Source organism: Lolium perenne, chromosome 2, assembly GCF_019359855.2.
Source record: "Lolium perenne isolate Kyuss_39 chromosome 2, Kyuss_2.0, whole genome shotgun sequence".
NCBI lineage: Eukaryota > Viridiplantae > Streptophyta > Magnoliopsida > Poales > Poaceae > Lolium > Lolium perenne.
The window spans coordinates 122109788-122181129 of record NC_067245.2 but is presented as its reverse complement, the minus strand read 5'-3'; the positions used below and the strand labels follow the sequence as shown (position 1 = coordinate 122181129).

At 45.8% G+C, this 71342-nt stretch overlaps 3 protein-coding genes across 7 annotated transcripts; 1 reads left to right on the top strand and 2 right to left on the bottom strand.

Moving 5' to 3' along the window:
- Positions 1-33966: 33966 nt before the first annotated feature.
- On the bottom strand, positions 33967-35382 carry LOC127333523 (uncharacterized). The gene is made up of 3 exons (XM_051359899.2): positions 35105-35382; positions 34912-35009; positions 33967-34172 (listed from the first exon to the last, which is right to left on the bottom strand). The coding sequence occupies exons 1-3, from the start codon at positions 35305-35307 to the stop codon at positions 34102-34104; spliced, it is 372 nt and encodes a 123-aa protein (XP_051215859.1). The 5' UTR covers positions 35308-35382; the 3' UTR covers positions 33967-34101.
- Positions 35383-36741: 1359 nt separating this feature from the next.
- LOC127333524 (uncharacterized) lies at positions 36742-47281 on the bottom strand. 5 transcript variants are annotated; one of them, XM_051359904.2, is made up of 10 exons: positions 46950-47272; positions 44180-46593; positions 43728-43849; positions 43572-43649; positions 39302-39454; positions 38407-38567; positions 38185-38332; positions 37954-38076; positions 37718-37805; positions 36742-37293 (listed from the first exon to the last, which is right to left on the bottom strand). In XM_051359904.2, the coding sequence occupies exons 2-10, from the start codon at positions 46437-46439 to the stop codon at positions 37112-37114; spliced, it is 3315 nt and encodes a 1104-aa protein (XP_051215864.1). In that variant the 5' UTR covers positions 46440-46593; positions 46950-47272; the 3' UTR covers positions 36742-37111. The 5 variants fall into 5 exon arrangements, with proteins under 5 accessions (XP_051215864.1, XP_051215863.1, XP_051215862.1 ...); XM_051359903.2 differs by having other exon boundaries at positions 43572-43652; positions 46950-47270; XM_051359902.2 differs by having other exon boundaries at positions 43728-46593; positions 46950-47273.
- Positions 47282-47789: 508 nt separating this feature from the next.
- On the top strand, positions 47790-64923 carry LOC139835587 (uncharacterized). Its single transcript, XM_071825450.1, has 5 exons — positions 47790-51666; positions 51895-52256; positions 52309-52458; positions 64471-64542; positions 64702-64923. Exons 1-5 carry the CDS (start codon positions 47790-47792, stop codon positions 64921-64923), a joined length of 4683 nt encoding a protein of 1560 aa, XP_071681551.1.
- The last annotated feature ends 6419 nt before the right edge of the window (positions 64924-71342 follow it).

The following is a 71342-nucleotide window of genomic DNA, read 5'->3' as shown; positions in this document are numbered from 1 at the left end:
ATATGATTCATTTGGTTACTCATTATCTTCATCATTGCTTCGAATCGCTGCATTCATCTCATGTGCTTTACAATAGTATTGATCAAGATTATGATAGCATGTCACTTCAGAAATTATCTTTGTTATCGTTTACCTACTCGAGGGCGAGTAGGAACTAAGCTTGGGGATGCTTGATACGTCCCAAACGTATCTATAATTTCTTATGTTCCATGCTACTTTTATGATGATACTCACATGTTTTATACACATTATATGTTGTTATTATGCATTTTCCGGCACTAACCTATTGACGAGATGCCGAAGAGCCAGTTGCTGTTTTTGGTTTCAGAAATCCTAGTAAGGAAATATTCTCGGAATTGGACGAAATCAACGCCCAGGGTCCTATTTTCACACGAAGCTTCCAGAAGACCGAAGAGGATAAGAAGTGGGGCCACGAGGTGGCGACACAACAGGGCGGCGCGGCCCAAGCCCTGGCCGCGCCGGCCTATTGTGTGGGCCCCTCGTGACGCCTCCTGACCTACCCTTCCGCCTACTTAAAGCCTTCGTCGCGAAACCCCAAGTACCGAGAGCCACGATACGGAAAACCTTCCAGAGACGTAGCCGCCGCCAATCCCATCTCGGGGGATTCAGGAGATCGCCTCCGGCACCCTGCCGGAGAGGGGAATCATCTCCCGGAGGACTCTTCATCGCCATGATTGCCTCTGGATTGATGTGTGAGTAGTTCACCCCTGGACCATGGGTCCATAGCAGTAGCAAGATGGTTGTCTTCTCCTAATTGTGCTATCATGCTCGATCTTGTGAGCTGCCTATCATGATCAAGATCGTTTCTTTGTAATCCTACATGTTGTGTTTGTTGGGATCCGATGAATATTGAATACTATGTCAAGTTGATTATCAATCTATCATATATGTTGTTTATGTTCTTGCATGCTCTCCGTTGCTAGTAGAGGCTCTGGCGAAGTTGATACTTGTGACTCCAAGAGGGAGTATTTATGCTCGATAGTGGGTTCATGCCTCCAATAAATCTGGGACAGTGACAGAAAGTTCTAAGGTTGTGGATGTGCTGTTGCCACTAGGGATAAAACATCGATGCTTTGTCTAAGGATATTTGTGTTGATTACATTACGCACCATACTTAATGCAATTGTCTGTTGCTTGCAACTTAATACCGGAAGGGGTTCGGATGATAACCTGAAAGTGGACTTTTTAGGCATAGATGCATGCTGGATGGCGGTCTATGTACTTTGTCGTAATGCCCTGATTAAATCTCATAGTACTCATCATGATATTTGTATGTGCATTGTTATGCCTTCTTTATTTGTCAATTGCCCAACTGTAATTTGTTCACCCAACATGCTATTTATCTTATGGGAGAGACACCGCTAGTGAACTGTGGACCCCGGTCTATTCTTTACATCTGAAATACAATCTACTGCAATACTTGTTCTTTACTGTTCTTTGCAAACAATCATCTTCCACACAATACGATTAATCCTTTGTTCACAGCAAGCCGGTGAGATTGACAACCTCACTGTTACGTTGGGGCAAAGTACTTTGGTTGTGTTGTGCAGGTTCCACGTTGGCGTCGGAATCCCTGGTGTTGCGCCGCACTATACTTCGCCGCCATCAACCTTCAACGTGCTTCTTGGCTCCTCCTGGTTCGATAAACCTTGGTTTCTTTCTGAGGGAAAACTTTCTACTGTCTGCATCACACCTTCCTCTTGGGGTTCCCAACGGACGTGTGTTAATTGCACGCATCATTTACACAAATGCCTATAGCTTCAAGGTCGACGACAAGTCCTTCATCCTACGCCCAATGACTGCTAGCCAAGTAATTGCGGACAATGCAAAGGCTTTAGCGAGGGCTAAGGAAGCTACTATCAATAGTGAGATGAGAGGTGAGAGAGTGATCCACCAAAAATAGAGTGAGCGCCACAAGCCATATGTGAGCGAGATGAAGAGTGTCCTCATAGCTACCAAGAGTGAGATGAGAGAAGTGCACCACAACCCATCCACCAAATTGCACTATGTGCTCATTTGCAAGGGGCCACCCTCGGAAACTAACGACTTAACAACACTTCCTTCGTCTTTGTTGTCTCTTTTGAAGGAGTTTCAAGATGTCTTCCCTGACGAGCTCTCTCATGGACTACCACCGCTTAGAGGAATCAAGCACCGCATCGACCTCATACCCGGTGCCCCTCTACCAAACCTCACCGCCTACCGCACAAACCCCGAAGACAAAAAAGGAGATTCAACGACAAATTCAAGATCTCCTCGAAAAAGGGTATGTTCGTGAAAGCTTAAGCCCTTGTGCGGTTCCGGTCATACTTGTGCCTAAACCGGATCAGTCGCAAAGAATGTGTATGGATTGTCGTCCTATCAATGCCATTATCGTTCGATATCGCCATCCCATTCCGCGTTTAGATGACATGCTTGATGAGTTGTGTGGTGCCACTATTTTCTCGAAAATTGATTTGCGTAGTGGCTACCACCAAATCCGCATGGCCGTTGGTGACGAATGGAAGACGGCCTTCAAGACCAAACTTGGTCTCTATGAATGGCTTGTCATGCCGTTTGGTCTTTCCAATGCTCCTTCAACTTTTATGTGTATTATGAACCATATCTTGAGACCTCTCATTGGCAAGAGTGTGGTGGTCTAGTTTGATGATATTCTCATTTATAGCAAAAATCTCGAGGACCATGTGCAACATGTGAGAGAAGTCTTATGCATCTTGTGCCGCGAGAAGCTCTTTGCAAATCTTCCCAAATGCACGTTTGCATAAAACAAGTTTGTTTTTCTTGGGTTTGTTGTTTCCGTCAATGGCATTGAAGTGGATTTGTCGAAAGTTGAGGCTATTCATAATTGGCCTACGCCAAAAACCGTTGCCCAAGTTCCAAGCTTCCATGGACTTGCCAGTTTCTACTGCCGATTTGTGAAAGATTTTAGCACCATTGCTTGCCCTTTAAAAGAGCTCACTAAAAAGAATGTTCTATTTTTTTGAGGCAAAGCACAACAAAACGCTTTTGATGAATTGAAAAAGAAACTTACCGAGGCACCACTTCTCGTCCTACCCAATTTTGCTAAAACTTTTGAGACTGAATGTGATGCAAGTGGACTTGGAATTGGTGGTGTCCTTATGCAAGACGGTAAACCCGTCGCATATCATAGTGAGAAGTTAGATGGCGCACACCTCAACTATCCTATATATGACAAGGAACTTTATGCTTTAATTCGAGTTCTTGAAGTTTGGCAACATTACCTTTGGCCAAAAGAGTTTGTTATTCACTCCGACCATGAGTCTTTGAAGTATTTTAAAAGTCAAATCAATTTGAACAAAAGACATGCGAAATGGGTTGAGTTCATTGAGTCCTTTCCATATATAATCAAATACAAGAAGGGCAAGGACAATGTAGTTGCGGATGATCTTTCCCGCAAGATCATCCTTTTACTCACTCATTTGGATTTCCATGTTTTGGGTCTTGATGAAATCAAAGACCTATATCCTTCTGATACCTTCTTTGGCCCAATTTTTGCAAAGTGTTCTATTGAAAAGGGCATCGATGATTTCTATTTGCACCAAGGCTTCTTGTTGAAGGGCAACAAAATGTGTATTCCCAAGTCTTCGCTTCGCCTTTTGCTCTTACAAGAATCGCATGGTGGTGTTCTCATGGGACACTTTGGATGAGAGAAGACGTATGCAATGCTTTCAACTCATTACTGTTGGCCAAGAATGTACCACGACGTGGAACGCCTTTGCCGACGGTGCACAACATGCTTACAAGCTAAGTCCACTTCCAATCCCTATGGCCTTTATACACCGTTGCCTATTCCTTATGCTCCTTGGTCCGATATAAGCATGGACTTTGTACTAGGATTGCCTCAAACTAAGTATGGTCATGATTCAATTTTTGTGGTGGTGATAGATTCTCCAAAATGGCTCATTTTATACCTTGCTCCCAAACGAATGATGCTTCACATATTGCCTCCTTGTTTTTAGGGAAATTGTGAGACTCCATGGTGTACCAAGAAGCATCTTCTCGGACCGAGATGTAAAATTCATGAGCTACCTTTGGAAGACACTAATGAACAAGTTCAACGTCAAGCTTTTGTTCTCATCATCATCACACCCCCAAACCGATGGGCAAACAGAAGTTGTGAACTGAAGCCTCTCCACACTACTACGAGTCCTTGTCAAGAAGTATTTGAAAGCATGGGAAGATTGCATCCTGCATGCGGAGTTTGCCTACAACCGCGCCAAGCACTCTACAACAATGAGAAGTCCCTTCATGGTCATATATGGGTTCGAACCACCAATGGAAATCAACCTACTTCCTCTTCCGCTACATGAGAAAGTAAACATGAACATCGACAAGCGAGCCCAATACATGAAGAAGCTACATGAAGATACAAGAGCAACAATCGAGCAACAAGTACTTCGTCAAGCCACTAGACTCAACATGAAGAAGGCAAGGATCTTCATTGAAGGAGACCTAGTGTGGATACACCTCGCAAAGACCGGTTCCCTCAAGAACGCAACTCCAAGCTCAAGCCCCGAGGGAATGGTCCCTTCAAGGTCCTAAAGCGCATCAACAACAACGCCTACATCGTCGACATACGAATATCCAAGTTCTTGGTGAGCAACACATTTAATGTGTCAAATCTCTCACCCTATCATGGAGATGAGGAGAGCATAGAGTCGAGGACGACTCTTTCGCAAGGGGGGAGATGATACGGGGTGGCTTTTTGACACCTCCTCCTCAAGACCGACAAGCCCTCCTCGTGGACCAATGACACGAGCTCGGGCTAAAGCCATACACCAAGAGGTCAATTTGCTCTTTTCAACATATACATTTGATACCGCATTGGATGGCATGCTTCTTCATGCAAACACCTTTTGTTCAATCAGGTACATCGAACAAGATACAAGCCGCGAGGACCAAGCCAATGGAGAAAGAGAAGAAGGAGATGAAGAAGATGCAACTGCGCTCCAGCCGGAACTTCTGCCCCCCATGGCCGGAACTTCCACCCAGATGCCTCCAAGGACTAAAGGAAACGTTGAAGAAGCACAACTGCTCCCACCGGAACTTCTGCCCCGCCGGACCAGAACTTCCGCCCAGATGTTGTCGAAGACTGAAGATGCTCGAGCTGACGGAGCCATGGCCAGAACTTCCGCCCTCAAGGACCGGAACTTCCGCCAGCCGGTACTACCGCCCAAGTTCCACCCCAGTTCAGGAAACTCGCCGAAACGCCCCAGGATGTTACTGCAAGCAAATAGGTCGTTTTCAGAACTAGACCGGAAATTGGCCGGAAGTACTGCCCCGACCGAAACTTCCGCCCCGACCGGAATTTCCTCCCCCAGAGGTCGGAACTTCCGCCTATACACGTTTCAGCACGAAACTGCATGTTTTTAGCTTTGACCTACCCCTTCGACCCTCCTACTATAAATATCCTTGTTGGCTTAGATCTAGGGTTAGACTTGTTGTGAGATTAGACATGAGCTTTGCACCTCCCTATGGGAAACCCTTCTAGATCTCAATCTATGAAGTTATCAAGGATCTTCTGAGGAGTTGGTCTCTTCCATTCTAGGAATTCTAGTGTTTGTGGATCTTTTGCTTCTTGCAATTCTATCTATTTGCACTCTTTTCCTCTTTGGAACTCTACCAATTCCTTGCCAATCTCTTGTGAGGGATTCTACTCCTTGTGGGTCTTTGCCTTGCAATTCTATTGAGTTGGTGTATCGGGCCAACGGAAAACAAACGGTTGTGTGTGTTGCATTTGTATCTTCGATCCCCTCCGCTTTCCATCCGTGTTCTTCGTGTTCCTCACCCCCATCCCCAAATCCGTGAAGATCGGGCCTCCCCTAGGGTTCAACCCTTATCATCGGTGCTCCATGGAATTGAATGCGGTCATACCGGCAATTCCGAGATACATGCAGTGGTCGAAACAGAACATCAGTTGGTCTCAGAATGATCATCCCAAAGTGATGCCGAATCCCGGTGGCTATGCACTGGTGGTTGACCCGATAATGTACGGGTCGACCGTGAAAGTCGGGTTTAGCAAGGTGCTGGTCGACAATGGGAGCAGTAACAATATCATGTACCAGAGCACGATGCATACACTCGAAATCACCGAGAACCTACTGGAGCCAAGCCACTCGAACTTCCACGGCATTGTTCCGGGTTTGTCCCGTTCGCCGATGGGCAAGGTCCGGGTTGACGTGTTGTTTGGCGGCCGGCATAACTTCCGGGTTGAGAACATCCTTTTTGCGGTGGTTGATCTCGACAACCCTTACCATGCCCTGCTGGGGAGACCGGCATTGGTAAAGTTCATGGCTTCCACCCATGTGGCCTATATCAAGATGAAGATGTCGGAACCCAATGGAGTGCTAACCATGGTGGGAAACTACCAGATCTCGCTGGAAACCGCTTCAGCCGGATCATGCTTGGCCGAATCATTGGTCATTGCGGAGGAGAAGAGAATGATCCAGACGGCTATCGTGTTGGCGCAATCGGCATAGCTAAACATGGCGGTGATGAGCAACCCACTCGGCGGAACGGTGTTTAAGCCGCCAAAGGGGACAAAGGACATTGTCCTAGACCCGTCATATCCGGAGCGCCCCGTTCGCATCAGTGTCGGACTGAGCGAGAAATAGGAAAGAGCGCTCATCAACTTCCTCCGTGAGAATTGGAACATCTTCACCTGGTCCACTGATTACTTGGTGGGTGTGCCGAGGGAGTTGGCTGAGCACTCTCTGAATGTCCGGAAGACACTAAACCGGTTAAGCAGCCCTTGCGACGATTTGATGAAGACCGAAGGAAGATCATCGGTGAGGAAGTCACCAAACTGCTGGTATCCGGCTTCATATCGTGGAAGTCCTGCATACCGAATGGATGGCCAATCCAGTCATGGTCGAGAAGAATAAGGAGGAAGACCCCAAAGCTCCGAAAGTTTGGCGCATGTGTATTGACTATACGCACCTGAACAAAGCTTGTCCCAAAGATCCGTTTCCGTAGCCTCGGATTGATCAAGTGATCGATTCCACTACTGGGTGTGAGTTGTTATCTTTTCTAGATGCTTATTCTGGTTTTCACTAGATTCCCCTGAAAAAGGAAGATCAAATAAAGACTGCATTTATCACCCCGCACGGGGCTTATTGCTATATCACTATGCATTTTGCTTTGAGAAATTTCGGCGCAACATACCAACGTTGTATGCAAAAATGATTACATAACCAAATCGGTAAAAATGTGCAAGTGTATGTCGATGATCTTGTCATAAAAACAAAAGAAAAAGATACGTTAGTTGAGGATCTGAGAAAACATTCGATAACTTGAGAAGATTCCGGATGAAACTTAATTCGGCAAAGTGCACTTTTGGTGTACCGGCTAGAAAGCTACCCGGCTTCCTAGTTTCAAGCCGCGGCATAGAAGCCAATTCGGTTAAAATCCGGGCAATTGAAAGAATGGAGTTGCCCCAAACTCTGAACGATGTACAAAAGTTCACCGGATGCTTGGCATCCCTAAGCCGGTTCGTAAGCCGATTAGGAGAGAAAGCTTTGCCATTATATGCATTGATGAAAAAATCAGACCAGTTCATTTGGACGTCACAAGTCGATGCGGCATTCAAAGAATTGAAGAAAATGTTGGCCACGACGCCGATATTGGCATCACCGTTGCCCAAAGAACCAATGTTGCTGTACATAGCAGCCACAAACCGAGTTGTAAGTGTCGTGGTAGTTGTGGAAAGAGAGGAGGAAGGAAAAACTGTGTAGAGGCCGGTATACTACCTGAGCGAAGTGCTCTCCCTCTAGAAACAGAACTACCCCCATTACCAAAATATGACCTATGGCGTGTTCATGTCCGCCAGGAAACTTAAGCATTACTTCGAAGAGCATCCAATGATGATGGTGTGTGAAGATCCTATCTCGGAGATTACCGACAACAAAGATGCCAGCGGCAGGATTTCCAAGTGGGCGATCTAACTATCTCCTTACGTGCCCTGGTACGAAAGAAGAGACACCATTAAGTCACAAGCGCTGGTGGATTTCCTCGTGGATTGGGCCGAGATGCATGTCGTCGTGGTGAACGAGCAGATGCCATAGGATGGCTTAGATTGGGGCCGAATGGACGCAAGAGGATTCGGGGGAGGGTTTGCGATCAGGTGGGAAGAGGTTCCGGATGGTTTCCTCAAGAACTTGGCCAAGGCCAGAGGTTGAAGAAGAAAGACACAAGGAAGAACTCCCTCTAGATCACCATTTTCATTGATTCACAAGTTACAGGCCTTGCCTTCCTACACACGCGCGTACCTACTTTCTTTTCCGCGAAGAAGGGCTGCCCCCTCTCCTTATATAGGGGAGAGGGTGGCTTACACTGCAAGAAACCCTAATGGCATCTTTGACTGGACAAACTACTTTACAGAGTTACTGTACAAAGCTACTTTAACAGGCTACTGTACAAAGCTACTTTAATCATAGATGACACCGGGGCCTTCTTTTATCAGGGCTGCTGATGTCCTCCGGCTTCTTTGGACGTCACCTCTCTCTTTGGCGCCAGGGATCTGAATAAAGTTACTTTGCTTGGCTCATCCTTGTCTTCTTGCTCTGAAGAGAATCTTTGACCAGTCCTGCCGACAGGCTCTCCTTTCCGGTATCTTCTATACCGGGTTCCGGCATACCCCTTTGGGGATACCGGCTTAGCCTTGCTCTCCCGGATTCCTACTAGGCTTCCGGTAAGAACATTAAACCGGTATCTTGATGGCTCAAACCATCCGGTTTGGCATGCCTTTGGCATACCGGGGGTCATCCCCCCAACAGTAGTCCCCGAAGCTGGTATAGTCTGGAGGATTCTATCCTACAGACCATGCCAGGTTTTCATCTTTTTAAGATACCGGTTTAGTCACTCATCTTTTGAGCTTAGTTCCGGCACCTTTACCCTTGTTCCTTTTCTTCTCTTCGCAAGGCTTGTTCCGGCACCTCTTTTTTCCGGCACCATGTGTCTTTACTCCTTCATCGGCGAAGTCGAGAATATATCGGGTCCCGCGCCTGTCAGTGACATGCGCACTGTTACTGACGCGCCAGTGTCCGCTGTCACATCGTTTCGACTCCCGCGCACGCATTTAATGCACCGCAGCGGATCCCACTACCTCTTCGGGATCCCGCGTGCGCCTCCGTGTGGCCTCTGTTTTCGCGCGTGTATTCCTCCGCCACGTGGCGGCCCAAGGCGCGAACCGTCGCGGGCCGTGAGGCGAACCGCCGCGGCCCAGCGGTTCCACGCCCACTTTCTCTCTCTTATATAAACGCAACTGCGCGTTCCTCTTCATCTTCTTCGCATTCTTCTCCTTCGCGCACAGAGCTCCACGCCTTTGCGCCTCCGCCGTTCTCCGTCCGCCGTCGCCCGTTCGAGCTCCGGTGCCCGGTGAACTCACGCCGTGCCGCCGCCGGACTTCGCTGTGCGGAGATCTTCGGCAGCAACTTCTTCGCGTCCGCCGCATTTGTGCTTCTTCGCGAGCTTCTCCGCCTCGCCGTTGACGGTGCTCGCCGGCGGCTGTAGACCCGCTCCTCCGCCAGCAAACTCTTTCCCCAGCGACCGCGCCGCTCAAGGTTGGTACTAATTTCTCTTTACTCGCCGTTCGCTTGCTTTCCAGATCTTGAGCCTTTGGTGTTCTTATTTGCTCCTTTTTCTTTGGTTTTCCTCTTACTCGTAGATCTTCACGCGGGGTTCGAGTCTGGGATTTCTGTTTCTTCACCTACCCTCGCGATGTCCGACGAGGAATCCTCCTCCGCATCCTCTTCTTCCCTTTCTTTTAAGCGCCGTAGACCTTCTCCCGGTGAATCTACGGCCTCAGATCCAATGGAAACCGATTCCGGCAACCAGCAGGAATCCGGTAACCCCCAAGAGTCCGGCGGCAACCTAGAATCCGGTAGCTTTAGCCAAGCTTCCGGTAGCCAAGAGGCCAGCAGCTCTGGCCAAGCCTCTAGCAGCTCCAGCCAATCTTCTGGCGAGGAGCCTTCCCCACCCACTCGCGGAGCCTGGATGGGCTCCAACGTTACTGAGTTCGAGATTGATTGGCTGTACCGGTCTCGAAGGATTCCGGAAGGAGTTTCCTGTCGGATTCCGGATGACGAGATCGAACCGGATCCGGAAGACGACGAGTTTGTTGTTTTTCTTGCTCACTTCGAGCGTGGCTTCGGCCTTCCTGCCTCTACTTTTTTCCGGGAGTTCCTAGATTTCTACGAACTCCAACCTCACCACCTTCCTGGCAACGCCATTTTCTATCTCTCTTGTTATGCCACCTTCATGGAGGCTTACATCGGCATTCGTCCCACTTGTGAGACGTTTGCCCGCTTCTTCAACTTGCGGATCAACTCCGTCCAGGGCAAGGAAATTCCTAAGCCCAAGCCGCCCGTGCAGTGCGGCTCCTGCATCGTCGGCTCCCGCCAAGGGAGCACTTTTCTTAAGTTTACCGGCCTCGAGTCTTGCCGCACCTGGCAAGGAACTTTCTTCTACGTGAAGAACACCGGCCGCGCCGATCGCATTAATCTTCCTCCATACCAAGAGGGGCCCCCCAGCAGAGCCAACTGGACCTACAACCCGAGGACAGAACATGCCGAAACCAATCGGGTAGTGCGCTTCTTGGCCTCTTTGAAGAAGGAGACCAACATCTGTTCCGACGATGTCATCCGGACTTTCATATCGCGCCGGGTGCTTCCTCTTAAGCGCCGCGCACATAGGATGAGCGAGATGTATGGCCCAGGCGATCCTACCAAGATCACCGGCCGTGCTCTCAGCAAGAAAGATGTTGTTCTCAAGGCTAAGCAGATTTGTCAAACTGCTATGCCTTTTACTTGGGAATGGGGCCTTCTTCCCCTCAGTTCCTCTAACCGTCCGACCCAAGAAGTAAGAGATTGCGCAACTTGGGGTTGTCTTTGCCGGTAAGTTTCTGCTTTTGCTAACCTTCTTTTTTACCTTGTTTCAGGCCAGGGACCGCTTCCCCTCTATCCAGGTAGAGCCGCGAGGACCTCTCCGGAAGCGTGCCTTTGACTCCTTCGACCCGGATCCCTACATCTTTTGGAAGGACCTGAAGATGGGGAAGACCCCGGCTGCGCGCCTTGGCCGGGACCCGCCGGAGCCCACCGGAAACCCCGAGGAGCTGGTTGTGCTCGAGGTATTTTCTTTTCCGGCTTCTTATACTTTGCCATTATCGCTTTCTTGCGAATTGCTTCTTAGCCATATTCAACTCACAGATCCACGAGCGCGTGCCGCCCCTACGCGCCGAGGCCGGCATTGAGTTTGTGGACAAACTCATGGCCCAGGGCCAGAAGAACAAGCAGCCGGCATCTACTGCCGGCTCCAGCCATGCTCCTCCCTCCAAGCGCTTCCGGACGGAGCCCGTGGGGGAGAAAGAAGTGGGCGTGCGCCGCTACGGGCGCAAAGCGATGCCAACCGCTTCCGGGTAATTTTATTTTCCGGCTTGCCTGCTTTTTTGCTAAGTTCCTTTTCCGGTTGCTTTTTCTCAACCACTTGTCTTTTCTCTTTTTCTCAGCCCCGCTCTCAAGCTTGGTCCAAGGCCATCGGGCTCTGAGGGATCCGCAAGGACCTCAACCCCTCCTCCTCGTTCAAGCCCGGCACCATCTGGTGCCGGAATCTCTGCCTCCCTTTCGGGGGGCACAACAAATTCGGGGCGTGCGGCCCCTTCACCGTCAGATCACCGCACGGAGGAGGATCTTTCCTTCCTCCCGGAACACCAAGACACCGGCGCCAGCAACACCGGCGCCGGAGAAGAAGAAGCTGCCGGGCGGGCGGAGCCTTTTGCTCCTCCCGTCCTCGAAAAGACAACTTCCGCGCCGGAATCTTCCGCGCCGGAAGGCTCCAAGACGGGTGACGCTCCTAGCGCTCCCCCTTCTCCACGCACCATCCTCATGCCTCCGCCTGAGGCTCCTCGCGCCCAGCCCTCCAAGGCTGCTCCTGGCGCGCCGCCGGCCAAGACTTCCGGGGCCTCTTCTACCGCGCCGCCGCCCAAGCCCTCCAAGCTCATCAAGGGGAAGGCGACGGCCTCCAGCGCCCCTTCGGGCGGCCAGCAGCCCTTGGTGCTGCACGTCTCCAAGGCTGCCAAAAGCGCCAGCATGAAGGCCACCGGCCTCCTTGGCCGCATTACGGAGTTCCAGCGCCAAGGCCGGGACCTGGGGCACCTCCTGCCGTATGCCCAAAAGTGGAACGCCGCGGACATCACTCCGGCGACCCGCGGCATGGGCAAGGATCGGCTGCCGGCACCTGATCCTGTCGGGGATCGGAGCTCTGAGGAGCACTTCATGCGGCTCCGGGCTGCCGTAAAAGAGCTTGACAGCGCGTGGTATGACTCCACGAACAATCTGACGGTACGTTCTACTAACTTTCAACCTTTGCCGGCTTTTTTGTTTCCGGTTCCGCTTTATCTTTTCCTTAGTTTCATGCCGGTTTCTCTCTTGTCTATCTTCCCAGTCCCCGAGTTTTGTGGTGAGAGCGCAGCTCTTAGCGCAAAACTTAACTTAAGTTTTTAGCGTGAAACCGGCACTGCCAGTCCCCGAGTTTCGGGTTAAACCTCTTCTTCTTAACACATAATTTACCTTAGAAACGCGCAAAACTGGCACTGCCAGTCCCCGAGTTTCGGGTTAAGAACTTTGTTCTTAGCGCAAAACTTATCTTAAAACCGCGCAAAACCGGCACTGCCAGTCCCCGAGTTTCGGGTTAAGTACTTTGTTCTTAACGCAAAACTTAACTCATTTCTTCTTTTTCTTGAACAGGTCACCGCTGACACTCGGAAGGCCCTTTTCGAGGAGCTTTTGTGGGAGCACCGGGAGCTCGCTGAGGCACATGACAAGTGCCAAGGTAAGTTTTTGTTCCACCGGCATCTTTGCTACCGGAAGCCTTTTTTCCTTGTGATATTCACAATTTCTGTTCAACAGTGATCCCGGAAGCTTCCATCGATGCTCTGAAAGAGCAGCTCGCCGAGGCCCAACGTACTATTTTTTCCTTCCTTTGAACTTGGTTTCTTTTCATTTTTACCAGTGTAACCTTGCTAACATTCATTTTTCCGGTTACAGGGGAGAAGGATGAGCTCAGCCGGCAGCACCAGGAGGAGCTGAACGCCCTCAAGACCAGCTACCAGGAGCTCAAGTCTCAGCTGATTCAGCTGGGGCTTGACCACGCCAAGGTCCTCAAAGCCGCTGAAGTGACCGCAGCGGCCAAGTTGGACGAGGCTCTGGAGGATGCTTGCAATGCCACTGTGGTGTTGCGGGCAGAGCTGGAGGAGATGGCCAAGGCCCGGAAGGGTGCCGAGGAGAAGGCCGCGCGGCTGGAGGAGGGGCACAAGGAGTGCGATCAGCTGATCCTGCAGACCGACACTCTTGCCCTCCGTAAGTTGTTTTCTTTTACACTTTGACTACTGCATACGGGCCTTTTTTCCTTCAACCCCATTTTTCTTTCCGCTATCTTTCCGTCCGGTCTCTCTTCTTCCGGATTCTTTTCTCTCCGGTCTCTTTTTCTTCCGGTCTCTTTTTCTTCCGGTCTCTTTTTCTTCCGGTCTCTTTTTCTTAAGCTTTTTCTTTCTTTGCACAGGCCTCTTTCCGGACTCGCAGAGGTATGCCGCCAAGAAGGTCGACGCGCAGCGCAAGGACAAGGGCCAAGCGGATCTTACCGTGCCATGGACGCCCAAGGACCATCTGGTCGCGCTTAACGCGCGGGTGTCCCATATGCGCTGCATAGACCGCAATCTTTCGGACATCCCTGATGTAGCTACCCAGCTATACAGGACTTTGTGGCCTGGCGAGGTGGTGCCGGACACCTTCTCCCTCATCAGCGATCGCCTCAAAGGTGCCGGCAAGAGGATCCGCGAGTGGCAGTGTTCTGCTGCCCGCGCTGGAGCGGACTCCGCCCTCCGCGTCGCCTGCTCCTGGTACCCGGAGCTCAATCTGGACGCCCTTACCGGCGTGCGCGAAGGCGCAGAAACGGATCTGGACCCGATCCTCTCCGCCAAGCGGCAGGATCGCGCGTACCGGATCGCGGAGTATGCCGACATGCGCACCTTCATCTCTCCCCCTCCTGGCGTCACGGACTATCTCGACGAGGAGGAGGATGAAGCCGAAGAAGAGCTTCTGGATGACGCTGATGCCAGTGCTGCTCCTCCGGAAGCCCCTGCTGCGTGATTACTCCCTTTGAAATGTTTGCCTGCTATCTGTTCGTTGGTCCTGCTTATCCTTGAAACAATGTTCGTTAAATTCTGCCCCGGAATGCCGGGGTCTATGATGTAAAACTTTAAGTTTGCCTGTGGTTGTGCTACAACATTTCCTGCCGGTAAGTTATACCGGTAGCTAAGTATTTATGAGTTTGCCTTAGCATAATTTGCTTTTGGTTTTGATTTTATCCTGCACTGCAAAGATTTCTTAATTGCTTCCGCATCCAATTTGATGCATACTTGGTTCTTTTGCCTTGGCTCTGCCTGCCTTCTCTGGGCGTTCTTTGGCGTATGAGCACAAGGTTCTTTCACCAAACAAACATCTTCTTGAACTTAGAAATAACTTTGAAATTTCGCAAAAAACCGGTTTAACCGGGGTTAGTTAAACTTTCCGGATTGTTCTTTCCTGCTCTCCCTTTTCGCAGTTCATGTGCTTATCTCCTACCGGTTTATCTTGCTTGCCATGAAGCCGGTTTGCGGACAGCAGCAGAGTCGAAGACTCCGGTAGGATTTAGCACACTACTAAACCGGAAAGAAAAAACATTCAATAAGCAACCGGTAAACTGAAAAAATAAACAAGTTACATGCAACTTAAGTTGGGGTAGTCCCCGAGATTCATTCAAGGTTCCGGCATCTTTTATTCATAGCATATAAGGTACAAAAAGGAACTTCTTACACCACCACTTCAAGAGTAGAAAGGGCGCAACAGAGCTACGTTCCATGGACGCTTGCTCTCATCTCCGGACCTGTCCGCCTTTCCTTTCTTCCACTCCTGTGCATCGATCAAGTAGTATGCATCATTGTGAAGCACCTTGCTTACAATGAAGGGACCTTCCCATGGTGGCAAGAGCTTATGCCGGCCTTCAGTGCGCTGCACCAGGCGAAGTACGAGATCTCCTTCCCGGAAAACTCTCGGGTTAACCTTCCGGTTATGATAGCGTCTTAGGTTTTGCTGGTAAATGGCTGTTCTTGCCAAAGCCAGCTCTCTTGCTTCTTCTAGCAAGTCCACATCGTTTTCTCTGGCCTCTTTGACCTCCTGCTCGGTATAGAGCTGTACCCTTGGTGAATCATGAATGATATCGGTTGGTATCGCCGCTTCTGCTCCATAGACCATGAAGAAAGGAGTGTACCCGGTAGACCGGTTTGGGGTTGTTCTTATACTCCACAGTACTGATGGTAGCTCATCGAGCCAACATCCCGGTGACTTTTCCACCGCATCAATGAGTCTGGGCTTGATACCGGAAAGCACCAAAGCATTCATTCTTTCCACTTGGCCATTGCCTTGTGGGTGTGCCACTGAGCACAAATCCAGCCGGATGTTGTTGTCTTCACAGAACCTTTTGAACTCACCTTGAGCAAAGTTGGTTCCATTATCAGTGATGATGCTGTGCGGGTATCCATACCGCAAAATGACATCTTTTAGGAATTTCACTGCTGTATGCCCATCACACTTTGCGATAGGTTTTACTTCCAGCCATTTGGTGAACTTATCCACCATGACCAAGATGTGGGTCATGCTGCTTCTTGCAGTTTTGAATGGGCCAACCATGTCCAGGCACCAAACAGCAAATGGCCATGTTAGCGGTATTGTTTTTAAACCGGATGCTGGGGTATGGTTTTGCTTGGCGTACCTCTGGCAGCCGTTGCATTTTCTTACCAAATCCTCAGCGTTCTCCAAAGCAGTGGGCCAATAGAACCCATGCCGGAACACTTTTGCTACCAAAGCCCTTGATGAAGCATGATGCCCACATTCTCCTTGGTGAATTTCCTCAAGCATTTCTTTTCCTTCCTCCGGTTCCACACATCTTTGAAGGACACCGGTAACGCTTCTCTTGTATACCTCACCATTGATGAATGTGTAAGCTTTGGACCTTCTTTGTATCCTCCTTGATTCATTTTCGTCAGCCGGCAAGGTGCCGCTGATCAGGAATTCCTTAATAGGTTTAACCCATGACGGTATCTCTCGAACCAGAAACACCGGTGCATCTATTTCCATGCTATCCACCAGCATCATTTCTTCCGGTATGGGTACAGCAGTCCCCGAGCTTACCGGAGCAGTCCCCGAGCTTGCCGGAGCAGTCCCCGGGTTCCCTTCATCGATATCCATGGGTACTACGTGCGACTCTGGTACAAAAATTGATTCTGATTCCGGGCTCGGCTTGATCGATGGCACTCTTAGGTGAGCCAAAGCTATTCCGGGAGGAATTTCTTGCCTAGACGAGCCCAGCTTGGACAAAGCATCCGCGGCCTCATTTTCTGCTCGCGGCACATGGTGAAACTCACACCCTTCGAAGAATCCGGCAATCTTTTGCACGTGAAACCGGTACGAGTCCATGTTGGCATCTTTTGCATCCCAATCTCCGGAACACTGCTGTACCACAAGGTCTGAATCTCCATAGCAAATGATCCGGTGCGCACCGATTTCTTTTGCGACCTTAAGCCCATGGATCAAAGCTTCATATTCAGCGACATTGTTTGATGCCCTGAAATGCACTTGTAAAACATACCGGAGGTGATCTCCTTTTGGGGAAGTGAGCACCACACCGGCACCTAGACCTTCCTTGAGCTTGGATCCATCAAAGTGCATCTTCCAGTATTCTATCCTCTGATCTGGCGGCTTGTACTGCATCTCCGCCCAATCAACAAGGAAGTCAGCCAAAGCCTGTGATTTTATGGCATCTCTTCTCTCATACACCGGCACGTATGGTGATATCTGGATTGCCCATTTCGCAATCCGGCCGCTGGCGTCTTTGTTGCACATGATGTCGGAAATTGGTGCTTCACTTACCACCTTCATGGGGTGCTCCTCAAAGTAATGCTTGAGTTTTGTGGCGGCCATGTACACGCCATAAGTCATTTTCTGGAAGTGAGGGTAGTTTTGTTTTGAGAGGGAGAGCACCTCGCTCAAGTAGTATACCGGCCTCTGGACGGTTTTTTCTTCCTCTTCTCTTTCAACTACAACCACTACACTCACAACCCGGTTTGTTGCTGCTATGTATAACAGCATAGGCTCTCTTTCTAGAGGTGAAGCCAGTATAGGTGCTGTGGCTAGCATTGTTTTTAGCTCTTTAAACGCTGCGTCTCATTTCGAGGGGTCAGGACGAACGTGTCGGATTTTTTCATGAGAGCATAGAGTGGCAGAGCTTTTTCTCCCAACCTGCTTACAAACCGGCTTAGCGATGCCAAGCTTCCGGTAAACTTCTGCACATCTTTTAACTCTCGAGGGATAGCCATTCTTTCTATTGCCCGGATCTTTACTGGATTAACCTCTATGCCCCGGCTTGATACCAGGAAACCGAGCAGCTTGCCGGCGGGGACACCAAAGGTGCATTTTGCCGGATTGAGTTTCATCCGGAACCGCCTTAGGTTATCGAATGTTTGCCGGATGTCATCGATTAAAGTGTTCTTTACCTTAGTTTTTATCACGATGTCATCCACATAGACTTGCACATTTTTTCCAATTTGATCAAACAAGCATTTTTGCATACAGCGCTGGTACGTTGCACCAGCGTTGCGCAACCCAAAAGGCATAGTGACATAGCAATAAGCCCCGTGCGGGGTAATGAACGCAGTTTTTATTTGATCTTCCTTTTTCAAGGGAATTTGGTGGAAACCGGAATAGGCATCCAGGAAGGACAACAACTCACACCCAGCAGTTGAATCAATCACTTGATCGATTCGTGGCAAAGGAAAAGGATCTCTTGGGCAAGCCTTGTTCAGGTTGGTGTAGTCGATGCACATGCGCCACACCTTCGGAGCTTTTGCCTCCAGGTTCTCATCTTTCTTCTTTTCAACCATTACCGGATTGGCCAGCCACTCTGTGTGCGTGACCTCCACAATGAACCCGGCAACTAGCAGCTTGGTTACCTCTTCTCCTATGATCTTTCTTCTGTCTTCAGCGAACCGGCGCAGTGGTTGCCGCACCGGCTTGGCATCTTTCCGGACGTTTAGAGAGTGCTCAGCCAGCTCCCTCGGAACACCTACCAAATCATCAGTTGACCAGGCAAAGATATTCCGATTCTCACGGAGGAAGCTGACGAGCGCGCTTTCCTATGCTTGGTCAAGGCCGGCACCGATACGAACGGTGCGCTCTGGGTAAGCCGGATCCAGCACAATGTTCTTTGTTTCATTGGTTGGCTTGAATGCCGGTGTGCCCATGTTTTCACTCATTGCCGCTAAGCTCATTTGTGAGGATTGAGCCAGCGCAACAGCTGTCTGCATTCTTTTCTTTTCCTCCGCGATCACCAGCGATTCTGCTAGGTTTGATCCGGCAGATGCAGTTTCCAGCGAGATCTTATAGTTTCCCACCACAGTCAATGGCCCACGAGGTGCCGGCATCTTCATCTTGAGGTAAGCCGTATGAGTGGTGGCCATGAAGGCTGCCAATGCCGGTCTCCCCAGCAATGCATGGTAAGGACTGTCTAGATCCACCACCTCAAACTCCAGATTTTCCACCCGACAATTGTCACGTCCTCCAAATGCCACGTCCACCCGAACTTTTCCTATCGGGGCACAGGACAAGCCAGGAACAATCCCGTGGAACGTTGTGCGCGTTGGCTGAAGCATGTTTTCTGTTATGCCCAGCGTTTGCATGGTGTGCTTGTACATGATGTTGATGCTACTGCCATTGTCTATCAGCACCTTGCTGAACTTCACTCGAGTTTGCGGCCCCTTCATGATCGGGTCCACAACAAGAGCATATCCACCCGGATTCGGCATGATCTTTGGGTGATCCCTGGATGACCACGTAATTTCCTGATTGGACCACATCATGTACTTGGGAACTGCCGGCATCACAGCATTGACCTCCATGGAGCGCCGGTGTACACTTTGCCGGTCTGTTGGCTCAGTGACAAAGACAACACAGCACAGATGCGGATCTTCGTAAACATTCCGGCCTAAAGGTGCCGGTGGAGGTGGCTGGTTATCATTTTGCTCCACCCGGTTAACTTGCTGGTACTGCTGCCGGTTTGGCTGCACCGGTAAGGCGTTTGCCCCGGTAAGTGGTGGTGGTGGCGGTAGCTGTTGTTGCTGCTGCGGCATGTCTTGCGGTGGCCGCGCATCTTTCACTGTTCCTTTTTGCATCAAGTACTTGGTCCAGGTACAATCCTTTGTCAGATGGTTTGACGGATGTGCCGGATTCGGCGTGTGCCACCGGCAAGGTTGATCCATGGCAGCTTCCATGGTGTATTTTGCGGGTTCTTGCCAGTTCTTCTTCTGGACCCAAGGTTTCTTTTCCACCCATTGTTTCTTAGGACCTGCCCATGGCTGCGATCCGGTTTTTTGCCTCTGGCTGTCGCTGGCCTCGAAATTTTCCTGCACAGCAGCAACTTGCTGCGGACCGTACCTTCGATCCGGAAAATCTTCCCTTCTTTTGTTATTCCGGTTGTCCCGGTGTTGTTCGTGGCGCGATTGTTCCGCTCCGGTTGCCAGACCGGTTGCGTTAGGTCTCCCAACGCATAGCTATCCGCCACACGTATCATTTACGCCAACGTTGTCGGCATGTGGCGCTGCAACTTGTGCCACAACGGTGAACCTCTTCTGCATCCACTGCTAAACCAAGCAATGGCTTGTGCCTCGATCACCCCTTCACAGGAGTTCCTTGTGGTGTTCCACCGGGCTAGGTAATCCCGGTCTGTTTCGTTCGGACGCTGCACACACAGAGCAAGTTGCTGCGGCCTGTTTGGCCTCTGATAGGTGCTGCTGAAATTGCTCACAAAGGCCTCCTCAAAATCCAGCCAGCCATTTATGCTTCCTGCCGGCAAGTTGTTTAGCCAGATTCTTGCCGGTCCAACCAAAAACGATGGTATGATTCTCACGGCCCAACGCCGGTTTCCTCCTCCTGCTACGGTTCCTCCACCGCCTGCAACGTATACCGCGGTCACGTAATCCGCGAGCCAATCTTCCGGCTTTGTGGTGCCATCATATGTTTTTGTGTCACGGGGCAACATAAAGTTGCGAACTGGTGGTTTTTCTTTCATGATCCTTGGGCCAAAACACTTTGGACCTGGAGGACCTTCCTCCTCGATCATTTCTGACAAGTACACTCTATCCAGACGGTGCCTCGCATCCCGTTCCGGTAAGTATCTCTCTCCCAAGCGTTCTCCCAACGGGTTCCGGTATGCTGCCGGTCTGGTGGAATCGGCTTCATCGTAACATTCCGGTACCGCGGCCCTTGCCTGCCGGTACCTTGGGGGATCCATTTCCTCCTCGTCGTACGCTGCCCTTGCAGCTCGATAGTTTTGCCCGGTCTCATATCTACCGGCATGATTGTTTCCGGCATAGCCTCTGGCGTAGCCTCGCTCTGCCCCTTGGCTTTTTCTACCGGCATCGTGTTGCCCGGCTTGTTGCTTTCCGGCAAGAACCGGATCGTACACAGTCATCTGCTGCGCATTCACTTCTTTTTCTCTCCTTCTATCCGGATGGGGGGACGAAGCCTGCCCATGGGATTTGCTACCGGCATTCTTTGTTGAACGCGCGGATTTTGAGGCCGCTGCCTTGTTCAGCTTAGCCAGCTGCTCAGCATTTTGCTGCTCTATGGTTTCCAGCAGCTCTCTGACGCGCTCTTGTTGCTTTACCAAAGCCTCTCCAGAAAGCGACTCACATAGCTCTACTGCAGCCTTAGCAGCTTTTATAGTTTTATCCGGGCTGCTATACTTAGGCTTTTCCACGATGCTAACAGATGCAGAGGCGCTCTTGCCGGCAAAAATCTCTTTGCGCAAATCTTGATCTAAGTTGCGAGCTTTTAGCCGGTTTTCCGGCACCCTAGCAGCATGCGCGCTAACAGAAGCAAAGCCATGGGCAGCGTTATACTCACGTACTGTTAGGTTCAGCTCGCGCTGCGCCCTGACGATGTCCTTGCCGCTCTCCAGCATCTTCTGGCGCTGCGCCTCCAGCTCCGCTTGAGCCGCTGCCGGGTCGATGTTCTGCGCGATGGGGGTGGCGAGGACGTTCATTGCCGCCTGGAGCGGTGTCTCCGGTGGCGCGGATGATGCTCCCGCTGCGCCTGCGCCACGCTCCAGCGGTGGCTTAGCCGCACGGGTCGAAACCGCGCGACCGGCACCTTCAGCCGCAACCTCCTTTCCTGCACCAGCCACACCGGTCATCATTACCTCAACGCTGCCGGCGGCGCGGCCAGCACAAAGCCATCTTGGCGGGTCCGGTGCCACCAGCACCGGCGAGAGGCGCTGGCGCACGGGGACGGTGCCGAGGTAGACGCGGTGGCTGCCGAACTCGATGATGCGGCCGTTCTTGGGGAAGACGCCGCCGTTGGCGAAGCAGCCCGCGTTGTCGTTGATGAAGTCCATGGCGTAGATGCTCTGCACCAACGCGGACACCGTACGCTCGCCGGAGACCTCGAGGACGCCCGCCCGAATGTGAACTCCATCAAGCGCCACTTCATGCCCCACGGTGGGCGCCAACTGTCGTCGTGGTGAGCAGGCAGATGCCATAGGATGGCTTAGATTGGGGCCGAATGGACGCAAGAGGATTCGGGGGAGGGTTTGCGATCAGGTGGGAAGAGGTTCCGGATGGTTTCCTCAAGAACTTGGCCAAGGCCAGAGGTTGAAGAAGAAAGACACAAGGAAGAACTCCCTCTAGATCACCATTTTCATTGATTCACAAGTTACAGGCTTTGCCTTCCTACACACGCGCGTACCTACTTTCTTTTCCGCGAAGAAGGGCTGCCCCCTCTCCTTATATAGGGGAGAGGGTGGCTTACACTGCAAGAAACCCTAATGGCATCTTTGACTGGACAAACTACTTTACAGAGTTACTGTACAAAGCTACTTTAACAGGCTACTGTACAAAGCTACTTTAATCATAGATGACACCGGGGCCTTCTTTTATCAGGGCTGCTGATGTCCTCCGGCTTCTTTGGACGTCACCTCTCTCTTTGGCGCCAGGGCTCTGAATAAAGTTACTTTGCTTGGCTCATCCTTGTCTTCTTGCTCTGAAGAGAATCTTTGACCAGTCCTGCCGACAGGCTCTCCTTTCCGGTATCTTCTATACCGGGTTCCGGCATACCCCTTTGGGGATACCGGCTTAGCCTTGCTCTCCCGGATTCCTACTAGGCTTCCGGTAAGAACATTAAACCGGTATCTTGATGGCTCAAACCATCCGGTTTGGCATGCCTTTGGCATACCGGGGGTCATCCCCCCAACAATGCAGTACAAGCCACCTAAGCTGGAGACTTAGTACTGGTGGATGCATTTTGATGGCTCAAAGCTCAAAGAAGGCCTTGGTGCCGGAGTAGTTCTCACCTCACCAAAAGGAGATAACCTCAGATATGTATTGCAGATCCATTTCAGGGCATCAAACAATGTCGCTGAGTATGAAGCTCTTGCGCATGGGCTCAAAGTCTCAAAGGAAGTGGGAGCGCGCCGGAACATTCTTTATGGCGATTCAGATCTGGTGGTACAACAATGTTTCAGAGATTGGGGCGCAAAGGATGCCAACATGGCATCATACCGATTTCATGTAAAGCAATTCGTTGGCTACTTTGAAGGTTGTGAGTTTCACCATGTGCCACGAGCAGAGAATGAAGCGGAGGATAATTTATCCAAACTGGGCTCATCCAGGTAAGAAATTCCTCCCGGAATAGCCTTGGCTCATCTCCGGAAGCCATCAAATAAGCCGAGGCTGGGATCCGAATCAATCTTTGTTCCGGAGTCACATGTTGTCCCGATGGACATTGATCAAGTAAACCCAGGGACTACTTCATCTAACACGGGGACTTCAAAGTCGAATCTAGAAGAAACTATGTCGGTGGACTGCATGGAGGTTGATATGCCGGTTTTCGTCGTTCGAGAAGGACCGTCTTGGGTGAAACCGATCATGGAATTTCTGGTCAACGGTGGTCTACCGGCTGAAGAAGTCATGGCCAGGAGGATCCAAATTAGAGCAAAATCTTACACCACCATCAATGGCGAGATGTACAAGAGAAGCGTCACAGGAGTGCTGCAGCGTTGTTTGGAACCAGAAGAAGGCAGGGAGATACTCAGAGAAATCCACCAAGGAAAATGTGGGCACTATGCCTCATCAAGAGCCTTGGTCGCGAAAGCTTTCCGGCATGGGTTCTATTGGCCCACTGCACTGGAAGATGCGGAAGACATGGTCCGGATGTGCAACGGTGCCAGAGATACAACAAGCAGACTCACATTCCCGCTTTCGGCTTGAATACAATCCCGATAACTTGGTCGTTTGCGTTATGGTGCCTAGATATGGTTGGACCTTTCCGGCCGGCACGAGGAAACATGACTCATATCTTGGTCATGGTGGATAAGTTCACCAAATGGGTGGAAGTCAAAACAATCCAGAAATGCGATGGACACACAGCTGTGAAGTTCCTGAAGGACATCATCCTGCGGTATGGATACCCGCACAGTATCATTACAGGCAATGGTACAAACTTTAAGGTGGGGGAGTTTTCTCGGTTTTGTGAAGATAATAACATCCATCTTGATATCGCCTCAGTCGCTCACCCTCAAACCAATGGGCAAGTGGAAAGGACAAGCTCCCTGGTGCTATCCGGAATAAGGCCACGTCTTATCCAGCCTCTGGAAAAAACTCCGGGATGTTGGCTTGACAAATTACCATCTGTATTGTGGAGTCTAAGAACCACACCAAACCGGTCAACCGGATACACACCATTTTTCATGGTATATGGAGCAGAAGCGGTTATCCCAGCCGACATCATCCATGACTCACCACGAGTGCAACTGTATACATAGGAAGAGTTCAAGGAGGCCCGAGAAAATGATGTCGATTTGCACGAAGAAGCAAGAGAATTGGCACTCGCCAGATCAACTGTTTACCAGCAAAACCTCCGACGCTATCACAGTCGGAAGGTGAATCCACGGGTATTCCAAGAAGGAGACCTAATGCTACATCTGGTGCAACGCACTGCAGTACAACATAGGCTAGCAACCCCATGGGAGGGACCATTCATAGTGAGCAAAGCTCTGCACAATGATGCTTATTTTCTTATAGATGCGCATGAAGAAAAGAAATATGTAGCAGATAAGTCGGGTGACGAAACCAAACACCCATGGAATGTAGCTCTCCTTCGCCCTTTCTATCCTGAGGATGTGATGTAAGGTGTTCTTGTACCCTTTCAATATTTGCTATGAATGAAATGTCGGCATCCCGAACGAAACTCAGGGACTGCCTTTATCGTATTAGCATGTTATAAGTTTTTTTCTGTATATATCGGTTGTCGTGTTCAAAATTTTCTATTCCGGTTTAGTAGTGTGTTTAAACCAAAGTTAGATCTTCGACTTAGTTGATGTCCACAACCCGGCTTCATGGCAAGCAAGAGAAGCCGGAGGAACTTCAACACATGAAAAACAAATAAAGAAACAAAAACAGACGATCCGGAATAAAATTTAACTAAACCCGGTTAAACCGGCTTTTCGCAAAATTATTGGCTTACTCGAAGTTTTTTGCTAAGTTCAAAAACTATTTGCTTAGCAACAGGGCTTTGGAACTCATACGTCGAACACCTAAAATGGTAGACAGAGCCAAAAGTCAAAGAACTAAGCAGGCAGGAAATTGAACTTGGGGACTGAGCCCGGAGTGTCCGATAATTCAACCGTTTACAACGGCATAACATAAAAGTAGCATTGAGACAAAAGGACTTAATTGTATATTACATCACCAACCCGGCATACCGGGCTTTTAACGAATTAAATGTTTTGCGGAAACAGATCAACAGTTTTCAAGCCGAAACGGCTTCAGGGGTACCAGAGGTGGAGCTTCCAGGGGATTGGCTTGAGGAAGCCGGATCTTGAAGTGTGGGGTCGACCATCTTCGCAGAGGGGTCTTCAGCGATAATCTCTTCATCCACGGCTTCTTCACCCTCAGCATTGCTCTCCTCGTCGTCACTATCCTCATCTTCAATTTCTGGCGGAGCCGGAATGAATTTGCTGGTTGGAGCATAGTACGCAATTTGATAAGCTCACTGCTGGCGCTTTGCCTGGAGTGCCGGATTGGTCTCAGTAGGGGCACCAAACCAGAGAGTTGCCATCGAATTAAGGTCAATGCCCTCATACCAAGAGCAGAAGAACTTGAGTTCGGTATCAGCTCCAGAACACGCGGCTGAGAGCCACCATTCAGTGAGCCGGGCACCACTTTCCATCAAGCGCGACCCAATGACTTCGACGCGATCCGGAACCTTCTCGCCGGGCCACAGATTGCCAAATGTGCGAATCGCGGTGTTAGGCGGGAACTTGCCAAGTGTACCCATGTATGAAACACGGGCAGACAAGGCCGTCAAGTACTCTCCGGTAGTCCAGACACTGCCATCAGAAGCCAGATCTCCATGCCGGGTCTTAGCAACGTCCTCAAGGGCTCGAGCTAGGGACTCTGAGAAGTTTTCGGTGCCAAGTAAAAAATGATTCCGGTATAAGAAAAGGCCAGCATGAAGATGAAGACACAAAAGATGGTGGAAAAACTTACTCCGGACTTTCTCGTCCAAATCAGGGATTATCTTGGCCTGGGTGTTTTGGACTTCCTGGAAGGCATCATTGTGCTTCTTCTCCAAGTCGCGCAGATCCTTCTCGGCTTGAAGCTCCCCGTTCAGCTAGTCCTGTACCTCCTTGATCTCGCGAGCATGCAGTTCCTCAAATTCTTTCCGAGCGTGGTCCAGGTCAGACTTACCAGCATCATCAGCTTGTTTTAGATGGTATGATGCAGCTTCAGCTGGATTAGCTCGTCCTTTAGGCGAGCGGTTTCCTCCCTCTGCCTTTGCAATTCAGCCTGATGCTGAGAAGAGAGAGTGTCCTTTTCAACTACACCGAAATAATGAGTGTGAGCAAATAAAACATGAGAAGTGCAAACACAAAGCACAAGAAGACAAACCTTGGAGGGCCCTCACGCGGCAGAACAGGTTCTTCCAGCTGGGAGGTGTCCTTGGATTTAGCTAAACAGAAGCATACCAGTAAATGGTAACCCGGCATGAAAAAGATCCCGGTGCAAGAAAATCACGAGATCAAGAACTAACATTTGCTCTGTTCTTGAGCAACCTGAAGTGATTTGTGAGCATTTGAAAGCTCTCGGTGGTCCCACAGTAGATCCTCGAAGAGCTTCTTCCTGGACTCTAGCACCACTTGTGAAAGTTAAGCCGGAAAGAGGGTTATCCCAGAAAAGTTTGTGAGTAGCAAAATTTCAAAGAGTTCCGAGCTAAGTGCTACGCACACAACCCGAAACTCGGGGACTATGAGTAGCGAAATTTCAAAGAGTTCCAAGCTAAGTACTACGCACTCAACCCGAAACTCGGGGACTATGAGTAGCAAAATTTCAAAAGAGTTCCGAGCTAAGTACTAGGCACTCAACCCGAAACTCGGGGACTATGAGTGTCAAATTTTGTAAAGGTTTGTGCTAAGTGTTTCTCACTTAACCCGAACCTCGGGGACTATGAGGATATATATCTAAACCGGTATTGGTTAAAACCATAATATGCTAAATACAAAAATTCTAGAGGCTATGGATCGAAATTTATCTCGGAAGAAAGATATTTACCGAGATATTCTTGTCGACGTCGAACCACGCCATGTCTGTTTCACGCATGTAGCGTTTAAGCCGGCCTAGCTGTTGGATCATTGGTCGAGCCCCGCGAGAATCGATAATGGGTTGGTCGTCCTTCCCCAAACCGGAAGTAACTTCGATCAAGTCAGAGTTGTTCCACGCGTCGGCATACTTCTCCAACGATCCCAATCCCTCACCACTCTGGCTTTTCTCAGTTATCCGGCCAGTCTGCATCGCTAGTTTATCACCAATAGAAACAACGGCCCTGCTGGTGTGGAGCGGGGTGGCCTTGGAGCTTGTCGGAGTGGCCACGGAAGCTTGGAGAGCACCTGAAAGCTGGTCGGGGGTGACCTCAGGAAGCTTCCGGGAGGAAGGCTTTTTCTTCTTGCCGACGCTAGGAGCAACCAGGGGCTTGCCAGGGGAAGAAGCTGTCTTGGCTGGTGATTTAGCTGGTGGAGCTGGCGGAATCACGGTAGAACTCGCCGGCTCTGAAGTTGCCGGCGGAGGTTAAGTCAAAATCGGCGTAGAAGAATCCGGTGGTGCATCAGTAGAACTTTTATCAAGGACCGGTGAAACCACCACGGGTTTCGACGGTCCAGATTGGTCAAAACCGGCGCCATGTTGCCGACGCCGGGGTCTTCATCGCGTGCACGAGGCGAGAAGTCAGCCCCATCACGGTGATCTTCGGTGTTAGGGGCTGTGTTCCCCTCACTTGTGATGTGCTCCTCGGGGGACAGAGCGGGATCCGCCGATGTTGAGTCCCGGCGAAGGAACCCGATCAGCGGAACGCTTGCCTTTGGAGGGGTTGGGCATCATGAGCGGTTTTTATTCTTTTGGCGGTACATCAGATGTCTTGGGGGGGGTAAAGGAGTTCTTCCAGGAGCGCTCGGTTAATCTCGAGCCCGGCGCTGAAAATACGAAAGCAAGAGTTAATAAAAGAAGTAAACTCATTTTTCAAAATTCAAGATTCATACAACTCATGGATCACACAAGGTGTACATAAAAATTAACCATAGAAAAACAAAAAGGATGTGAATCTTATGCATGTTGTAATCTTCTAGTGAGCTGCCAGCCACCCTGGTTGTAGATATCCTGAGCGACCGTCTCCAGACGGGTACACCCAGAATCCATATGTGCACGTTGAGGCTCCGGTAGAAGATAAGACCACTCGTGGATCCAATGTGTAATCATTCGGATAACCTTGATTATTACGCTGCTGAGCTAGATGCATCGCCCTACCGAAATGAAACAAAGTTGGGAAACAAGCCAGAATAAAATCTTACCCAGTGCAGGTAGGGATGGCCCGTGATCTCTTCTGGGCTCCAGTTGGGCCTTGTCCTAGGGTCTTCCGGCGCTTTGGAACCGGGACATCACTGGGACCGGAATCCTGAGTGGTTGCTCTCTTGGCGCGCGAAGTCTTGGCCACCGTCGTCCTCTCGGCGGCGAGCGGAACAGCGTCCTCCACCATCTGAGTTTCTGGATCAGCTGAAGCCGGATCCGCGAGATATGCGTAGGAGATGGGCACGTGGTTATATACCTCTAGAATTATGCAGTCATCATCGTCACTGTCGGTATCATCGGCTCGAGCTCTTGATGGAGAAGGTGCAGAGGTCTTACCGGAGCTCGAGTCAAGAATGGCATCCATCTCGTGCAGAGGGGTATTCTGCACTGAATCTGGATCCTCCTGGTCCCACTCAGTCCGGTCGGCGTTATAAGCGGCAGGGGTTTCGCGTCCTTGGCGTCAGAAGTTCTGAAAAAGAACATTTAAGCTGGTTAGAAAACATGTCGGTAAACATGTACCTGAAGAGATATTCCTGAGTCCCACAAGGTCCTTACGTCTGGGGGTGCATTGCCGCGAGAAAAGGGCTCCATGTCCCATTCCCAGTCAACCGGCATTTTGGTCTTGGCAATGGCCTTGACCTTGACGACCACGCCCGGCTTGGAGAGCTCGAGCATAGAGATCCTGGTGGGGTCCAAGGGGGCACTCATTTGGCATATCTTGTGACAGCGGCGCTGAAGCGGCAGAACTCGGCGCGTGATGAAGGTGCGCACTATATCATCGGCAGTAGGGACATCATGTTTCCAGAGCTCTATGATGTAATCAACAATCCGGTTGGTTTCCTTGTGCGATAGCTTCAGATTGTACAGCCAGTTAGCCTGAGAAGGCTCGCCGGCCACATAAGCTGGCAGATTGATCAGGTCGGTGGCACCGGTATTCTTGACATAAAAGAACATCCTTTGTCATTTCCGGTATGATTCTAGGCCATCCATCTTCACGTGTGGGCTCTTCTGCCGAGGCACCACGATACAGGCACCAGACAGTACAACCAGCTTGGGAACCGATACATACGGGTCTTGGATCGAGTTGATCCGAAGGGTGCATAACTTCGCCCATAGTTCAAGAGATGGCCAAACCCCGACAAACCCTTCGTAGAAAGCCGCGAAGGATGAGAGAATAAACACAGTATTTGTCGAAAGGTGATGCTGCTGAAGCTCATACCGGTCTAAGAAAGACCAGAAGAAATCGCTTGGCGGCAACCTAGGCCGCGCGCAAAATGAGCGGTAAAAACTACGAGCTCACCGGCTTCAGGCTTCGGCAATAGCTCTTCCTTGGGAATCTGGCATGCGACACATGCCGGTATGCGCCGAGACCGGTATAACCAGTCAATCTCCGCTTCGGTGACATCTGATCCTTCCCATCGGCCACGGGTACAGTCCGCGGCACCAGGTCTGGCCTCTACCTCCTCAGTGATCACAATGTCTTGTTCTTTGGAGTCCATCAGATCGGGAGTTAGATCCGGAATACCGTGAACTAGTTCTTCCCAAAACTATGTGCAGGTGAAGATCTAAAAAGGAGGGGAAAAGGAAAGAAATCTTAAGAAACTAGTCTACAATCTAACCAAGCACGCTCAAGAATTCGAAGAACATCAAGAACAAAGAAGGAACCAGAGAGAGATTGCAAAAAGGAAGTTGGATCCACTGACCAGAGTGGAGCAGCACCGGCGGAAGGCTCGTCCGCGGCGGTGGTGGTTTCACCGATGAAGGTGGCGTCGGAGTCGAGCGGCGCCCGTACGGTGGCAGTGCGCAGCGTCGGTTGCGGTGCGCGAGAGTCGCAGCGGCGGGTGGATCGTCGCGAGGAAGAGAGAGTGTGGTAAAAAGTGAAGAAGAATTGTCGGCGCCCTTTTAGAGCGCCGTGAGATCGTGGGCCGCGGGCCTGCTCAGCCCATGATCCTAGTAACTGCCCACATGGCGCCAGGATACACGCACATAATCGGCCACACAAGAGGCCACACGGATCAACGGTGCAGGAGTGAATGTGCATAGTTAACGGGGCGACGCTACCCACTAGCCTGATTGATTTGACCCCCGCTGACCACTGCGGTGTCAGGAACAGTGACGCACGTCTCCGACATGTGTGAGTTCCAAGATATTCTCGTCACCCTCGAGGGCGGGAGAACCTGAGGATTCTGCCGGTTAAAAAGCGGCTAAGATTTGGATGTTTCCGGTTTAACGTAGTCTTGAGTTGGAGGTTGGCAGGCAGAGATTCTGTCGGTTAAAATAGAAACCGGAAGGATAAGTCCGGTACGAATGCCACGATAACCTGGCGCGGCCCACCAGTTGGCACCGCTGAACCACACCGCTTCGGGGACTAATGTCGGGGGGATGGCCCCCGGTAGTTGAAAGGTATGGCAAAAGTGCCTAAGTCAAGTGATTAGAAACCGGTTTATATAAGTAATCCGGACATGTCTAATATTTATCAAAGATAAGGGCGACCGGATTAAAGTTCGCCAAGATCGTATTGTCCGGTATACCAGAAGGGGTATGCCGGAACAAGAGATACCAGCATGAACTAAGCCGGATGGATCGAAGTTAGGCCAAAGTCTCAGGAGGGACAAGAGGTGAAGCTCCGGCTTAATCTGGATAAAACTATGGCAGGATCCGGCATAGGGGCAACGGCCATATACCGGTCCCAAGGTCAAAGATCTGGTCCTGCATTGATGAGATACGCAACATCAACTTTATGACGAAGCCCCGCTAGCTTCCAACTGGAGCCAGAGCGCAGAGGTGACGAAGGTGCTACAGTGCGCAGACCAATAGAGGTCAGCGTACAGAAGACACATGCAAGGACTTCACGGGCACAAGGTCAAGGCTACAGTCCAAGACCGGCTGATGCAGGCCAAGATTTACATTTTTTTCCTAGTTACTTCTCTTGCAAGCCTCCTCTCCACTATAAAAGGAGGGAGGTAGCTCCCTTGCACGGGAGGTTCCTGCTAGCACTACAGTTCATCATACTTAGGGTTTTCTCCCTCTAGACTTCATCTTCTTCCTTTGGCCAAGAGCTGAAGAACACTATTGTAGTTCCCTGTTGAGCTCATATAGTACATACATGCAGGAGTAGGGGTGTTACCTCCTCACGAGGGCACTGAACCTGGGTAGATCATGTGTCTCGTGTGTGTTTGTGTGAGTTTCTCCTTCATCTCCCCCTCATCCGGATCCCTCGGTGCATATTTGGCCCCAACTTAAGCTTACCCATGGCATCTGTCTGTTCACCACGACGACAATATACTTCATTGCTTTGAGTACTCTTCTCAATTCTTTGTCACTCTTTCTTCACATTCAATATTTTTTTCTCAACTCATTCTGCATGCACGTGTACTGGATACAAGAAATTTGTTAGCGATTATGTGTTGAATGTTGGTGACAAGATTATGTTTGATTTTGAGAACGAGCCTGAACTTTTTGGTATAATCCCTGAAGAAAGAGATGCATATGAAAACCACCGAGTTGAGGGTAACTATCTTTTTTTTTGTGTTTATACATGTTCATTCCTTTTATGCCCATGTATCTATTCTTGATCTAATTAAGGTCCTTTTATAAATGTTTTGTAGATTCTTTTCTGCATTTTTAGTTATTTTTTAACAAAGTTACTATCTGTTCCCTCCTTTATGAGATTATATATGAATGTTTCTTTAAGTTTCTATATGAATGTTTCTTTAAGTTTCTCTCCAAGTTGCTTTGGGATTCAATATCCAGAAGTTGCTTTATTTCCTCTTTTACTCGCCATTCCTTTTTCGAGCTTATGTTCGGTGAAGAGGTGTAATCAGTATTTGTTCGACTGCCACATCCTTCATGCTTTTGCCGCTGGGCAAAGCTACCCTAATTCCAGAGTTGCAGTACATACTTGATCAAAGAGGGTTTTCAGTCTAATATAAGAGTTGCCAGTTTCAATACACTTTTTTATTTACCTCATATGTGCCGAAGTCTCTTAGCTTTGTTAGTTACTTCATGAGTGGTTAGTTATTCTTAGTTATATCAGTTCTTGCAGTGTAATTATTAGTTCATAGAAAACTATGCTCGGTGCCGCAAGCTGAATCGAAGATTTTTGGTGCACGTAAATTAAAGCACGTTATTTTTGGCTTAGCCACTCAAAGAACATTAGTTTCAGTACATGTATATCGCACTAACAAGTTATTGTGAGTTGGTTGTTACTACATTCACAGGGATAGTAGATAGTTTTCATTTTTTTGAAGTGTCTTTTCTACTGCATAAGTGATTTGTAGCATGTAGTCCACACTATCCAGGCTGATTATGCCCTCTACATTCATCAGGATAGTTTTTTCAGTTTTGAAAGACCATTTCTGTTTGAGATCTCATGTGCTGAAGTCTATAGTTTGTTACTGATCTTAGGTGCAGTGTAATTTTCAGTTCATGTACCTAGCTCTTTCTTCAATAGTTAGTTTAATTGGAGTTTTCATGCAATAAACAGCTAAAACTATCAATCATTTATGTGTAGATCAAGACAATCAAGAAAGACCACCCACTTGATCAAGATAGATGAAGAGAAGAGGCAGTGTCAAAGGAGAAGGTGGTGTAGCGGGTACATCTCTGTGTTTTGCTTGGGGAAGATCCAGATGATTGCCAATCTGCGAATTCTTTCATGTTGTTGTAGGTGTTCCCGTTCCCCTGAACCGTGCATCCCTTTTTTTCTGGATTTTTCTCCCTCCTTTTTTGATCTGATCTCCCGTTCCCCCTCGTGTTTTTTTCATGTTTATGTGGGAAGGAAGAAGAAGAATGTTGACGTGGAAGCAGACATAGAAAGAGGCCGAGAAAGTGCAGGCTCATCTTCCTTTTGGCAGGTGGCCTACAAGGCCCATAATTTCTTCCAAGTTCCTGTGTAAACTACCAGGGGCGTGAAAACCTTGGTTTTTTTTAGTCACGGCTAGTTGTAAAAAAGCCAAGCAAATAAAACCGAACTGATCGGAACTGAGCAGAAATGGTTGATGTGATCTGCGGGAATGAGGGACTGATCGGGATTGAGAAGGCTGGTCAGGATTGAGAATTACTAGAATGAAAATATATGACTTGAGCCCAATTACGTTTTCATCTAGATGATGGTTAGACAGTCCCAAAACACAGAGAAATGGTTGATGTCGCTAGTGGAGGGTTGGAGTGGCCAGCCCAGGATGGTCGCCGACGTGGGGGTCCGGCCTGAATAAAGGAGGCGGTCCTAGGGCCTTTCTTGCGTGTAGAGGAGGACCTACCGGAGGCCTGGACTCATGATCTGGCCGGTGTGTTGAGTTCCGGAAGGCTCTGCCGGCGAATGTAACAGTGCTTTTTGCCTGGAGTTTGCTGGATCGGTGGTATTCGGTCGTGCGCACCCATGCTTTTATTCCGACCGATTGGTCTGGAGGGAGCGGCGCGAAGCTCTTTTTCTGTGTTGACATCAAGTGACTATGGATCCATGATGAAAGTCAGAAGAAGAGAATTTCATGAAGGCCTGAGGGGAGGACTAGCTAAGGGAGGTTCAAGTCTCTGCGTTGTTGAGGGACTTGCTTGGTGTTCCGGGCTTCACAGCAACGGTATGAAAGTGGGGGCGACAACACAGGTGAAGTTCAGAATCCTACCTTTCAGGGTGAAAACCCAAGGTCTGGCCTTAACTGGTTGTGCCTGGCAATGACCTTGTTGGAGGCATTGTTTTGAGAGCGGAGACTATCTTCAGGGTGAAAACCTAAGATCTTTGATCGGGCGTCGACGGTGTTAGAGCATTGTTCCCTTCTTGGAGGCGTCATTTTTGGAGAGTCTGTATTTCAGGTGTTGTCTTGGTGGTGGATGTATTGCTGTTGTTAGGCCCGAAATACTGTAGCGGGACTTTTTTTGTCTTAGTTTTCTTTTTCTTGTTTTTGGCTGTGTGCATCCGTAGTGCCATTAGGGTGGTGCGTTGTTGCAGATGCTGGGTGTAATTGGTATCTTTTGATATTAATATATTTCTTTTATCGGAAAAATACTGTTCAACACAAGTGCTACTGCAAGTCTGCAACACAGAACTGTGAATAAAACCTCATTGCAGGGAAAATTAAGTCTCTTGTTCAGTTTAGATTGTCGTGATCATGAAGGGAGTACTTCACGTCAGGCAGAGCCTGGAGGACGTCAGGGTGCTCTGGAAAGGACAAAAAAGGACGGCCGTGAGTTCTCAGATATTAGTAGCAGGTAAATGCACCAGTACAAGTGATAAGATTAGGTAACTATATATAGTTTCTATAATAAAAGGTGAACCATATAATGTTAAATAGATTGTTCGACCATGACAGAGTTAGTGGAAACCGAAAGTATTTTCAGTTTGATAACAGAGCTGGACGCCAAAAGTTTGATTGTCTTGTTGACAAAGGGGAAAAAGAGAGCACCAAGGTTTCTAAGTGACTGATCGTAGTTTGGATATATTGCCAGGAAGGTTGTATACTTCGGTTTAAAAAAATTACACCAAAAGGTTACTTCAGGTTACACCTTTCTAGGTTGCTTTCTGAAGGACTTGATTACGGAGTAGTGTTAACAGTGAAGTACGCCTTTATCGAAAAAAAAAGTGAAGTACGCCTTGCATTGACCTCGGCATTGCCAACAGGTCTGACTATAATTACCCAATTGCTCTTAACAAGAATTGTTGACCATCTACTGTGCATCGATCGCGGCCATGCGAAAACCAGGGCAAGATTTACTGGTAAAGAAAGCTAAGGAAATCAACGGGGCATTTCGCTGGAAGAGAAGATTCCGTTGCACGTTAGTCAAGGATTCAAGATGTTGATTTACTGCTGAAAGAAGATTAATTAAATGTTTCTCTGAAGACAGATTAACTAAGGGACTGTGAGAGGAGAGAAGCAAGAGAAGTGAACTAGCGAACTCACTCCGCAACACGGCGAGCTGCGCCGGCGTGAGCTTCGCCGCGAACCCGCTGAGTGCTGTCGTATAGCTGTAGATCAACGCCTCCTCCGCCTTCTCCTTGCTTGGAGAATGAACAAAATAGAAACAGAACTGCTCAGAAGAAGAAAAAAGAACTCTCTAGCTCGGACGATAGAAAATGCTCCTTGATATGTATACCTTCCAACCACGGCGGCGAGGATGCTTATATAGTACGCTCGGCTGTCGACGGCGCCGGCCAAGGGCTTCACCGTCACGATGTACACGCCGCGGGAAGCGGGAGCGCGCGGCTTCCCCCTGCCGGCGGCAGTGGCGCCCGTGGATGCAGCGGCGATGGCAAGGACGGTGAAGGCAATGACGACAGCCACCGTGGCGCACCTCATCGTCCACGACCGTCGTGGGGTGGGTGGGCTGTGGGTGTGTTATGCTATGGGGTTTCTTAGTTTATGGCGGGAAGGAGGCGAGGGGAATGTGGTTGCTTATATAACCGCGGTGCGTCCCTAGGGTGAGATCAGATATCCAAAATCCAAAGTTAGCACCACCACTTGCGCACTATATCTTTTTCTTGTGTGAGTCTTGCCGTCTTGGTGTTGTAAGTACAAAGAAAGTGTAGCAGCTGCCGTCAAAACTGAAACAAACGGGTCTTTGATTGCTCTGAAATCCTTAACTTTTTCTGGGCAAAGCGGCAAAATAATGTACTCTACAAAAAATAAATTATGTAGACGTGGCTGAACTGTACACATGACCAACAGTTTGTTAGGCAACTGACATACATTGGTATTGTCATAGTGTAAACTTTAGACACCTAGTACTGCCATAATTCCAATCACATAACTGGTGCTTGTTACTCCGTACTATATTTGCCTAACTTCAATTAAACAAAGATTCCTACACATAAATGAAATAAATAAATCACCATTTATTGGGTCTTGCTACGTGCAAATCCTGGAACTCTAGGCGTCCTCTTTTGCCTCAATCGGCTGGAACTTCTTTAGCAGTGGTCGGCGAGCATGTGCGCGGTTATTAATGGACGCACGATCCATTTTACATGAAAAAATGTTCAGGATTGGCAACCAACTACTGTAGTAGTGTATGTTTAATCTAAAACTGAAGCCCAATATTGATTGGCTCTAGCAAAATTCATTATTTAATCACCTCGAATTTGGGATAGTAAGAGGGTACCCATTATATTTTAGACTAAATTCATATTTGAGACGCGGTACACATTATATTTGAGACTAAATTTATTATTTAATCACCTCGAATTTGGGATAGTAACAAAATTCGTTATTTGATCCACCTCAAAATAACTGCACAGAGGCTTATCAATATTAAAACAAAATTAGAGACAAATTAGTCTCAAATATAATGTGTACCGCATCTTTTTTTATTTGTTTAACCAAGGGATTTTAACCTTCTCGTAAATATGGAGGGATTTCAAGTGCAAATACTACTAAGAACAACTGCTCCATCTATCTCAAAATTCAAGGATCTTTAGCCTTCCAGGCATTGTTTGAAGATATATATAAATAAGTACAAGGACCAAAGCAAATATTGGAGTATTTTTTTTCCCTGATGAGTACAATAAACATTCGCACTGATACTATTACTTCCCAAGATATTAACAAAAAACAGGAGTGATCGTGATTTCCATGTGCCATTCTCTTGATCCTGCCAACTTAATTAAAATACTCTTACAGAAATGAATAAGGTAGTGGCTGGCAACAAATTGAATGTTTTATCATACGGGGTGTGCAACTTCTCATGCTTACAATAAAATACCCAGTAAATGTCAAATACACACATAATACCGAACAAGGTCTAGAAACAGGCACTCGTTATCTTAGAATATAGTATAGTATCTAGTACAAGGCCTAATTGTACAGTATATAGTATAGTATCTCTATAAGCATTCTGCATACACTTTCACCTCTGTTTTCTGCTTATGACAAGGAGCTTTACAAGATAATGTTTCAGCAAAGTCCAAGTTAAGCTTTGTACATCATACAACCCCCAAATAAATCGTCATGTAAAAATGTAACTGGATACAGACCAGTTCATGAGATGGTATAAATGAGAGCACTAATGACTAACTTTACACCTCTATAACATACACGTATGCATAAACTTTCAATAAAAATAAAAGCCATAATTTGGAGCATAAAACAAGTAATCCACCTGCATCCTTTATTTGGAGCTTGCCTTTGCCTGACTTGCCGCGACAGACATGGAACGGAGTCGCCCAGCAATCTCTGTGAAGGCCGGGCGTTGTGCCGGATCCGGGGCCCAGCATTGCTCCATTAGTCTTCTCCACTCCGGGTCACATGAGGCTGGCACATGCGGCCTCAATGTGTTGTTTACGATTCCCCCTGCAACATGAGTTTCAAGAGCCCCATATCACATATAACAATGAAGGAGAAAAAAAAATACAAGAACGAAAAAAATGCATGGTCCTGAAAAGGAACCGAATTCGCATAAGAACAGTTAAAGATAAGCACAAGATTTATATGGTGCAAAAGGGCACCAAATTTAACTCTCAGATAATAATATCATGCTGAAATAAGGAGGAAACCAAATTTAGCACCACGTGCCCACAGATTTAATTAAAACCTAACATGTGACAGGCTATGTACCACTTTATTTTGCCTTCCGTTGCCGCTTTGTTCAAATTGATTAACCTAGCGGTGTTACTTTGGGCCAATAGAAGAGAAAGGAAATGAAACAAAGGAAAAGAAAAACATTTCAACTTAGAGCAAACTGCTTGCAAAATGCTGTGGGGGATTAATTACATACCTATAATTGCACCATAATGCATATTGGCATATGGTTCTTCTCCAGTGAGGATTTCCCACATGACAATGCCAAAGGAAAATACATCAACCTGTATCCGTGGCAGCAATACAAGTCAGTCCTAAATCTAACTTCTTACATAGAACTGAAACGAATTTTATATTAATGCCATAAAATTAAGAGGGGTAAATCGTTTGAAACATCAAGACTTGCCAAATAAGTACGCAAAAAATTATTACCTTCTCAGACACCTTATTGCTTCCCCCGTTGAGTAATTCCGGGGCCATCCATGGGAGGGTCCCCCTTACACCACCTGAAACCAGGGTGTTTCTTTTAATTTTGGATAACCCAAAATCACCAACCTGAACAGAAATGGCAAAATTCACAAGAATGAATGGGAAGCAAATCAATCATTTGAATGAAAAATGCGTGGAAAGCACTGAGATGCTACAAACTGAACTGCATCTCACTTTACATATAGGGCGCGACTGATCTTTAAGATTCACGAGCAAGTTATCGCACTTCAAATCAAAGTGCACAATATTTTTCGAGTGCAAATACTCCAGTCCAAATGCTGCATCCATTGCTATGATAAGCCGCTTACGCCGATCAAGGTTTCTGCCAGTCACAAAAATACTTCGTCACAAACAATGAGAATAAGTTGAATATAAAGAAGCACATTGGGAAATTACTTGTTTCGCTGCAAGACATGCCGAAGAGAACCATTAACCATAAACTCAGTTACAGTTGCCAAGGTACCACCTGGCCCATCTTTCACAACGCCATAAAAAGCCACAACATTAGGGTGGTGAAGCTTTGAGAGGATTTCAGCTTCACGCCAGAATTCATTTGCCTAGTAAACAAAAAATATGGTAGTAAAATTTGATAATCAGCATGTCTGGTAAATTTTATTTTGAGCAATGCTAGGAGTGAGGATATATTAATCAACGTCTGGGCATATCTGTATCCTGTATTCCTGTTTAGTCTCCTACATGTAGAGATTGTCAACACATGGCATCACTACAAAATAGTAACCCTAAAGTGGATAGAGATTTGGTGCACATGGGCACCAGTGATCTCGTTTTTAAAAAAATCAAATTTTTGAGCTTTAAAAAGTTATGAAAAAATCTACTTATAGCCAATGATGTATCCCACAAACGTGTAAAATATCAATTTTAAATAGTTTATATTCTGAGCTACACAAAAATGATAAAAGTGTAAATCTGAGTAGTCATTTTCAAATCTCCAAAACATATCAGATTTTGTTATTTTTGTCTAGCACAAAATAAAAAGAATTTCGGGTTGAGATTTTGCATGATTGTAAGATGTATCATTAACAATCTCCATAATTATTTTCAGCTTTTTTGATAACTTGTAAAAATGCATTCTAATTTGTTTCAAAATGACGAGAGCATTGGAGCTCGAGAGCAAAAGGTACTTTCTGCCCTAAAGTCCCTAAAATGACCTGCCATACTGCAATAGTTTTGTGTTGTAGCCTTTCATGCTCATGATCTACTGCCATATTAGAGATGTAAATATGATGGGAATGATATCAGTACATGCAAACGAAGCTGGAGTGGAGCTTACTAATCTTTCTAGCTCAGAAGATCGCCCTGCAAAACAGCTTTTCTTTATTCTCTTAATGGCCACATCACTCCCCCTCCATTTCCCATGGTATACAGTTCCAAATGTGCCAGAACCAAGTTCCCTAAGTTCTTCAAGGTCTTCATTCTTGATAATCTATGAAGATTTTTTAAAAAAATTCAGATTCCAGTGAGATAATAGAGCGAAAATTAACCAAATGTACAGGAGGTTTCAATGTACGCTCTCTAGCCACAACTGTTGGACACTGAAAGAGAATATAATACGCTTTCTAACAAATTTTAACATCTGGAAATTCTCAAACAACTAACATGAAATACATCATTAATGCACACAGAAACCCTGGCCCAGTGATAACATGGGGATATATCAAACAGAGATTATCACAAGATTAATGTGTATAACAAATTCAGTGTAAATCTAACAAGAAGCAAAAAAAATCAACTGCAGGAGAGGATGAATAAACCTGACCATTTTTTGTGAAACAAAAATGTTTAAACAAGGCTAAGGCTCCTGTCAGGACTATTTTCCTGAAGCAGATTACAGAAAGATAAGGAAAACACTCGATCAAGCTGTGGGTATGTTTAATAGCAAATTCAAGTATTCAAAATCAAGATTCTAGTTATAGTTGATTTTTGTTCAATATATTCAAATCATGTAACTGAGTTTTGGAATTTCATTCTACCAGATTTTGTAAGTACAAATGTGTACAATTGAACACTTAAACAAATTGATGTCTTGTAGTCTACTTCCAAGTTCCAAAGGTCTATAGAATATCAAAGTTAGCATATTTTCAAGCTAAGTATAAAAAAAGAGTAAAGAGGGACTAATAATTTCATTGTAATGTCCAACGTTAAAACTTCACATGTACTGTGTTTCATCTTATAAGCAAGTAATAAAACTTTACATTGCATAAGTCCATCTAAGTGCTTATCATATCTTCTTTTCTTTGATCCGTTTTACTTAATTAATGGGTCACTGTGACCCTATAGCAGCTGCAGAGCTCAAATACTATGGACAGAAATGATGCTATCAATGGTATGTGGTGGTATCCTATAACATGTCACTTAGCAGTTGCTATTTTCCTTCTATTTTGGGCTAGGGTAGAAATTTTGACATGGCCTACTTGGTCCTTTAACTCATTAAGGCAGAAAGAAGGAACCAAAATCTGCATAAGTAGAAGTAAAAAACAACAATTATAATATGCGGTCGTAGCACTGTTGTCGACAGACTGCACTGTCATTAGTGTCACCATATGTCCACCATCAAATGAGCATTGTGTCCTAACCAGTTTTTTATTGAGTTTTTAGTGCTTTACACAGTTGCTTGTACATGATAGCACAGGTTCTTTTGATGAATTAATGTACTGTCATAGTTCTACTTTTGTTTTACTAGTTTCCTGTCAGTCCCATGATATATTAGAAGATATAAATATATCACAACAGAACCACCGGCGGTGCCTCCTGGAAACCAACCTGGGTGCTGGATCAGTCTTCTCAAAGTGAAATTCGTTTTTATCAGCTTATTTGACCCACCAAATATGGTAAATAATGGTCCATTTAAGAGATATGGCTCCATTGGCCCATACTACCACTGTGGAGTGACGATTCGGCCGATGCTAATATTCCAGCCACGCTCTGCCACTTACAGAACCTGCCTTGTCACTCATCTACTTGCATGGCGGCTACAACCAACATCCACCTATCACGAGGCCTGTCCGATCAGGACAAATAAATGGACCAGTAAAATGTGCAACAAGCCAACCGCCTATAACAACAGGTTCTTTGTGAAAAGATAACCAGCCTCTGCACCGGTAAGTGCACCCAGCAAAATATGTGGACTAGTGCTGCAATGATATATGGGCTGGCGCAATGGGAAGCATGTCAAAAGGTGATGAGTCGTGACATGTGAAAATATCGGTCAGACATGGTATTTTTTCTGCAACTCAAGCCAAAATGTTTGCCAAGATGCATTGAATCTGTCACTCAAACATCTTGATTTCATTTAATTGTGGTGCTAAGTATTCACATAATAGCGCCATAAAGTTGGAGTTCAATTGAATGTAAGTGCATGCACAGTTCAATCATTTTTATCATAGTCCATGATTGTAATGTGCTATGAAGATGGCAGCAACAAACAGCACCTGGCAATATAAATCCTCAACTTTTTTTCGAGACCATGGAGAAGAAATCCTTAACTTCCGACGGCTAATAATTTTCAGTTAGTTCCATCATAGATATAACCAAGTTTATTAGGTCATCATCGGTTTGAGAGGACAGAAAGAATGCTTTCAGATTAAGAAGATGAATAAACCAACTCATTCGTCGCAGTATAACCTCCATGTGACAGCTGTTTACCCTCATTACACACTAAGGAACATAACAATTGGTATGGGAGCTGATTTGGGAACAATCCACTGGTTGCAAAGATGAAGTCCAGGATGGAGAATACGATGGTGACACTGACGGATATAATGCAGGTGCTGGCCATGTCTCCATTACCAACCTTGACGTCATATCTGGTCCCACTGGTCATGGCTGCGAAAAACCATGCCACATCAGGCCAGCGTTATCTTAAGGTTCCACCTCCTAGGCTGTCACAGCATCCACACATTGACACGAACACAACAGAAAATCACCAAGGATTGCTGTTTTGCATTACTTTTCTACTCTGTGAACAATCTCCATAGCATTTTGCAACACCAAAAGGGCAGTCCTAGTACCAACAGCTCTAACCATGACCACCACCCAACAGCTCAAAACAAGCTGCTGCATAGAAGAGGAGAAATGTCATGTGCACTCTGAAGGATGGAAGCAACAGCAAGCGCATGGCAGTTGCAAACTAGGGATCACAGAATTCTAATAACTTTCCAATTGGGCCGCGTTGCATTTGTTCATTACCTCCTTAAATTTTTGTCTTATCAATGAGACTAGAAAATGAACTATGGCACCCCCATCGGGAAACTTTAAACGGAGATGCCAGTTCGTTTACATTGGCGCCTCGATGCCAGGGCATCTGAAATGGCTAAGGATATGCCAATTCTGAAATAAAGAAAGAGTTGTTCCATTTTGTCGCAACGCTCCGGGGTCCTTAGCTGTTTCAGGTGGCTTCTCTTCAGCCGTCGACATAGGCAAGTGCAAGTCTCTGCCAATGTTTCCAAGGCGATAAGCCATCATAAGAAATTAACCCCCTCCTTGACGGCTAAGGCGGACACTTAAGCGTCTAAGGCAGGCAAAATGCTAAGGCGCTGCCAGGTGCCTAAGCGTCCATAAGGCAACGCCTTGAAAACCATGGTCTCCGCCCAAGTTCCCTGTGCACCCATGGAGGATTGAAGGTCTTCTATACAGATGGGGGTGCCAAAAGTTCATTATCTCCATTTCGAAAAAAAAAAGTTCATTATCTAGTCTTGTTGCTATTGGACAATATATTATTAATCACCAAGTTTGTTAGGCACATCTATTAATTAATTGGCTAATCGAACTTTCTTTTTTACGTCAGACCTTCTTCCGTTACTACAACACTATGGAAAGGGGCGCCGCCCAAATGCCGGTTCTTCCTTCCTTGGGCTCGCTATGCAGCGCCGGATCTGGACCACAGACACCATGTCACCAGGCGTGGCATCTCAAACCATGGCTCATGTCCTTTTTGCTCACAGATGCTTTGAATAGCAAAGCATCACACATAACGTTTTCTTAGAGTTATGACCATATCAACACTCTTCTAGGTTAAATCTCTATTTGTAAGATAGTGAAATGATGTTTCATGCACTATAAGATTCTAAGGCTTTGCTTGAGGTTTGACATGAGTTCCAGACCAGCAATAACCAGAAAAGGCAAATAGCTGGTTTGACCAGAGAAGAATTAGTAACCAGCTATGAGCATGAAATCATAGATTTAAATGTTTTTTGAAAGATCATTGAACAAAAAAATTGGGAATCAGGTAATTACTTTCCCATGGTGGATCTAAATAATTTTTTTTACGGTTGGATTTAGACAATTTCAAACAAGTGAGAAGGCTGGTTTATTATCCCTGGTTTTAGCTATTTATTTCATATCTTTCAACAGTTTCTGTTTTCCGCTTGTCACTGACTTAACTGATGTAAGGCTTGTCAGCACAAAGGAAAGAATATGCTGGTTTGTCATGATCAACTCAGTGTTATAGTAACTGTAGAATACAACCAAGTAATATGTAAAAGACATCACTAAAGAGTCAAAGACAGTGCATAAACTTCCCTGCAACTGAAAGCCATTTATACCTGCAAGTATTCAAAATCATTATCGACAAAAGAAGCATCCATTACTGGTCCAACAGCTCTGCCCTCTTCAAATGTTGTCTCCTGAAACAAAGTAAAATAGTCCTAAATTTATGCACCACCAATGTCACAAAATAAGGATTTCAGACTTCAGCATACCTCAAACTCAGGAACAGATGGCATCATCTCATGCATATTTGGAAAAGGGTTATCAACCTGAAGCCCTTCAACATTCTTCCTCACAGGTGCTGGTGCATTGTTGGTTTGTGATGGGATAAAAGCTGGAGGCAAAATAGTAGAGTCAACATTGGAGCTGGAAGACACTGGAAGTATTTCGACACTAATATCATCCAGAGGAGGAAAATTCTTCACATTAAATGCATCGTGCTCTAAACGTCCAAAAGGATAAGATCCTTCCTCAATCTTTGCCAGGTTGTCCCGGTCTTTATGTTGAAACTCATTTTGTGCAAGATTTCTGAAGAATGACCACCTCTGGGGTTCATAGTTAGGCATGTTCAAGCTAAGGACAGGATCATTAAAAGGACGTGATTGCACTACAGCGTTAGCGTTGGCAAAGAAATCAGAAAGAATGTCAGGGGAAGTCCTCTCACCAGTACCACCAGCAATGTCTCTTTTATCTGTTTTAGGGACAATTGGTTCCTTATGAGAATCATTAACTGTACTGGTGGAACTTGGCACAACTAGATCACATTCAACATCAGTTGACAACGCAGGCTTGGGAGTATCCCGACTAAAATGATGTCCCATATCAGCATGATCTCCCCACAGATTAGCTGCTTCTATGCCATCACCAGTTATCTTGGTCGGTTTACCTCTGGCTACAATCTTTTCTGGTGTATGCATACTCATATCTTTCGAGGACATCTTCTCGCCAACCAGTTGTTTATTAAAAGAAGTATGTTGTGCAGTATTGCTGTATTCTTTTTCAAACTGTGTGAGACTATCAACAGTAGCTGGATCGTTAAAATTTATTGCCCATGTGGCTAAATTTGTTTTTTCATTCCCCTCAACTGCAGGATCAATGGCTTCTGCAATGGGTTCATTTACCACACGAGATTGTGACTGAAGAATCAGAATCTGAGAATTAAGTGGATCATCAGATTTAGATAACCGGTTCAGAACCCCTGCCTGCTCCCTTGGAATCCAGTCAGAATGAAAAACTCGTCCAGGGTGAGGTGGTGAATTCTTATTGCTGTGATCTGACATGTCAACTTGAAATTCAGAACACCCAGATGCAAAAGCTTCACTAGATTGGCGATCATCTTCATTACACTCTGAACCCTGAGTAGGAGACATAGCTTTTGATGCTGTATAAGTATCTAGGCTCTTTGCACTGTAACTTGGATGAAAAGAAGATGCTAAGCCTTCTTGAACAGAAGCAATGGGAGGGACTTCCGAATGCATAAATTTCGGAACAGAAGAGTCATGATCCAGCATAGGAGCATTCAGATTATCAAGAGACTCAAAATAATCCAGTCCATTCTTTTGAAGCGGCATTTTAACAGAATCCTGTTTTTCCTCCTTCATTGATCCTATCTTCATGCCACCGTCATAAAACTGTTGCTCAAAAGATCGCAGTGAAGCAGTTCCAGAATAAGGTGCATATTGGGAAGCATATCTAAAGTCTGAAGGGCCCGATAGAGGAATAGACATCTGGTCGTCGTTATCATTAAATCTTTCACTGGAAGTTGGATAAGAGTAATCAGAACCATGCACATTCTGGATCCCATGGCTAAGGTAAGAATACAAAGTTGCAGTATTATCACTGGATAGACCCACTGGTACTGGTCTCGACATCATAGCAGGAGGCGTAGAAGTTGATGCAGTCACATTATGCAAACTGGAACCGTAATTCCTTAAATCTGCCTGATTAATGTCAACATTGAAGTTAATGAACTGATCAAACTCGCTGATGGATGTGTTTACTAAAGCATGCCCACTTGAAGGTTTTGCAGCTCCCATATCCATTCCGTTGATGGCAACAACATACTGGATCCCAGAATCGCTATCCATACTGCCCAGGCTGAAATTCATGTCATCAAAATCAACCGAGGACACGAGAAAGATCCTAAGCTTCTGGGACCTCTCGCCACTATCAAGGAAGGCACATTCCTCCATCATGTTTCTCAAATCTTCATCATTCGAAACTGAGATCAGTGCATCAAGATCTTCACCAGGTAGCTGATACTTGATAGTATGAGGTTGATTATAGATGGCTGTCGTCTTCTGTTTGAGCTCCTGCCAGGAAGTATTTCTATTGATTCGAATTATACGTGTCTCGCCACCAGCATACCTAAGCTTCCCATCACTTGGTCGGGGTAATATTTTCCCCCCAAAGCTACAGAGAATTTTTATCTTTCTTGAGGAGTCTGAGGCCCCAGAAGAAGCATAACCATGGGTCAGTCCATGACTACTTCCACCACTAGATGGAGCTCGTGGAGCCGATCTAGTTGATACGTGCCTGGTTCTATTTTCGTTTTCATCAACAGATCTTCTTTCAAAGTCCCCGGCTTGCTGATTATCTGTAGTCAAATAAATTGATGCATCAAACCTACTTTCAGCTCCGGTACGGTGAGCACCAAGGATTCCTCTAGAACTTTTTTGATTGGCACCAGCTGCAGCAGTTTGATCACGAGGCATAACAGGAACCGGAGGCTTCTTGGATATAGTTCGATCCCTCATGAATTCAAGAGCAAACTCCTCCCCAGTCTGGATTGAAAAATTAAGGACAGGCTTAACGGTGCCTGTAGCAGGGTACTCTGGAACTGGGGAGCTGGTAGATGTTGAACTTGAGGATCCATGTACAGTGCCCTGACCTGCGTACGGGGCATCATCTTTTCTAGGTTCCATCAAGCCGTCTCGACTAAAGCATCAGGATTAAGCAAGACCTACAACTCGTTGCCATTTTGTCCATGTATCTAACAAATGATTATTTTTTCCCTTTATATCTTAGAAGGAGGACATCAATAGTTGCAGAAGACCTAGCAAAAAAATGCAGCTCAACCTGCACAGAAGCACAATAATCACACTTAACAACAAACATGAAACACTGGAGTATGTACTTTAAAAAAGTCAAAGTACCCAGGTGAGGATTGAGGAATGAAGCCATCACGTTGTGTTTAGCGCATAACGTGATGGAAGATCGCTGTTGTGCAGGAAAAGGTGCATCAAAATTAATATGGTACGAAGCAAGGACAAGCTAGATAATCCAGAGAGAAGTTCTAGTGATATTCCACGATAAACGCGACATAGAACAAAAGCAGCAATTTTCAGGAGCAACTCAAACACACTATTGTATTTTTCTTTTTGCCGAAGCAGCAGCTCAATCCAGAGGGGAGGGGAGGGGAGGGCATAGCTCACCGCGTCGTCGGCCTCGCTAACAGGAGCACGCACGCCGCTGGACGGCCGACCCGAACCGATAGTCAGTCGACTCAGCAGCAAGGTGGTCCTGACCTGAGCTGACGAGCGCCGCGCCGCCGACAAGGTCGGCCGAGGCAAACCGCCGCCGGAGGTGCTGATTCAGGTGGGGAAAGGTGGGGAGGTGCTGATTGGGGCCGAGGAATCAAGAGGCGACGGGTGTGCCAGGACAAAGGGAAGGGAGGGAGGAGAAAGGGAGAGGAGAGACGCGACACGACGCTGACACCGAGGAATTAAACTACTCCTAGTAGCTTTTTATTTTTTTTGGATTGCTTACTACCGCATGCGCCATTTTGGTTCTTCAAACTTTCGTTGGGCTGGTCTGCCAAGCTAATCAAGCAGTGTCAGCAACCTGGTACCCCAAGGGGGCAGCCACACCGTTGCTGGGCCTCCAGATGACAAGGAGAAAACCAAGACCAGGCCCACGAGGACGCGCAAACTACCAGGGTGGCTGCTTGGGCCGCAGTGGGCCAAGTGAGCATGTAACGTGTGTGTGAGTGGAGTCTCCTGTACTTAAGGCCTGAGCGCCGGCGGCTGTACTCAGCTTGGATCTTACGAAAACAATGAACACGACTCAGTGAGTCCGTGCGGTAGAAGGAGAGAATAGGCTGGATCTTAGATCGGCTTGATTCAAACCTCTTCCTGTATCTGTGGATCGAGAGATGAAATAGAAACTTCCCTAGTACCTTACATCTGGTATCAGAGCCCAATTCGATCCCCACCCTGGAGATTCCCACCCACAACCACCCCACGAGGTTCGCTGTTCGTCGCCGCGCCGCGGCCATGGAGAGCTTGTCGCCGGAGTCGCGGGCTCTCTACGATCTGCTCAAGACGGAGTCCGCGGAGGTCTACGAGTCCAAGTTCATCGCCTACAAAAAGGAGATCCTAGATGCGGTGTGGGCGTCTCTCGACGACACGAACAACCAAATCAAGGACCTCAGCGACACCGTCGCCACCGCGCAGTACCAGATGGGCGCCGATCTCGAGGCCGCGCATCATCGATTCGGCTCGGAGCTCGCCGCCGTCAAGGGTTCGCTCAGCGCGGAGATCGCGGCGCTGTCGAGCAACGTGGACCGCGCCATCCGTTCGTTTCCAAGCACTTCAGCGGGACGGACGCCGACGCCAACCTCTTGGCGATCGGGGGATGGAGCTGTCGGCCAAGGGCACGGCGATGATCCGCTACACCGGGGGAAGGCCAGTGCATCGCACCAGCCTCCTCCGGTCGGAGGTATGCACTCCGGCCAGATCTCATCGCTCTGTACGATTCCCAGTACTGGACTTCTCCATTCTGATGCCGCTGCATCGGCCCCGCGCGTCGAATTGCCACAATTCGACGGAGCGAACTCCAAATTGTGGCAACGGCGTTGCGAGGAGTATTTCCACAGATGGGGAACTCCGGAGACGATGTGGATTTCTTACTCGTCGTCGCTGTTTACTGGAGCTGCTGCAACATGGTTGGAGGCCTTCCTGAACAAATGTCCTGATGCGGGTTGGTCGGAGTTTGTACAAGCAGTTCATGCCCGTTTCCAGAGGAATCAACACCAACTCCTCCTTCGCCGATTGTTCCATGTCTCTCAGACCAGCAGCGTTGAAGAGTATGTGCAGAAATTCTCTGACCTGGTGGATCAAATCTCGGCATATGAGGTACAGCCAAATACGTTGCATTACATCACTCGTTTCCTGGATGGATTGCAACCTGCTGTGCGCGTGTTGGTGGCGATACAACAGCCTGTTGATTTGGATACTGCTTATACCTTGGCCTTGTTGTATGAGGAGTTAGCTGATGGTATTACCCCGGCCAGCAGTCATTTTGGTACTCATGGACATTCCAGCAGGCGACCGCAAGCTCATCCATTACCTCCTCCTCCACCCGTACCGCCAGCTAAATGGATTACCAAGCCGGTTGAAGAAAAACGTGTTTCTGATAGTGGCCGAACGGGTGCTGAGGACAAGTGGGCTAGTTTGAAGGCTTATCGTCGCTCCAAGGGCCTCTGTTTTGTTTGTGGTGAGAAATGGGGAAGAGACCACCAGTGTAAGGCAGCTATCCAACTTCATGTTGTCCAGGAGATGATAGATTATATGAGGTTAGCTGAGAATGACTCGCAGTCAGAAAATTCTGAAGGGCAATCATCTGAACAGCTGATGATGCTATCTGCTGCCGCAGCATCTTCTGGTTCAGCGGGCAAGTCAATGAAAATCATGGTCGAAATCCAAGGTCACAGTTTCTCATTCTTGATTGATTCTGGCAGTTCTTCGTGCTTCATTGATCAGCACGCGGCCCAGTTACTCTCTGGAAAGAAACAGCTCAGTAATACAGTCCAAGTCCAGGTAGCTGGTGGAAAGATTTTACGCTGTGATGAAGGGTTCTCTGAATTGCAGTGGTCCTCGCAAGGGTACCAGTTTTGTGACTCCTTCCGTATCCTTAACCTGCAGAACTATGATGGCATCTTGGGTCTTGACTGGTTAGCAAAGTATAGTCCTATGTTATCTCATTGGGCTCAACAGTGGATAGCGTTCCAAGCTGCGGATCAGTTAGTTGTGTTACATGGTGAGGATATTCCTGGACAGACTTATGCTATGTTGGAATTGCATATCGTTCGTGAAGCTCCTGATGAGGCAGTACCGAAGCTTCGACCAGATTTGCAATCTCTACTGGATCAGTTTGCTTCGGTGTTTGACGCTCCTACTGGCCTTCCTCCTCGAAGACAATATGATCACCAGATTCCTCTCATTCCAGGAGCTCGTCCTGTGTCTATGCGGCCCTATCGAGTAGCTCCTGAGTTGAAATCTGAAATTGAGCAACAGATCCAGGAACTGCTGCGTTTAGGGGTTATCACCCACAGCAACTCACCTTTTGCGTCTCCGGTCCTTCTTGTCAGGAAACAGGACAAAACCTGGCGATTGGTTGTCGACTATCGCCATCTGAATGCTCTTACTGTCAAGGGAAAGTATCCTCTGCCTGTTATCGATGAATTGCTTGATGAGTTGGCTGGTGCACGATGGTTCTCAAAACTAGACCTACGAGCTGGCTATCATCAAATCCGTTTAGCTCCGGGGGAGGAATTTAAAACTGCCTTTCAAACGCATAACGGTCACTATGAGTTCAAGGTTATGGCGTTTGGTTTGACTGGAGCCCCTGCTACTTTTCAGTTTGCTATGAATGCATCTTTGGCTCCTGTACTCCGTAAATTTGCCTTAGTGTTCTTCGATGATATACTCATTTACAGTGTGACATATGAGGATCATCTCAAGCATGTGGAGCAAGTATTGAGCATTCTCCGTAAGGATCAATGGCAGGTGAAGCTTTCTAAATGTGCTTTTGCTCAAGAGAAGATTTCTTACCTTGGGCATGTGATATCAGCTTGTGGTGTTGCGACTGATGATTCCAAAATTGAATCCATTCGTACCTGGCCAGTACCAACCAATCTCAAAGAGCTGCGAGGGTTCTTAGGCATTACCGGCTATTACCGTAAGTTTATTCGCCATTATGCAATCATCAGCCAGCCGCTCACTGCATTATTGAAGAAAGGGTCGCTGTATGTCTGGACTGACAGTACTGAAACTGCCTTCCAAACCCTGAAATCAGCACTTATGACAGCTCCCGTCCTTGCCTTGCCAGACTATAAGCTCCAGTTCGTCGTGGAAACTGATGCTTGTGACATAGGAATTGGAGCAGTCCTGTCTCAAAATGGACACCCTCTTGCTTATGTGAGCAAATCCTTGGGACCCAGAAATCGTACACTGTCTGTCTATGAAAAGGAATATTTGGCAATCTTGCTTGCGGTGGAACAGTGGCGTTCATATTTGCAAATGGGGGAATTTGTGATTCGCACAGATCACAAAAGCCTCACTCATCTCGATGATCAGCGTCTCCATACTGATTGGCAGCAAAAAGCTTTGACCAAATTGATGGGCTTGCAGTACAGGGTCGTGTACAAGAAGGGCAACCTGAATGGTGCTGCAGATGCCCTGTCGCGCAAGCCAGTGCATTCTTCAGAAGTTTATGCCGCTATGACAGTCCAGCCGACTTGGCTTGATAAGGTTGTTGACAGCTATAGTCAGGATCCGTTTGTTCAAGAAAAACTGCAGCAATTAGCCGTTGACCCGTCTTCTGCCACGGATTATTCTTTTTCAGATGGCTTGCTTCGTTATCAAAAGAGAATCTGGGTGGGTCGTAATACATCGTTACGGCAGCAAATTGTTTTGGCATTCCACAGCAGCCCCTTGGGTGGCCACTCAGGCTTTCCAGTCACTTATCGCCGCTTGATTTCTCTCTTCAAATGGCCAGGCATGAAACAGGATGTTAAGACCTTTGTCAGCAATTGTCACATCTGTCAGCAAGCTAAGCCTGAGCGCACCTTGCCTGCTGGGCTGTTACAACCCCTGCCTGTGCCTTCGGGTCCGTGGGCGATGGCAACAATGGACTTCATTGATGGGTTGCCAACGTCTCGCCAATTCAACTGCATCATGGTTGTCGTCGACAAATTCTCTAAGTATGCACATTTTATACCTTTGAAGCACCCATACACTGCTGCTACCGTGGCTGACCTCTTTGTCGATTCTGTCTACCGTCTTCATGGCATGCCCAAAATGTTAGTCTCTGACCGTGATCCAGTCTTTACTAGCAAATTCTGGCAGGGAGTTCTCAAGGCTATTGCACGTAATCGAACATGAGTACGCCTACCACCCCTGCATGATGGTCAAACAGAGCGTGTCAATCAATCTATTGAATGTTATCTTCGCTGCTTCATCAGTGCTCATCCCAACCAATGGTCTAAATGGTTGAGCCTCTGTGAATTCTGGTACAACAACAATTGGCATTCTTCTGTGGGAAAAACTCCCTTCGAGGTAATATATGGACGACAGCCTCGTTTCTTTGGCGTGACAGCTTCTGACAGTATTGCCGAGGAAGATGTGCAGTCTTGGCTGTCTGACAGGCAATTGGTGATTGCTTCTGTTCGGCAACATTTGCTTCGTATGCAGCAACGTATGAAACACCAAGCTGACAAGCACAGATCTGAGCGTTCCTTCTCTGTTGGTGACGAAGTATTCTTGAAACTTCAGCCGTATGTTCAGTCATCTGTCGCACGTCGAGCTAACCACAAGCTCGCGTTCAAGTTCTTTGGTCCGTTTCCAGTGATTCAGCGCATTGGTGAAGTTGCCTACAAACTGAAGCTTCCTGATTCGAGCAGAATTCATCCTGTCTTCCATGTTTCACAGCTGAAACCTTGTATTGGACCCAAGCATCAGGTACTGCCACAACTTCCCGATGCTGATTCTGTCTTCCAGGTTCCAATTCAAGTGCTGCAGCGTCGTGTGCGTCAAGCTGGTCTTCGCACGGTCGTCCAAGTCCTCGTACAATGGAGTGGAGCTCCGACTTCGTCCGCTACATGGGAAGATATGGAAGAGCTTCAGCAGCGTTTTCCGCATGCACCTGCTTGGGGACAAGCAGGTGAACAAGAGGGGGGGAATGTCAGCAACCTGGTAACCCAAGGGGGCAGCCACACCGTTGCTGGGCCTCCAGATGACAAGGAGAAAACCAAGACCAGGCCCACGAGGACGCGCAAACTACCAGGGTGGCTGCTTGGGCCGCAGTGGGCCAAGTGAGCATGTAACGTGTGTGTGAGTGGAGTCTCCTGTACTTAAGGCCTGAGCGCCGGCGGCTGTACTCAGCTTGGATCTTACGAAAACAATGAACACGACTCAGTGAGTCCGTGCGGTAGAAGGAGAGAATAGGCTGGATCTTAGATCGGCTTGATTCAAACCTCTTCCTGTATCTGTGGATCGAGAGATGAAATAGAAACTTCCCTAGTACCTTACAAGCAGGCGACAACATGCGTGACTGTGTCGTCTCGTGGCTCGTGGGTGCTTATCTGGAGCCACTAGCCGAGTTGGCCCACGGTAGGTCATCACTCGTCATACATCTTCTTAGTTTTTTTTCTTGGCATGTTGGCTGGTTTCATTTGTTTGGATTTGATTCCCCTTGATGGCGGGTAGCCTAGACTGCTTTTTTTTTTTCCAATTTTGTTAGTGTACCACTAGCGGCTCAACGTAAACATACCAATTTGGCCTGTTTAGGTTCGCGCAGACAGAGAACAGCGAAAAGCTAGCCCAACAACTCGACAATAATGGTCAACATGTCCGCGTGATCTATTTGCAGCTCTCAGACCGTGTGCCCTCCTTGTACGGTAAACAGATTCAGGATTGCGTCTGCGCTCGCTTTGCCTTCAATGCGTTAGTGTTGGCAAGCGGCGACATTATGGTCTTTTGCGTTCCAATTAAAAAAATTAATTAAAGGTCATAGGCCCGATGTTAAATTAATAACGCCTTCAACGGCGAAACAGATACAAGATGCTGAGCCCAGCTTACAAGGTAAAGTTGCACAAACACACACAAGACAAGATCCAACCTAGGCAACAACCACCGACAACGCGAGCAGCCGGCACGAATCTACGATGAGGAAGAGCAATCGCAGAACAGGATACGTTGTCATATCGGTGCTCACCCTAGCACGGACGAAACTGACAACCACCGCACCAACGAGACAGCACCACCGTCGCAGACACCACTAGAGGCTGCCACCACCAGGAATCGACCAACAAAGCTCACAGACCATCAAGGAACACCAAGGAAGAACACTTTGAGAAACACCGCGGGTGCATAACACAAAGGAAGCTTGGCCGAAGAGGGCAGACCGAGGAGGACCTCCGCCACCCAAACAACAGAGAGCTTCACGGCGTGAGAACTCCAAGATGGCATCTTCAAGAAGAACACGACGCAGAAGCACCGCTACCACCTGATACGGGGATCTTGGGTTTTCACCCGGAGACTGTGGAAAGACCGAGCACCGCCACAACGACGCCTTCAAGAAGGGAACAACGTCCACGGACACCGCCGTCATGGCCCAGCAGGGTGAGGGTTTCCCCCGGCAGGTGAAGTCTTATGTCCACACAGGGTAGCGATTGTCGCCCTCGCAACAGCTGTACCACCGACACACAACTTGGCTCGTCGGCCCCACGCCGTCCACACAGCCGAGGAAGCCGGTCAGCATTAGAGTCCCTGGCATGCCCATCAACCAGCAAGACTTCCAACTTCCAGGGCCGCCGCCCCGGCATTCCAGCTTTGTGCTCTGAAGAACTACAAGTAAAACGGGAGGCACCGCCACCACGAGAACCACCAAACGCCGCCCGGGCTTCGCCCGACGATGCCCTCTAGTGGCGGTGAGGAGGAGGGGAGGGCCTGGGAGGAGGTAGCTAGGGTTTCCTCCCGGGTCGCTCGTGGGAGCGACCACGAGAGGCGCTGCCATTAATGCCTTCCACTTAGCCTTCCTTGTGCCAGTGCCGACGGGCGATGTTGGGATCCCGCGCCAGCATCAATGCCTTTGAGGTCACAACTGACATTAACAATGATGTGCGCGTTGGTGCTTTTTAAGGCGTCTGGTTGCGCATGCCTTTTGCCCACACCATTTCCTGGCGTTATTGCCACCCCTCCATACCACATAGAACAAACCATGCGCCGCTCCATGGGAAAGTCATGACCATTTAGGAAGTCCCGTAACGAGCATGAGGCAGGGTCCTTGTGTGGTTTCCGCAGGGAGAAGGACCAGTGGTACATCCCCCTCATCTCCGCTTGGCCACTTTACGAGACGGGCGCGCCCGTGCCATGGCAGGCGTTAATCTGCATGTTGGTTGGCTTCTGAACTCGCGTCGGGTGTCGGTGCCACTTGTGCCTCGAGAGGGGAAAGCACGGTGCAATGATATTCATTGTTGGTGGTTCATTGATACCTTCGGTCTGGATTACGGATGTAGTACATTAGCTTTTTTCCTAGTAGACCTAGGTTTATCGAACCATAGGAAATATTAGCATAATGGAAATCTAAGGAACTTCTACAAGACTTGTTTACTCGTTTTGTTTTATGTTTACTGGACCATTCTAGTTTACTTTGAATCATTGGTTATTGCAATGGATGGAAATAGGCCAAGGTTGAAGATATTCATGCTTCTGCACATACATATGGGATAAAGATAATAATAAGCACATTCATGTGTGAAATCATCTAAATATAGATAGGATTGTGGGCAACACGTCCATAAAACTAAAGCCTCTGCGATTTGCTGCTGGCGTGGGAGGCGGCTCCTTGTGACGGTAAAGCACACGTCCGTTGGGAATCCCAAGAGGAAGGTATGATGAGTACAGCAACAAGTTTTCCCTCAGTAAGAAACCAAGGTTTATTGAACCAGTAGGAGATGAAGGCCACGTGAAGGTTGTTGGTGAAGGAGTGTAGTGCGGCGCAACACCAGTGATTCCGGCGCCAATGTGGAACCTGCACAACACAATCAAACTACTTTGCCCCAACTTAACAGTGAGGTTGTCAATCTCACCTGCTTGCTGAAAACAAAGGATTAAACGTATGGTGTGGAGAATGATGTTTGCTTGCAGAGAACAAAAGAGAACAATGATTGCAGTAGGTTGTATTTCAGATGTAAAGAATGGACCGGGGTCCACAGTTCACTAGTGGTGTCTCTCCAATAAGATAAATAGCATGTTGGGTGAACAAATTACAGTTGGGCAATTGACAAATAGAGAAGCATATACATATCATGATGACTACTATGAGATTTACTTAGGGCATTACGACAAAGAACATAGACCGCCATCCAGCATGCATCTATGCCTAAAAAGTCCACCTTCAGGTTAGCATCCGCACCCCTTCCAGTATTAAATTGCAAACAACAGACAATTGCATCAAGTACTGTGCGTAATGTAAACAATACAAATATCCTTAGACAAAGCATTGATGTTTTATCCCTAGTGGCAACAGCACATCCACAACCTTAGGGGTTGCTGTCACTCCCCCAGATTCAGTGGAGACATGAACCCACTATCTAGCATAAATACTCCCTCTTGGAGTCACAAGTATCAACTTGGCCAGAGCCTCTACTAGCAACGGAGAGCATGCAAGAACCTAAATAACATATATGATAGATCAATAATCAACTTGACATAGTATTCCATATTCATCGGATCCCAACAAACACAACATGTAGCATTACAAATAGATGATCCTGATCATGATAGGCAGCTCACAAGATCTAAACATGATAGCACAAAAGGAGAAGACAACCATCTAGCTACTGCTATGGACCCGTAGTCCAAGGATGAACTACTCACGCATCAGTCCGGAGGCGGGCATGGTGATGTAGAGCCCTCCGGTGATGATTCCCCTCTCCGGTAGGGTGCCGGAGGCGATCTTCTGAACCCCCCGAGATGGGGTTGACGGCGGTGGCGTCTCTGGAACTTTTCTCGTATCGTGGCTCTCGGTAATAGGGTTTTTGCGACGGAAGGAATATATAGGCGAAGGGGCAGCGTCGGGGGACGCCTGAGGGCCCCCCCCATAGGGCGGCGCGCCAGGAGGTGGGGCCGCGCCCCCCTATGGTGTGGCCGTCTCGCGTCTCCTCTTCGTCTCCTCTTCGGTGTTCTGGAAGGCTCCGTGGAAAATAAGACCGTGGGCTTTTGTTTCGTCCAATTCCGAGAATATCCGTAAACTAACTTTTCTGAAATCAAAAACAGCAGAAAACAGGAACTGGCACTGCGGCATCTTGTCAATAGGTTAGTCCCAGAAAATGCATAAAAACATTATAAAGTATGACTAAAACATGTTGGTATTGTCATAAAACTAGCATGGAACATAAGAAATTATAGATACGTTGGAGACGTATCAAGCATCCCCAAGCTTAGTTCCTACTCGCCCTCGAGTAGGTAAACGATAAAAACAATAATTTCTGAAGTGACATGCTACCAACACAATCTTGATCAATACTATTGTAAAGCATATGAGATGAATGAAGTGATTCAAAGCAATAGTACATAGTTTGCGAACAAAAAGATAATGACTAAACAACTGAATCATATAGCAAAAACTTTTCATGAATAGTACTTTCAAGATAAGCATCAAAAAGTCTTGCATAAGAGTTAACTCATAAAGCAATAGATTCAAAGTAGAAGGCATTGAAGCAACACAAAGGATGATTAAGTTTCAGCAATTGCTTTCAACTTTCAACATGTATATCTCATGGATAATTGTCAACACAAAGTAATATAATAAGTGCAATAAGTAAGCATGTAAGAATCAACGCACACAGTTGACACAAGTGTTTGCTTCTAAGATAGAAATAAGTAGGTAAACTGACTCAACATAAAGTAAAAGAAAGGCCCTTCGCAGAGGGAAGCGGGGATTACTCATGTGCTAGAGCTTTTTATTTTGAAAACATGGAAACAATTGTGTCAACGGTAGTAATAATTCATATGTGTTATGCATAAAACCTCCTATAAGTTGCAAGCCTCATGCATCGAATACCAATAGTGCCCGCACCTTGTCCTAATTAGCTCGGATTTCCATGGATTATTATTGGATTACATATGTTTCAACCAAGTGTCACAAAGGGGTACCTCTATGCCACCTGTACAAAGGTCCAAGGAGATGAATCGCATTTGATTTCTCGATTTTGATAGATCTCAACTTGAGGACATCCATACCGGGACAACATAGAAAACAGATAATGGACTCCTCTTTTTAATGATTTAAGCATTCAACAACAAATAATATTCTCATAAGAGATTCTGAGGATTAATGTCCAAGCTGAAACTTCCACCATGATACATGGCTTTGGTTGGCGGCCCAATGTTCTTCTCTAACAATATGCATACTCAAACCATTTAATCATGAGAAATCTCCCTTACTTCAGACAAGACGAACATGCATAGCAACTCACATGATATTCAACAAAGGTGTGACAGGTTGATGGCGTCCCCAGAAACATGGTTACCGCTCAACAAGCAACTTATAAGAACTAAAATACATAAGCGACATATTCATTACCACAATAGTTTTTAGGCTACTTTCCCATGAGCTATGTATTGTAAAGACAAGGAGTGAATTTTTAAAGGTAGCACGCAAGCAATTTAGTTTGGAATGGCAGAAAAATACCACATATAGGTAGTTATGGTGGACACAAATGGCATAGGTTTTGGCTCAAGGTTTTTGGATGCACGAGAAGCATTTCCTCTCAGTACAAGGCTTTGGCTAGCAAGGTTGTTTAAAGCAAACACAAGTATGAACTGGTACAGCAAAAACTTACACAAGAACATATTGCAAGCATTATAAGACTCTACACTATCTTCCTTGTTGTTCAAACACTTTTACCAGAAAATATCTAGACCTTGGAGAGATCAATCATGCAATCCAAATTTCAACAAGCTCTACGGTAGTTCTCCACTAATAGATTTAAACTACATGATGCAAGAGCTTAAACATGATCTATGAGAGCTCAAAACAATTGACAAGTATCAAGTTATTCAAGACAATATGAAGCATTTTCTGTTTCCAACCAAATAGCAATAAGTATAAATGTTGCGGCTTTCAGCTTTCGCCATGAACATGAAAAATAAAGCGAAGAACACAAGTGTTCAAATGAAAAAGCGGAGCGTGTCTCTCTCCAACACAAGGATTGCTAGGATCCGAATTTATTCAAACATAGACAAAAATAAAAACAAACAGACGCTCCAAGTAAAGCACATAAGAAGTGACGGAATTAAAATATAGTTTCACTAGAGGTGACCTGATAAGTTGTTGATGAAGAAGGGGATGCCTTGGGCATCCCCAAGCTTAGACGCTTGAGTCTTCTTGAAATATGCAGGGATGAACCACGGGGGCATCCCCAAGCTTAGACTTTTCACTCTTCTTGATCATATCATATCATCCTCCTCTCTTGATCCTTGAAAACTTCCTCCACACCAAACTCAAAACAATCTCATTAGAGGGTTAGTGCATAATCAAAAATTCACATGTTCAGCAAGGAAGCAATCATTACCAACACTTATGGACATTACCCAAGGCTACTGAAATTTAATGGAGCAAAGAAATCCACTCAAACACAGTAAAAGAGGCAATGTGAAATAAAAGGCAGAATCTGTCAAAACAGAACAGTCCGTAAAGACGAATTTTGTCGAGGCACTTAACTTGCTTAGATCAGAAAACTCAAAACTAATGAAAGTTGCGTACATATCTGAGAATCACGCATGAATTTTTTCAAGATTTTACGAGTTTCCTACAGAGATAAAAACGCGAATTCGTGACAGCTAAAAAACTGTTTCTGCGCAGAAATCCAAATCTAGTATCAACTTCCTATTAGAGACTTTACTTGGCACAACAATGCAAGAAAATAAAGATACAAAGGTATTGCTACAGTAGTAACAAGCACCTTGACTCAAATATAAAACAAAAATTGCAGAAATAAAATAATGGGTTGCCTCCCATAAGCGCTTTTCTTTAACGTCTTTCAGCTAGGCGCAGAAAGTGCAAATCAAGTAACATCAAGAGAAGAAGCATCAACATCATAATTTGTTCTAATAATAGAATCAAAAGGCATCTTCATTCTCTTTCTAGGGAAGTGTTCCATACCTTTCTTAAGATGGAATTGATACTTAATATTTCCTTCTTTCATATCAATAATAGCACCAACAGTTCGAAGAAAGGGTCTTCCCAAAACAATAGGACAAGATGCATTGCATTCAATATCCAAAACAACAAAATCAATGGGGATAAGGTTATTGTTAACCGTAATGTGAACATTGTCAATTCTCCCCAAAGGTCTCTTTATAGAATTATCAGCAAGATTAACATCCAAATAACAACATTCTAAAGGTGGCAAGTCAAGCATATCATAAAGTTTCTTAGGCATAACATAAATACTTGCACCGAGATCACATAAGGCATTACAATCAAAATCATTGACTTTCATCTTAATGATGGGCTCCCAACCATCTTCCAACTTCCTAGGAATAGAAGCTTCAAGTTTTAATTCCTCTTCCCTAGCTTTAATGAGAGCATTTGTAATATGTTTTGTAAAGGCCAAGTTTATAGCACTAGCATTAGGACTTCTAGCAAGTTTTTGAAAGAACTTAGTAACTTCAGAAATATGACAATTATCAAAATCAAAACCATTATGATCTACATCAATGGAACCATTGTCCCCAACACTCTGAAAAATTTCAGCACTTTTATCACAAACAGTTTCAGCAGTTTCAGGCAATTTTGCACGCTTTGTAGTAGAAGTAGAAATATTGCCAACACCAATTATTTTACCATTGATAGTAGGAGGTTTAGCAACATGTGAAGCATCAACATTACTAGTGGTGGTAATAGTCCAAACTTTAGCTGCATTATTCTCTTTAGCAAGTTTTTCTTCTCTTTCTTCTCTTTCCCACCTAGCATGCAATTTAGCCATCATTCTAATATTGTCATTAATTCAAACTTGGATAGCATTTGTTTTAGCAAGAATTTTGCTATCATTATCCTCAGGTTTAGCAGCCATTTTATTAATTAAAGAAGCTTGTGACTCAGACATGTATGAAATTCGGTTTTCAGCATTTGAAAGCTTAGTTTGCAAACCAGAAATTTCCATATTCAAATTCTCAAGTTGATTCCCTATATTTTTCAACAAGGCAGATTGTTCATTCATAGTTTAAGTAAACAATTGATTTTGCTCATATTCTGATTGCATATAGCTCTTAGTAGCTCTTTCAATTTCCAGCATCTTTTCCTCACTAGGCAAAATAGATCTACCATAAGAATTACTATACACACTACCACTATTAGAAGGATATGGCCTATAGTTGTTGTTACCAAAATTATTCCTATAAGTATTGTTGTTGAAATTATTATTTTTAATGAAATTCACATCAACATGCTCTTCTTGAGCAACCAATGAAGCTAAAGTAACATTATTAGGATCAACATGAGACCTACCATTAACAAGCATAGACATAATAACATCAATCTTATCACTCAAAGAAGAGGTTTCTTCAACAGAATTTACCTTCTTACCTTGAGGAATTCTTTCAGTATGCTATTCAGAGTAGTTGATCATCATATCATCAAGAAGCTTTGTTGCAGCACCCAAAGTGATGGACATAAAAGTACCTCCAGCAGCTGAATCCAATAGGTTCATTGAAGAAAAATTCAATCCTGCATAAAAGGTTTGGATAATCATCCAAGTAGTTAGTCCATGGGTAGGGCAATTCTTTACCAAAGATTTCATTCTCTCCCATGCTTGGGCAAAATATTCATCATCCAATTGCTTAAAATTCATAATGCTACTTCTCAAAGATATAATTTTAGCAGGAGGATAATATTTTCCAATAAAAGCATCTTTACATTTAGTCCATGAATCAATACTATTTTTAGGCAAAGATAGCAACCAATCTTTAGCTCTTCCTCTTAAGGAGAAAGGAAACAATTTCAGTTTTATAATATCCCCATCTATATCCTTATACTTTTGCATTTCACAAAGCTCAACAAAATTATTAAGATGGGCAGCAGCATCATCAGTACTAACACCAGAAAATTGCTCTCTCATAACAAGGTTTAGTAAAGCAGGTTTAATTTCATAAAATTCTGCTATAGTAGCAGGTGGAGCAATAGGAGTGCATATGAAATCATTATTATTTGTGCTAGTGAAATCACACAACTTAGTATTTTCAGGAGTATTCATTTTAACAGTAATAAAGCAAACCAAATTAAATAAAGTAAAACAAGTAACTAATTTTTTTGTGTTTTTGATATAAAGAAAGCAAACAAGACAGCAAATAAAATAAAGCAAGACAATAAACAAAGTAAAGAGATTGGGTGTGAGAGACTCCCTTTGCAGCGTGTCTTGATCTCCCCGGCAACGGCGCCAGAAAAGAGGTTGCTGCTGGCGTGGGAGGCAGCTCCTTGTGACGGTAAAGCACACGTCCGTTGGGAACCCCAAGTGGAAGGTATGATGAGTACATCAACAAGTTTTCCCTCAGTAAGAAACCAAGGTTTATCGAACCAGTAGGAGATGAAGGCCACGTGAAGGTTGTTGGTGAAGGAGTGTCGTGCGGCGCAACACCAGTGATTCCGGCGCCAACGTGGAACCTGCACAACACAATCAAACTACTTTGCCCCAACTTAACAGTGAGGTTGTCAATCTCACCGGCTTGCTGAAAACAAAGGATTAAACGTATGGTGTGGAGAATGATGTTTGCTTGCAGAAAACAAAAGAGAACAATGATTGCAGTAGGTTGTATTTCAGATGTAAAGAATGGATCGGGGTCCACAGTTCACTAGTGGTGTCACTCCAATAAGATAAATAGCATGTTGGGTGAACAAATTACAGTTGGGCAATTGACAAATAGAGAAGCATATACATATCATGATGACTACTATGAGATTTACTTAGGGCATTACGACAAAGAACATAGACCGCCATCCAGCATGCATCTATGCCTAAAAAGTCCACCTTCAGGTTGCATCCGCACCCCTTTCAGTACTAAGTTGCAAACAACAGACAATTGCATTAAGTACTGTGCGTAATGTAAACAATACAAATATCCTTAGACAAAGCATTGATGTTTTATCCCTAGTGGCAACAGCACATCCACAACCTTAGGGGTTGCGGTCACTCCCCCAGATTCAGTGGAGACATGAACCCACTATCTAGCATAAATACTCCCTCTTGGAGTCACAAGTATCAACTTGGCCAGAGCCTCTACTAGCAACGGAGAGCATGCAAGAACCTAAATAACATATATGATAGATCAATAATCAACTTGACATAGTATTCTATATTCATCGGATCCCAACAAACACAACATGTAGCATTACAAATAGATGATCCTGATCATGATAGGCAGCTCACAAGATCTAAACATGATAGCACAAGAGGAGAAGACAACCATCTAGCTACTGCTATGGACCCGTAGTCCAAGGATGAACTACTCACGCATCAGTCCGAAGGCGGGCATGGTGATGTAGAGCCCTCCGGTGATGATTCCCCTCTCCGGCAGGGTGCCGGAGGCGATCTTCTGAACCCCCCGAGATGGGGTTGACGGCGGTGGCGTCTCTGGAACTTTTCTCGTATCGTGGCTCTCGGTAATAGGGTTTTCGCGACGGAAGGAATATATAGGCGAAGGGGCAGCGTCGGGGGACGCCCGAGGGCCCCCCCCCATAGGGCGGCGCGCCAGGAGGTGGGGCCACGCCCCCCTATGGTGTGGCCGCCTCGCGTCCCCTCTTCGTCTCCTCTTCGGTGTTCTGGAAGGCTCCGTGGAAAATAAGACCGTGGGCTTTTGTTTCGTCCAATTCCGAGAATATCCGTAAACTAACTTTTCTAAAATAAAAAATAGCAGAAAACAGGAACTGGCACTGCGGCATCTTGTCAATAGGTTTGTCCCGAAAAATGCATAAAAACATTATAAAGTATGACTAAAACATGTTGGTATTGTCATAAAACTAGCAGGGAACATAAGAAATTATAGATACGTTGGAGACATATCACGATTCACATGCATAACAATATTCGTTTGATCCAACCGTTATACCACGAAGTACTGGGTTATAAAAATTATTAATTAAAGTACAGCTCAAAGTCTTAAGTATGGTGATGTTGTTGTTACTCCAAAGTGGATCCTTGAACGAAGACTTTACTCCCCTTGTTGTCACTAGGTTTCGCATGAGGTCGCCATTTCACCACTCATCTCACCTCTCATCTTTATCAATCCATGGGATCTTGGGTACCTACAAGTCCATGGATCGAGAAAAGAGACAAAGAAACAATATATATATCTTATATTCAATCACCACACAATATTCCCATGTATTAGATGCACATAGTCGTTGTGAGGTTTCACCTCAACCCGCGGTCCATGAGGACTACTCACTCATAACAATAAGATTAAGGATAGAAAACATTATGCAAAATACTTAGAATGAAATAAAATATTTTTACAATGGTCGCCAAATCACAAGGAGATCTCAAGTACAAGATGATGGCTATGGCGATGGACAGGATGGGGGAGGAGAGGATGAACAATGGTGATGGTGAAGTTATGGATCTCCTTACGGTCTTGTGATGCAGTCTGAGAATGGCGGCTCTCTGCGCGGCGACTAGAGTCTCGAAATATATTGGTACCTTCACAAAAGTTTTTGGTTTCACCTTGCGGAACCGACGCCACATGGTACGGGCGGGCTTCATCTGTACCACTGGTCGTTAAATGCTCTAAAAGTGCTCTTCGACCCCAACTTGCATGGCTTTGTAGGAAACGTGATATTCTTCCATAAATGCTTCTGATTTTGCCTTAAAAGCGTGATTTCCTGCACAACACAAATTAAAACAAGAGATTGCACATCTTTGCAATAATTAGTCATTAGAAACAAGGCTAGAGAGATTCTTATTGATTTCTTTGACTTAAAATGTGACTTAAAATGGAGAATGATGGCTATTTTCACAACCATCATTCATCCTCTCACTGGATCTGCGAAACGATCCGGCGCTCGCGATCAGCTCGTACGCTAGGGACGTGTTCAGGGTGTGGGAGTTCAAACCGTGTCGCAGATCTAGTGCCTAGGTGACGTTGAGTACTTAATATTCAACTATGGTACCAGGGCCACGGCGACGGGGACAATGGCGATGACGACAAGGACGGTCTGCCTGATCTGGCGGCCGTCAAGAAGAAGGTAAGGACGAGGCACTCTAGATGTCCATCGCCTAGAGTGAGCTTGCCAAGCTCCCAAGTGGGAGGGCCTTCTCATCTAGCTGCGAGAATCTGCGATGAAGCTCGCCCAGAGCAAGCTCGACAAGTTCATCAAGTGGGGGGCCTTGCCATCCCGCTGCAGGAATCCGCGCTGGCGCATGGAAGGCATGTCATGTCGCAGGTCACCGCAGTGCTATCAGATGCATGTGCCATCTCCCGCGCCAACACCAATAATCGCCACACTCACGCCTGCACCAGCGGCTGGACCTCCTTTGGAGCCATTATGGTCGTCACTGTGGGAGCCACTGGTCTTCAACGACCTCGGCAACGAGGAATTGGCGGTAATGGCGTCAATCCTAGTTAGCTAGGGTTTATTCTATTTTTATTTAAGTGTTTTTTCAATTTTTTGCCCTATGTAAATTAATTTACATCAATATCAAATCGTATGAAAAAATAATATATTCCCGGCCGCTGGGCTGGCCCCGACCCAAATGGACAAGTGATACGATACTATGGATGACACCTCATCAAGACCGCTAAGTCCCCCAAGTGGACCGATGACTCGAGCTCGTATCAAAGAAATACAAAAGGAGGTGATGATGGTTGTCAAAACAACCATGTTTATCTGCGTCTAAATCATATATTAAGTCATAAAATTGATGGCATACCTCTCTAGCCTTGCTATTAATGACTAATTATTGAAAAGATGGGTGAATCCTTGGTTTAAGTTGTGTGATACAAATTGTGTTTTCATTACGAAATTCGGAGAAAAAAGTGAACAATCATGAGTTTCCAATACTCACAAGCCAACCAGGGTCAAAGAGTTGTATCAAGTGGTGTTAATGAGTGCTGTTATGGGTGGGGCTCGCCCGTACCATCCGCTCGTAACATGCGGCACCAACTTCACGAGATCAAACTAAGCAACTTTTGTGAAGGCACCTATATATTTCGAAACTACAGTCGTTGCACAGAGAGCCGCCATTCTCAGAGTTCATCAAAAACAAACTGAGGAAGATCCATCACTTCACCTCCACCATTATTAATCATCTCCATCTCCATCTCATAGCCTTAGCTATAGCTCGTAATTGACATCTCCTCGCTATTGGTGACCTTATAAAAACTTTTGGTATCAATCTAAGTAATTCTACAATGTTTTCATTCATTTATCTTGTTATTATGAGTGAGTAGTCCTCACGGGCAGCGCGTTGAGGATTAGCCTCGCATCAATTATGTGCATCTAATACATGGAAATATTATGTGGCGAGGAAAACTACCAAACATGGTGTACCAATGGTTTTTAGAAGAATCATTCACAAAATCTGGGACCATGTTGTAGTTCACCTAGCTAAGCTAGTGGGTTTCTACCTAAGTGATCGGCTTGCATGGTTTCTGCAAGAACCATGACGAACTTTCAAACCAATAGCATGTTTATCATAGATGCGTAATTTTTCATATCCAACAACATTGCAAAGTAGTTTTTTTTTGTTTGTACACATAAATGTGATTTTGTTTTTATTTATTTCAAAAGGGGGCCAAATGAGTGTTTTTTTGAGAAGTGGTGATGACGTTGGGACTCCAACTGCAGAGTGTTGTGGTCAGCGAAAAAGTTTCCCCACAAGGGTGACTCGAGGGTTTATATCGAACTCTCGGGGAATTAGGAAAGAGTCGTCTCCTTTCCTCTTCTTCTAGAAATCCTGCAAAGTAAAATAATGCCTTGTGCCCCCAACTATACCGTGTGGTTGTCAAGCACAAGGTTTCCTACTAGTAATTGCAAATAAAAGATGTGACACAAGTAAAGCAAACTAAATAAGTAAAGCAAACTAAGTAAAAGCGGTAAAGGGGTAATTGTTTTTTGGGTTTTGTGTGTTATTATGTAAACTAATATATTTGTATTTTCGGATTAAATTATTGCTGCAAATAAAAAATAAGATAAATGCAATGGATATGTGTTTCTTGTGATTAAAATTTGACCAGGGTTCATGGGTTCACTTGTCTACTCTCTCTTTAAAGTTGTACTGGATAATAGAAATTCATCAATGAGATAATATTGGTGGAACTTCAATATGTGTTTGATAAGCATTCATATATGGGCATTAGGTCCTAACATTGAGATGATGCGACACATCTCTATTATACTCCACAAGAAAGGGAAAACTCCATGCAATCTTGTATTAAGAATTAACAGAGCATAGACATAAGTACTTTGACATGATGTTTGAATATCAAATATGCTACCTTGAAAAAGAAGATCATCACTTTTGTCAAGTGATGAACATAGCACGTGCATTCACTTTATCCCTAGTGAGGTAGCAAAATAAAAGGCAAAACCATTATAGATCATGAATTTGTTGTCACTATCTAAATACTAAAACCATGCTACTCCATCTAATACACACATCTCCCCACACATGTTTTTGCATACAAGTTGGATCAGAACCAATACTTAAGAACATGGTACATAATAAGCATCTATCAATACATCTCACACATAATAGTTTCCAGTCTCATATCCCAATATCATATAATATATATCCACCACATAGGAATTACATATATGACCATAATCATGTTGGGCAGCTCATATGGCACTAAGATCTATGAAGAATAAGAGAGAAATAGATCAAACTACTGCCACAAACCATAGTCCAGAGGTGGACTACTCCCCCTTGATCATGGTGTTGATGAGGAAGACGTTGTAGAAGGTGGAGATCCCTCTGACGGCGGCTCCGGCGGAGTTTCCCCCTCCAATCTTCACTGCTGCAAGCTCTGGTTTCGTGTTTTGGTATTTCTGCGGCACTCTCCTCGAGGGAACACTGGAGGGTCATATATATAGGGGGTTTTAGGTCCAAAGAAGTATGTGGGTGCAATATTAAAGCGAATCAGATGGATGATGGTGAAGAAAGCCATGGTGGCGTGCCTAGTCTCTTTTGGGCCTCCAGACCCCTCTCGTGAGATCCGGGTGCTTCTCGTGATGAAAAAATGACATCGCCGAAATCCTAGCTCAATTTGAGTCAATATAGGTCTCTGAAAGTGAAAAATATACAAAACAAGGTCTTCCTGTTCTGCAGAGTTATAACCCAAATAAAGGGGATCATTGGTAAATCCCCATAAATCAATATAAAACATGGAAATATCATCATATATGTTGCAAATATGTGGGAATATGTTTTAATAAAGTACAAAGTTCATGTGTGCATTTTACATGCATCAACATCCCCAATCTTAAACTATGCTCGTCCTCAAGCATAAAGGTGATAAAACTAACATGAACTTTGGAGTTTATTGCATTGCTTCAAGCTATGTGATCATGCACAGGCTTACAAGATTCAGTCAATGAAGAATAACAATAAGTAAATGAAGTCATAAAGTGATATCTCTTACATTCTACAATGCATGGATAATAATAAGTGGTATTCTAAGCAAATAAATGAGAAGTATTATGAACCATAAATCATTCTTGGTAATATAGAAATTGGTTGGAAGACTCATTGTCCTATCTTTTGATTCTCTTGACTCTTTGAACAACATAAAGTAAATAGGGAATATATGTGCTAGTCCTCCAACAAAATAAAAGGTAAAAGTGGTTCTGAAACTTTTACCATGATTAGGCATGACTTCGGTTAGTGCCACAATGAACTTCTCTAACATATATGCATACTCTAGTCTTTATATTGATAAACCCTTTTATTTCTCAAGAGACAACTATCAAGTAGCCAAAAAACTTGATGATGAACTCAAAAGGTAAGTGCAATGTTGAAAGGTGTTTCCCATTCCGACCTAGCTCATTACTCATAATCTATCAAACCCATAACTTACATAGTTGTGTTTTTCCTTCCATAACTCACCTTCCCACGAGCTTTAAATTACACAAAAAGGATATTTTGAATCAATTGGAGGAATACCACACATATTATACTTGGAATAGCAAGTGCTATGTAGGTAGGTATGATGATAGTGGGGTTGAGTTGATTTGGATACAACTCTAAGATAGTGTAAGAATTCATCATCGTTTGGCTAGCAAGAGGTCTAGAAGCATGCAATAGTGTTCATAGTGCTATTCATTTATCATCAAACAATAATACTTAATGTTAAACATCTATGTATACTAGTAAGAAGAAGAACTAAATAAGGCACTTAGAAAATCACCATTCAATAAAGCATTTGAAACCATCCTACACTCCTTCTATCATGGTGGCATGTCTAGCTACTTGTTCAGTAAGTGTTTTATTTGGCTCTTGTTGTTTTTCGAAATTTTCACTAGTTTGTGGGATGGTGGTAGGCTTCCATTTGTTTTCATTGGCATTAGGATATGGAATGAAAGGGTGATTCCCATAATTATTTTGAGCACAAGGTGGTCTACCATAAGAGTTGTTATAGTTATTCCCATATCCATTATTACCAAAGTTCCTTATATAGTTGACATCTACAATTTCATTGGTGTTTCCAACTAATTCCCGTAAGGGAACATTATCATTATTTTGCTTATTTATGTAAGCTAATATGGATCTAATTTATTGGATAGAAGATCTACTTCTTTAACAGAGTGAATTTTCTTAGTAGGGTTAGGTGCTCTTTCAGTGTGCCATTGACTATGGTTGTGTAGCATGCTTTCTAAGATGGCTTTAGCTTGAGGCGCATTTTTACTCATGAATGCACCCCCCGCTGCAGAGTCTATCATGCTTCTTGACATTATATTTAACCCATTATAGAAAGAGTGTAGGATGGTACATTCATTTACTCCATGTGATGGGCAAGTTCTAAGCATGTTTTTAATTCTTTCCCAAGCTGCAGCAACATGTTCATTATCATTTTTCATAAATGATAGGATGCTATCTCTATTTTGTAGGCTTTTAACAGGTGGGTAGTACTTTTAATAAATGCTTATTTTGTTGAAAAATCTTCATAAGTTCTTCAATCATAATGATCCCTTGGGTGCAACTGGTTAATCATCCTACTACAACAATGCTAGGTTGCCTGGTAGTCACATTGAAGGTTGTTTTTGGTGGAAATTGCATTTGAAATTACTGGATATCCATAAGGCCATGGCCAAATGCAATTTAGGAGATGGTAAATCAGCACTCTCTTGGACTGACATTTGGAGAGATAATTGCCTTCAATATCAACTTGCTCATCTTGTCACTTTTGCAAAGAGTCATACTATGAAAGTTCAGGAGGTAATTCATACTGAATTTCTGGAAGATCTCTTTCATCTTCCAATGTCTCAAGAAGCATTTGTGGAATTTCAGCATCTTGAAAATATTTGTCATTCTGCAAGTATCAAAACACAGAGTGGTAATAAGGATGAATGGACCTACATTTGGGGTAATAACAAGTTCTCCACCAAAAATGCTTACAAAGCAATGATTGGATCGATCATCGTGCCCCCTCATTTCAATTGGTTGTGGAAATCTTCCTGTCAAGCAAAGCACAAATTCTTTTTATGGCTTCTCATTCATGACAGGCTGAATACCAGGAACCTGTTAAGGAGGAAAAAAATTCAGCTACCTTCTTATTTGTGTGTTACTGCCCAATGTCAACAAGATGAAACCCTGGTCCACCTCTTTTGGTCTTGTTGTTTTACTAGCCAATGTTGGGACTTCATAAGTCCGCAAAGAGTTAAAGATGTTTCAATCCCGAAGGCCATTCCAGATATGAAGAACAAGCTTAGATTAGCTTTCACAATGGATATCATCCTACTGGCTACTTGGGGAATTTGGATGGTCATATATAATGAAATCTTCAACAATCAGACCCCAAGTTTTGATACTTGGAAGTTCTTATACCTTTAGGAGTTAAAGCTTATAACTTTCAGAATGAAGAAGAAGCATGATGATTCTTTCAAAGAGTGGCTTCACTCTCAGGTCTAGGCTAGCTTAGCTTTAGTTTTCTTGAAGAGATTCTCTCTCTTGTTTCTTGTAATGATCTGATACCTTTTATTCATATATATAAATTGCAGTGGGTTTTCGCACTGTTTAATTAACCTTCAAAAAAAGATCATCCCAAGAATTTATGCTAGCAGTAGGTAATGATAATAGCCATTCTTGAGCTTTTTGTCTAAGTGAAAATGGGAATAATTTAAGCTTGACAATATTATTTTCCACATTTTTAAAATTTTGCCTCTCACAAATTTAACAAAAATCATCGAAATGCATTGAGGCATCTTTACTAGCACTACCAAAAAATCACTCTATAGTTATTAGATTTAATAACCCAGGACTTACATCAAAGCTTTCAGCTGTTATCTCACGTGTTGTGATAGGTTTAGCAATAAAGTGATCATTAGGAGTGTTTGCGTAGGCACACAATTTAGTACCTCTTTCTCCCATAGTTTTTAACAGAAAGTTACTACTAATTTTTATGTATTTTTTGTTTTAAAAGAGAAATAGAAAGAAAATACTAAAAACAAGACAAATAAAAGACTTTGCAAAATCTAAAATAGAAATAAGAGCTCACTGTGGTCCAACCTCTCCAATCTTGGTTGTTTGCACAAAGTTGGAGATGAAGAGGAAGGTGATGACGACGCCAGAAAATGTCTTGCAGTCACCTTGTGCTTCATACGCAGCAGCCACTATGAGATAACTCTCCAACTCCATGGCAATGGCGCGAGAAAATGTTCTTGATGATGTTGGGAATCCAAGTGCAGAATATTGTGGTCTTGCGAAGAATTTTCCCCACATGGGTGACTCGAGTCTTTATATCAAACTCTCGGAGAATTGGGAAAGAGTCGTCTCCTTTCCTCTTCTTCTAGCAATCCTACAAAGTAAAATAATGCCTTGTGTCCCC

Excerpts from the sequence above, each read along its gene's own strand:
- LOC127333523 (XM_051359899.2), bottom strand. The coding sequence starts at position 35,307 with ATGAGGTGCGCCACGGTGGCTGTCGTCATTGCCTTCACCGTCCTTGCC. Across the intron at positions 35,010-35,104 it reads CTCGCCGCCGTGGTTGGAAG|CAAGGAGAAGGCGGAGGAGG; the intron begins GTATACATATCA and ends TCATTCTCCAAG. Across the intron at positions 34,173-34,911 it reads GCAGCTCGCCGTGTTGCGGA|AGCACCCTGACGTCCTCCAG; the intron begins GTGAGTTCGCTA and ends TGTCCTTTCCAG.
- LOC127333524 (XM_051359901.2), bottom strand. The coding sequence starts at position 46,439 with ATGGAACCTAGAAAAGATGATGCCCCGTACGCAGGTCAGGGCACTGTA. Across the intron at positions 38,333-38,406 it reads CATGTCTTGCAGCGAAACAA|AAACCTTGATCGGCGTAAGC; the intron begins GTAATTTCCCAA and ends TGTGACTGGCAG. Across the intron at positions 37,806-37,953 it reads GCAATAAGGTGTCTGAGAAG|GTTGATGTATTTTCCTTTGG; the intron begins GTAATAATTTTT and ends CCACGGATACAG.
- LOC139835587 (XM_071825450.1), top strand. The coding sequence starts at position 47,790 with ATGGAGAGCTTGTCGCCGGAGTCGCGGGCTCTCTACGATCTGCTCAAG. Across the intron at positions 51,667-51,894 it reads AGTTCTCAAGGCTATTGCAC|CTTCTGACAGTATTGCCGAG; the intron begins GTAATCGAACAT and ends TTGGCGTGACAG. Across the intron at positions 52,459-64,470 it reads ACCTGCTTGGGGACAAGCAG|GGCCACGGCGACGGGGACAA; the intron begins GTGAACAAGAGG and ends CTATGGTACCAG.